The sequence below is a fragment of the Meriones unguiculatus genome, chromosome 4 (assembly GCF_030254825.1).
Source record: "Meriones unguiculatus strain TT.TT164.6M chromosome 4, Bangor_MerUng_6.1, whole genome shotgun sequence".
NCBI lineage: Eukaryota > Metazoa > Chordata > Mammalia > Rodentia > Muridae > Meriones > Meriones unguiculatus.
This window is the reverse complement of record NC_083352.1, coordinates 118,018,143-118,090,231: the sequence shown is the minus strand read 5'-3', so window position 1 is coordinate 118,090,231 and position 72,089 is coordinate 118,018,143.

Below are 72,089 nucleotides of genomic sequence, written 5' to 3'. Positions count from 1 at the left end.
CACACACACACGAGTCTGAGAGGATGGCATTCAAATTCTAGCACAGCTTGAACTAGCTTTGTGCCCTTGAGCAGGATGTTTAACATTCTGTGCCTCAGTTTCCTAATCCATGAATTGCAACAAATCTACACCTCAGGGTGGATGTGGAGATTAAAGGAGACAGCTAAATGACAGCTCTAGTGCAGTGGCTGGCAAAGGTGATGATTACAACCCACCTCCTTCCTTCCCATGCATTCTCATTCTTGCTCCTTCTGTGGAGCAGCAGCATGCTGCCTCCCTTTCTATTCCCCATTTTCTGGCCAACGCAAAAATAGCAACACATAAAATGAAACTGCACAGTGTATTTTTACATCCTCCAAATAACTCAATTCAATTATAGACTAGTCAATTTTAGGTATTTGAGCATTACCAAAGCATCTAAAGCTGGTAAATAAAGTTCCAGATCTCTGTTGAGAAAATAAAGAATTAAATCACGACCTTGGAAAAATGGTTAAGGAAAGACATTTTCCTTGAGGCCCCAAACCTTCTATGGAATGTGTCAGCAATTGCTGGCTCTGCTGGCTGGAAGACAGTGCACAAGGAACCCTTTATACTTCAAATCTGCCACAGCCTCTGAGAACCTAGCGGAAGAACTGAAGCCCATGTTTTCCGGCAAAGGGAGATTTGGCAGGAGATCCCTGAGTGTACCCAAAGAGTGCTCATGTGACTTATTTTGTGCAGGGCATCCAGAAAATCAGGACAGAATGGAAAAATGGATGGGAAAGTGCTTACCAGCTCCTTATTGCCACTGTTAATGGGAAAACAGTGACGCTCCCTGAGCTAAAGTGAGAGTCAAGATGGGGTCATAGGTCTTCTTACATACAAACACAAAGGAACGAGGATGGTCCAGGTTCCAATGGTGGCAATGGCACTTGTTATTCATGTGGGGATGGACCCTTGTTAATGTGTGTGCAGGTGCATTTGTGTGTAGGCTGCACATGCACAGGTGTGCACACGTGTGTTGAAGAAACAGAACAGTCTTGGATGTCTCTCCTCACTTATGCTCCACTGTTTTGAAATGGAGTTCAGAACTCACTGATAGGCTAGAGGGGCTGACGAGGAAGTCCCAGGGTTCTGCATGGCCCTGCTTCCCCGGCGTTGAAATTACAAGCATTTCACCTCACCTGGCTCTTAAAAATGGATTATGGGGTTCAAACTCAGGTCCTCTCACTTGCACAACATGTGCAATATCAACCGAATTAGCTCCCCAGGACCCAGTATCACTTTCTTATCTGTCTGTCTGTCTGTCTATTTTTGGTTTTGGTTTTGGTTTTTTGAGACAGTTTTTCTCTGCATAGCTTTGGTTGTCCAGGACTCGCTTTGTAGACCAGGCTGGCCTCGAACTCACAGAGATCACCTGCCTCTGCCTCCCAGAGTGCTGGGATTACAGGCATGTGCCACCAAGCTCAGCTCCCAGTACCACTTTCTAGTTTCTGTAACTTTAGTCAAATAACTCCATTTCTCTGGGTCTCTACTTTCTCTGTAAATAAGAAACAAACACTGTTTATATAGTATGCCACAACAGTCCTGGGCACCTAGGAATTATTTAATCATGGTGTGGGTGTAATTGTGAATTATTATGATTATGTGTTTTTTTAAAAAAACTTTTATTCATTTTTTGTTTTAGGTTATTTATTCTATGTGTTTAAGTATTTTGCCTGTATGTATGTATATATACCACATGCATGCCTGGTACCTGTGGGGATCAGAAGAGAACATCAGATCCCCTGAAATTGGTGTTATGGGGTCTGTGAGCAATTATGTTGGTGTTGTGTGTCAAACCCTGGTCCTCATCAAAGCAGCAAGTGCTCTTACTGCTGAGTCATCACTCCAGCCCTCATTTCTTTGGTACTTGTCTTAATTAGGGTTTCTATTGCTCTTATAAAACAACATGATCAAAGCAACTTAGGGAGGAAAGGATTTATTCGACTCACACTTCCATATCATTGTTTATCACTGAAGGAAGTCAGAGCAGGAACTCAAACAGGGCAGGAACCTGGAGGCAGGAAGGAGCTGATGCAGAGGCCATAGAGGGGTGCTGCTTACTGGCTTGATCCTCATGGCTTGCTCAGCCTACTTTCTTATAGGACTCAGGACCACCAGCCCAGGGAAGGCACCACCCACAATGGGCTGAGCTCTCTCACATCAATCACTAGTTAAGAAAATGCCCTTGCCTACTGCCCTTTCTCACTGGATATTTTCTCAACTGAGGCTCCCTCTTCTTCGATGGCTCTAGCTGTGTTGAGTTGATAGAAAACTAAGGAGGACAGTACTTACTACTAAGAGAAACACTTGCTCGTCCATGAAAACATTGGGGCGTTATGCCCAGGAGACCAGGGTAGAGACTAACAATTCTTAGCGATGCCTGTGGGAATTAACACTCTTAGATTCTTACTCTTGGACTTAGCTAATAAATTGGATTTTTTTTTGTTTGTTTGCACAAAGAAGAAATTCATTTCTAGGGAAGATGCGTACTAACCAAATTCACAGATAAATGTGAAAACAAGCTCTTTAGTCAGTTGTTTTAGTAAGAAACATAACTTTTGGTGATATCAGGGTACCCAAGTCTGTATGATTGGTTTCTATCCTCTTTCTGCTCTCACACTTGCACACAAAGACAAAGCTTGAGAACAGAATACAATGCACAATTAAAAGTCAGAGAGGTAAGACTTAGAAGCTGTAACATAAGATGTGTTCCATCTGAGACAATCTAAACACATCTTAGACGATCCAAGCCTTACGTGATGGAGGACCCTCCCGTACTGTGTATTGTGAAACGTTATCTAGTAAACCTGTCCTCCAAAGGCCACGTGTTGGCAATTTATTCTTCACATTTATATTTTAATCATGTTTGGGATCAATGCCCTGAGAGGTAACTAGGACTAGATGAAGTCATGAGATGAGCTGTCATACTGGCATTTGTGATTCTATTAATCAGTACTTTAAAAAATAGGATATTTCTATGCAACCCCGGTTGTTCTCAGATTCACAGTCCTCTTGCCTCAGCCTCTCCAGGGCTGGCATTATAGGCCCTAGCCACCATGCCCAGCTTAGCATTAGTGGCTTTATACAAAGAGAGAGACCCAAGCTAGATTGCCAACTCTGCTTATTCGTGGGATGCTCTCTGTCACATTAATATGTAGCAGGAGGTCCCCCCAGATGCTGAGCAGATGTCAGCACCATGCTCTCGCGTTCCTAGTCTGTAAAACCGCAAACCACACAGTACCCACTCCCACATGTTTTATTATAGCAATATAACATGGACGAACACATATTCACTGGTAATTTTGATCACCTAATATTTTTTAGCCAAAATACCAGAAGTAAAGTCGAAACGAAAATGACAAACTAGAAAAGAATTTGAAACAAGTATGGTAATTAAAAAATTAAAATAATATGCATAGAGAACTCATATTCACTAATCAGAAAAGGCCAACTTCCATCAGAAAGATAGTCAAGAATGAATAGATAGTTTGCACACACACAACGAATACAAAGGATTTGTAAATTGGAAGGAAGCACGCTTATTTATTTTTTGTGAGTGAGAATTGTATTTTATGGCCAAAATTTACCACTTTGTTAATGAAATCCAGATGTATGGCTATATATTTGCACACATACAATGTTTGTATATAGTCAATAGCTATCAACATGCATTCATGTAGTTACCTCTATCCTTTGTAAATTTTTCTTTTTCTCTCTGTCCTTTTTCTCTTGGTTTTTGAGATGGTGTCTCACTCTGTTGATCAGGCTGGCCAAGAACTTAATTAAAATCCTCCTGCCTTGACTTCACAAGTACTGAGATTATAAGAAATTAATTTATAGGAAATTTTTTTTCTCTTACTGATTTGAAGAAACTATGTATGTATGTATGTATGTATGTATTTATTTATTAACCCTCTACACATGTTGAATAAAGTCTTCCACTCATTCCTTTTCTGGGTTTCTTGAGACATGGTCTTGAGGTGTGAAGCAGAAGAAAACTCCCTGTAATTGAACATCTGTCCAGCACCAGAGTATGACACTTTTAGGCAGGCACAACAGCATTTATCTTATAGTTGAAGGTGCAGTGGCTCAGAGACTAGGCAATTTGCTCAAGGACACACAGTTAACAAGTTGTGTTTGAGCTCTGCACCTAATGCTGCTGCGTGGTGTTTTTGAGATGCAGCATTGCTATGTACCCAGGCTGGCCTCAGCATCCGGGTAGCTGGGGCTACAGGTGTCTTCCTTTGTGCCTAGCTAAAACTTCAGCTCACACCTGGGAAATGTTTATCCAGAGTTTATGTCATCTCCTAATTTCTATTCTTTTACATTTAGGGACCCGGCTGCAGGTGTAGCTCCTCCTTCCTGAACCAGCTGGGCAAAAATGATCAATATGCCAAAGGTGGTCATGCCGTCCTTGCTCTGGAATCTTGTATGGCTGAGATTGAGGCTTGGACTCATAAGAACCTCCCAGATTCAGCCTTCCCTTATCCCTTGCATCAGCTGTTTTCCTCCTTTGTCAGGCTAAGTCAGCATACTACATTTATAAGTACAGTATAAGCATAGAAGAACTGGCCCTGGTGGTGTTGGCAAGAAAGAACTGGCCCCAGGGTGTGAGAGTGAGGGAGTTGGCTTTGTCCCTCACCTGGGCAAGGCAGGAGAGCTGGCCCTGGTAGCTGGACAGCAGGAGTGATGGCAGGCTGCCCAACCCAGCTTCCACCCAGGCCAAGATCCACGACTGAGACTTGGCCCATTCCAGCATCTACATCATCTATGATCTGCTGAAGCACATGAAAGGGCTAGTCCTGCAGATCCAGAGCCATAGTATCTCCATGTCACAGGGCAAAACCAGAATATCTGAGGGGAGTCCAGGTGAGGATCCCTAATATTGCGCATCACAGAGGCAAAACAAGCCTTGGGTCCCTCATGAAACAACACATTTGGGACCTTTGAATGTTCTGCATCTATCACAGGGCTAGCCTGTGCAGTCATTGATACCCTTTGAGTCTTTGAGTGCAGAAGAAAACAACAGCTAGCTCTCTTAGTTACAGTTTTTATTGCTGTGAAGAGACACTATGACCATGGCAGCTTTTATAAAGGAAAATATTTAATTGGGGACTGTCATACAGTTTAGAGGCATTGTCATTATGGAAGGAAGCATGGTGGTATGCAGGCAGACATGATCCTGGAGAAAAAGCTGACAGTTCTACATCCAGATCTGAAGAAAGCAGGAAGAGAGAGTGATACTTGGCTTGCCTTGAGCTTCTGAAACCTCAAAGCCTGTCCCCAGTAACACACTTTCTCCAACAAGGTCACACCCACTTCAACAAGGCCACACCTCCTAATAGTGCCACTTCCTATGAATCTTGGGGGTCATTTTCATTCAAACCGCATAGCTGTCATCATCTTCCTTCCTTACAAGGAAGTGTCATTTGACTGGAGCAAACGCAAAGGCTGTGCAGTGTTCATCTGTACTTATTTCTATGTCATAAAACATCATAGCCAGGACCACATCCTCTCTTTGCCCCTCATCAGTGTCTTCATTGGCTGCATAAGCCTATTGACAGTCAGATCCATGCAATGATCTGCAGTACCCCAAACAGGCCTCTTTATACCCTGCCTCAGTGGCCACAGCTGGGTTTCTTTTCTATCTGTTGATTGTTTTTATGTTCTCCAGCGTACCTACTATGAAGGATGTCTAGACTTTCCTTCACAAAAGGCAGAGTTGGGTCCTCACTTCCACCTCCACAGGCCCCGTGTTTATCTTGCTATAGCTTTAACAATGTTTGATTGGGGTTCCTGCTCATATATATGGCTGCCTAACAACGTCAAATATGGATTTCCTCTAGGGCCAAGACTATGATCTGTGTTCTTGGTGTCCAGCATCAAGTGATGAATGGATGAGGGTGTTTCTGAGTCTCTCTTCTCCATCTTAGGCTCTGACTCATAAAGCTACTTCTTGCTTTGGATCTAGTTTGTTTGAGTGAGGGATTTGCTGTTTCCTCGACTTTCTATGAAGGCTGTTTCTTGTCCCTGTCTTGCTATGAGGATGTCATATATCTCTTGATTTGTATCACCTACCAGCTGGACTCCTCATCACTAATTCTGGCTGCCTGGTGGGAGAGTCCTGAAAGCTAGGCTGCAGTAAAAACTCTGCAAACCTCTTAAATCCTTTCTGAGCTGGCAGGATTCCCATTATATCTTCTATACTCCTGGGGTAAATCCAAGCCCAGACCCTAATTCTTCCGGCTTTCTACTTGGTTTCATAGGCACGAGGCCAGGCCTCCTTATGACCAGAGGGACTAAACCTGGCTTCCCAAACGACTCCCTACTTTCTGCCCCTGCCACGCTGTGTCAGGCATGTTAGGAGGCAAATCAGCTGAGTCACTTCTGGCTAGGAATCCTTCAGCATCTCAACAGAAATCAACAGAACAAGAGGCAATGAGCTCATTCCACAGAATAGCAGTAAAATTAGCTGGACAGCCCAGCGCCCTGGAGGACACCAGACAAAGAAGTACCCAGGTCACACCTGTGACCTCTCAGCTCTTGTAACCCTTTGGAAAGAAGTGTTCTTAAAAATCTTGAAGAGGTGTTTATTTGTCAATGAGCAGGCTTCATCATAGGAAAGGGAACCCACTAGAATGTTTCCAGAATACTCGATTTAGCTGTCCCATATCTGTTTCCTCAGGCTTGCCATCATCCATCAGAGCAGCTATAATCATCTACAAAAGACACCAGATTTGGGCTATTAATACTCTGTACTGGAAGGAAAGACAAGAGTCAGGGGCTCATGAGGCTTCCAAGCTGTCACAAGATCCTCATGAAATCTCTTCTTTCCCAGAGGTTATATAATAGATAAGCAGTTGACTATGGTGTGACTCTTCCATGCTGTAGCCATCCGTTATTTGCTCGTGGGGTTTACTGGAGGGTAGAGGTGTCTTTGAGTCAGTCACCCACACTCTTATAAGCATGCTCACTAAATTCATCGTTTCACCAAGTTGGTCCTGGATGGATTTCTGTCTTTGGTCTGCCAGTGTCCTATCTCTGTTTCCTTAGAAAAATTCATGTGATTTTTTTGCACACCTCCCATAATTGAGCTCTGGGAGGCAGGGATAAGAAACTAACAAGGAACTGTGCTGTGTGTTCCAGGCTCTAGGATAGGATGCTTGAGGGCGATCGCTGAGTTAGCTTTCAGGTACTTCCTGAGTCCCGAGCCAGGCACAAAAGTTGCTGAACTGTCATTCTTGCCCCAGCTTGTTCACTCAACTGGGAGATGGATCCCTAGGCTGCTGGCTGAGGAATTTTCCCTGAAGAACAATTATCTGCTGTGACCAGGTTTTTACTCAAGTGGAAAAAATTTCAAGATGAGCTGATGTCTTAGTTAGTGTGTTGTTGTGAAGAGACACCATGACCAAGGTAACTCCCCCCCCCCCACAAGGCAGCATTTCTTTTTGTAGCACTCGTTGTCCTGGGCTTGTTTTGTAGACCAGGCTGGCCTCAAACTCACAGAGATCTGCCTAACTCTGTCTCCCCCAGTGCTGGGATTACAGGCGTGTGTCACCACACCCGGCTTGACCATGGCAACTCTTAATGAAGAAACCATTTAACTGAGGCTGGCTTACAGGTTCAGAGGTTTTGCCCATTGTCATCATAGCAGGAAGCATGGCAGTATGCAGGCAAACATGGTGCTTGAGAATTTGAGAGTTCTGTGTCTAAATGGGCAGGCAGAAGGAAGTGAGGGAGACACTGGGCCTGGCTAGAGCATTTGAAACCTCAAAGCCTACTCTTAGTGACACACTTCCTCCAACAACATCATACTTAATCCAACAAGGCCACACCTCCTAATAGTGCTACTCCCTGTGAGCCTAAGGGGGACTATTTTCATTCAAACAATTACAGTCCATACAGAGCAATTTGAGCTTTATTCAGAAAGAGATGTCATGTGCTATCAATTGAAGCATGTGCACTAAAAGAGAAAGAAAAGATGTGCCTAGTATTTTAGTAATAGCTATCTAGATACATGATTTTGTGGCTTTTGGCTCAATGAATGTAACCAACAAGCAGGTACAAAGATAAAAAAGAAGCTTAATGATTTTTATTCAAATGAACTGGTTGACTATGTTTAATTTTACTTGTATGTTTGCCTGCATATGTGTGTACATAAAGCGTGTGCTGTGCCCCTGGAGGTCAGAAGAGGATGACAGATACATCAGAACTGGGGCTGCCACGTGGGTGCTGGAAACTAAACCAGATTCTCAGCAAGAGCAGAAAGTGCTCATAACCACTGAGCCATCTCTTCAGACCCACTACTTCTCTTTTTCTAAAGAATTCTTTCTTGTAAAATGGAATTGCAGGGTTGTTTATGAGGTACATTGTTCAGGTGTGGGGGGAGAGGGGAGCATCAGTAAGGGTAAACTCAGAGGTTGAATACATTTCGGTTTTAAGTACAGTTCATTACTAACTGTTTGAAACTCTTGTTTGAGCTACCCCTCAGAAAAGTGAATGTTGTCAGTTGGGTTGGAAGTCTTGATTCTCAACCAGCAAGAAACATAACTAGATCTGATGTGTAGTGTTTCTTCCCCCACCCCCATCCCCAAATCTGCCTTTGTGTCAAGAAGGTTCATGTTCAACAAATGATAGAAGTAAAAACATTTCTTCCTGGAGAAGAAATAAACCATAGGTGGAGACGGAGAAGTACAACGAAACTCACTTATGCAGAAGGTGGAAGAGGAGAAAGTACATTGAACAGAGACTTGGGACAGGTGATTTCATTTTCAAAGCTGTATGTAGAGAAGTTCTGATGGTGTGATGAAGAACAGGAGATGAGCTAGAGGAGTACGTTGCAATAGGGACTTTATGTTGAAGACTCAGACTCTAGAGCAGAACAGGAGAACAACCACTGAGTTAGGCAGAAAAAAAACAGACTGCGAGTGAAGAAGGCGTACTTAACCGTGTACAAGCTGCATATGAATCACTGGGTTAAAGCATGTTGCATTAGTTGCTACATTAGACTTTCTGAGTAAAGAAAGCATAGGCAATAGACCTGTGGAGGACTCTGGATTATGCAGTGGTCAGCAGATCTTATCACATCCAAGTTTGAGAAGATTACATCCAAGAGGCAAATTGCAAAAGCAGAATGGCTTGGATGTGGAGAGCACAGAGAAATGCATCAAGCAGAAGCCATGAGGCAGCAGAGCCATCCATCAGAAGGAGCCTGGCAAGAAGCTAAGACCCACTGAGAGCTAAAGTCTGGGGTTGGGGAAGTCATCTTGAGGACCTGAGGGAGAGGCCAAGAGACACAAGTGCAGGCAGAAAAGACCTAACTTGTGAGTGCTGTGGACTGACAAAGGAGCAATGACATCCCTTTAGCAGGAGACTACTCCACACAGTACCCTGGAACACAGCAAACATTCCCTGCTCACTCACAGCAGCTGGGCTGTAGGAAGAGGTCCAGCTTCTGTCTCTCTGGCTCTACCTCCAAGCAAGTGACATGCCAGTGTGCATGGGCAGAGGGCCAGGATGCGAACCAGAGCTTTAGGTAAGTCTCCATCTTAGATTAGATTAGTTTTGAAATCTTCATGTTCCCATGTGGCTGAGAAGGAGAATGGCCTGGTTGGTTGAGCTTCCAGTCCATCGAGAGAGGCCAAAGGTGGGTGGCAAAGACAAAATCCAGAAAGGAACTGGAGTCTCTCTTCTGCTCAGTACAGTCTCTCTTGTTTTTGCCACTTTGAGCCACTGGAGTGAGGAGTGGAAATGGGTCCCGTGGCAGAAGCTGGGGAAGAGGAAAGGAGGTTGTACTACCCAGGCTTCTGGCTTCCAACAGTGACTCTAAAGTGAGAGGAATTCATTGGAAGAGGATTATGTAGCTCAAAGTGATTAGAAGGCTGGCAAAATGGCCTCAGGGAAGCCAGACAAGACCTTAGCACAGGCAGTTCGTTTCCATCAGCACCGAGATGCTGAGGCAGCCCTCTACACGCTGACACTCCTTTCCTCCAAATGGAATTGGTGCTCAAGTGCGTAGGACTCCTGAATGGCAAATGCCCTCTTCCAAGCTATGTCTTCCTTCATCCCAGGCCAAAGAAATTCTCCACATTGTTCCACCTAGTGCAACAAAAGGCCAGAAGTGCAGAGAAAGCAAGACCACCCACTCTCCTCTCCACATACTCCAGCAAGAGTGGGGCAGGAGGAAGGGGCAAGATGACTGTGATAGGCAGGGTTCTGGTCTGGGGAATCCTGGGTGCCCTCCAAGTTTCTGTCAGGTCTTAACTCATCTTAGCTGGCAAGTCTTTCTAGACAAGCACCAGGCAAGACCTGATGGGTAAGTAACTGTCAGTCAAAGAAGAGGGAGTGGTTAGGAAGATCTGATTTATGGGATGTGTGCTCAGTCCATTTTAATCACTGAAATTAACTCCCAGTGGCTATCACGATAAGCAAGGAAAAGAGTGGAGTGGAATGAGCATGCCAGGGAGTTGGGGATTTCATGCTGGGGCAGTGGGATGCCACTGACATATCTTAAAGCGGAATAGACATGACAGTATCTGTGCTTTGGGAAAGAGATGGACTTCCCCTTTGTTTATCGCCTGGTCACTAGCACCAAGGGAGCTGACCTACACCCAGGTAGATAACAGGTAGAGATTTGGCCTACTTCCCGAGAGGAAAGACAGTGTCTGTGTCAGTGGGGGGAGTGGAGGAGACTTGAGCCCAGCATGCTGACTGCCAATCATGTCCTTGGCTGTGAATCCAGACACTGCCTGCAGAGAGTCGTTGCCTTTGGACATTTATGCAATAGACTCTATCAAGGGCCTACTTGGTGCCCTGTCCTGAGGTCCTGCCCTTCTTTCTAGGGTCTCCTAAGAGAGGATGGCCAACACTGCTGGGAACTGAGCCTGGCTGCTGCCCCAGAACCGCCTCCTCAGAATTATGTAAACCAGAGCAGAACTCAGGAATCCAGGCTTAAGACAGCACAGACTGATGCAAAGGGATGCTCCTGTGATCTTTGCATCACACGTACAGTGAAAATAGCAAAGCCAAACCAAAGCGAACGGTGTAGCAAGCTATTTACACACAACGTGTGTAAGAGAAAGAAGCCTCATTTATCATTGAGCTGCTGTCATCATGTCTCTGCAACACTTCATAGCACTCTGATATGAGGCCAGGCTGTCTCACAGCCATCAGCACTGGAGACATGATGCAGAGAAGGCAGGAGCCTCTGCAGGAACTCAGTAATTTGTGTTCCTAACTTGACACGTAGTGCCTCCCCGGCTATTTTTTCTCTTCTCTGAGGCGTGGATGTGTGGAGATAACGGACATTGCTTCTCCTATTGATGTTGCTGTTGGAAGAGTGGGTGTCACTGCAACCATTTTCCCCACAAAATTGATTCCAAGAGAGGGGTAACAACATATACACCAAAGGAATGGTTTGTTGCTTTTGTGCAGAACACGGTTAATAATTAGAATTTTTTCTGTCAGAGAAGACTTCTCTGTGTGATAGTATCTGTGTTTAATAGGGAACTGAAGGAATGTGTACATTTGGTCCTTTATGCGTGTGTCACGCTGGTTACTGAAGTATTCTGTTCATCCTAAACACTAACATCCAAGGAAATGGAATTTAAGTGACAGGCCATGTGCTCTTCAAAACATGAGTGCACGCGTTCCTTTTTTTTCCCCTTCTCTGTTACTCTGTGAGACAGTAGAGTTGACCCTTCAGCCTCCTTTCTCGGGATCTAACATCAGCTAGATCGTGAGGAGGTGGAGCACAGCAAGGCTGGAAGCAGATGGGGGGTGGGGACTACCAGAGCAGTTCTTTCTCTCTGCTCCTGCTGGGTCTCATGCACCCCAGGCTGGCCTCAAACTCGCTGTGTTGCTGAAGATTATGGGAATCCTACTGCTTCTGCCTCACAAGTGCAGAGGTGACAGGACCGTGCCAATACACCCAGCTTATGTGGCACTGGGGAATCGAGCCCAGTGTTTGTTGTATGTTAGGTAATTGCCCTTCATATTCAATAGTGGCTCCAGACTCCAGCTCTCGTTACACCTGATTGTCACGGTCCTAGCTTCCCCCAGCAACCCTGAACCCTGATTTCCAGTGGCATCTAGTTCCTGTCTTTCTAGCCTCGGGATGACAGTGGCTTCTGGATGCTGTTTCACTCCCCCTCTGTTTGGCTCACCAGCCTTGTTATCATCTGTAGAATGGATGGTCTTCACTAAATCCCTTTGTCTCAAATTATTCAAATGGAGCTGTTTTCCTGGCGTGACTCTGCCTGGTAGGTTCAGGGTTAATGCAAAGGGTCATTTTTGTTTTAATTTAATTTCAATTTCATTGTTTGGAGACAGGTCTGATATAGCACAGGTTGGCCTTGAACCTGCTATGTAACTAGGATGTCCTTAAATACCTTATCTCCTTGCTTTTACCCCTCCAAAGCCACATGTGTACATCACTACACCTAGTTCCATTTATTTTATCACATATACAATATTCCTTCTGCTTCATAGCTCTTGCTAGAGAACCCATTTTTGCAACTACCTGTGTAGTGTGAAGTGGCAAAAGCAAGAGAGACTGTACTGAGCAAAAGAGAGACTCCAAGTTCCTTTCTGGATTTTGACTTTGCCACCCACCTTTGGCCTCTCTCGATGGACTGGAAGCTCAACCAACCAGGCCATTCCCCTTCTCAGCCACATGGGAACATGAGGATTTCAAAACTAATCTAATCTAAGATGGAGACTTACCCAAAGCTCTGGTTCGCATCCTGGCCCTCTGCCCATGCACACTGGCATGTCACTTGCTTGGAGGTAGAGCCAGAGAGACAGAAGCTGGACCTTTTCCTACAGCCCAGCTGCTGTGAGTGAGCAGGGAATGTTTGCTGTGTTCCAGGGTACTGTGTGGAGTAGTCTCCTGCTAAAGGGATGTCATTGCTCCTTTGTCAGTCCACAGCACTCACGAGTTAGGTCTTTTCTGCCTGCACTTGTGTCTCTTGGCCTCTCCCTCAGATCCTCAAGAGACTTCCCTAACCCCAGACTTTAGCTCTCAGTGGGTCTTAGCTTCTTGCCAGGCTCCTTCTGATGGATGGCTCTGCTGCCTCGTGGCTTCTGCTTGATGCATTTTTCTGTGCTTCTCTCTATGCACAAGCCATTCTCCTGTTTCTCTGATTCAATCTTTCACACTCTCAAAGGATGGTGTTCACTTTCTAGATGAAGACAACAAGGTATCGGAAGCTGAAGTTTGTCTGGGAATGACAAGGGAAAGGTCATTTTAAAGAGGCTCAGCCACTAAATCCAGGAGCCAGAATATAACAGGGGGAGAGCCATTCCTACTGAATTAGGTAAGAGTCTTTGGGGGTGAATAAACCTAAACATAACAAGAGAGATTTGTTGAAAGACCATAGGAAAGTCCACAGAATTTTAAAGAATGACTAATAGTAGATTACTGGAAAGAACAGCAACGGGGGCCACTCTGAATGGTCTAGAAATTAGCTTTGCCAGTTCCTTTAGAAAAGGTTGGAAAAACTCTATTATCAAGTCATAGGTTTTGTCTCAGACCATTCTGTTCAAGGTTTTCAAAATCCAGGTATGGATAGGTTAAATCCCCTTATTTCCCAGAAGAAAACATGACCTCTAGGCCTCATGGCCATGTGCAATGCAGAGAAATGCCCCACCACCACTCCTCCCAAAAAAAGAACAAATGGAAAGCTTTGTTTGGGTCTACAGTAAGAATGAAGAACAGAGCATGATGAAATGGTCCTCTTGGAAGCATAAGGGTCTTCTTCTACACCCATAACCAACATGGAAATCAACCTGCAGATGAAGCAACTGTAGTTGAGGTAATAGGCAGGGACCCAGATCATCCCTGTGGATTTCATGCTAAAGACAGCTGCCTGCCTCCATGTCACTCAGGAGCTGATAGAGTAATCATTACCCAGCCAACTCTGGAGCTGGATAAGATGTGCTGTGGAGAAACTCCTAATCACAGGATATGGATAGGACCCAGTGACTTTGTTCCCGGGGTGAGCTAGTGAATAGTGTTTGCTCATATTACAAGATGTTTAATCAAGTGTTATTTAACATTATTGTTCCTAAAAGCTGTACTCTGAAGAAGTACCCAGTGGATCCTGGTCCTCAATATATCCTATTCTCCACAGAAGAATAATATATTCATTTTCTGTGGAGGATGGAGGTGTAAACAGACTCATGAAAGCCAATTACAAAATCTCTCCTGGGATCAAGAAATATTATCTACAAGCTTGATTTAATCTGTGACTACATCTGGAGTGTGGACAGATCTGGGGATGTTTCTGTAGAGTCCCTGGCATTAGTGTGTAGCAGGAAATGTATGAGTGGCTTCCAGGGAGAAAACGTACCCCATGCAAAGAGGAAACCACACCTTCATGAGCAAAGCCCTAATCTTGGACAAGGCAGAGTTGAAAAGGGTGGTTTCCACTCCTTTATACCTAGCAGGCATATGTCTGGTGGAGAGACAGAATGGAGATTCAACAAAGGGAGAGATAACTCTGATTTCTGGGAACTGAAAACCTGTTATATAAGGAACAACTGGAAGAGTCCTTACACAAGGCACTTTATAAATCCTTGGTTCTCAAGCAGTGTATCTGTGAGTGTCCTGTTGATGTCCAAGATATGACATCTTTGTCACCTCTGTACATCTCTGCAACCAGGGCAGGAAGAAAGCATTACCTAGCAAAAACTACGTACTTTGCTGTACCCACTCTCGGAGTCAAAGAAGAATATATTTGTAATATATATGTAGGATAGTCCTAGGGTGAAGCACAGTGAGGCACACGAAGGCCTTTGCTTGGTATGAAATTCTTGCCTGAAATTTGGGTTTGGAATTTGAATCTCTCTCCCTCTTCCTCTCCCTATCTCTCTCTCTCTCCCCTGCCTCTCTCTCTGTGTGTGGGAGATCAAAATACAGACTGTTAAAGAGAGAATTGTCCAAGAAGAGGCTGATTGTCTTAGCCAAGTTTCTATTGCTGAGATACACATCATGACCAAACCCGATTTGGACTTATTTCATTTTATACTTCCAGGTAACAGTCCATCACTGCAGGAGTTAAAAGCTGATTTCTGGGAACTGGAAACAAGCTCTCACATGTAGGCTGGAACTGAAGCAGAAGCCATGGAGAAGTTTGCATTTCCTCAATTGAAGTTTCCTCTTCTTAGCTGACTCTAGCATATGTCAAGTTGACTAAAGAACTAGCCAACACAGTGGTAGATCATGGAAACATTTGTAGTTTCTGTTGGTTTGAATGAAAGTTATCTCCATAGGCTCATAGAAAATGGCACTATTAGGAGGTGTGGCCTTGTTGGAGTAGGTGTGGCATTGTTGGAGGAAATGAGTCAGTGGGGACAGGTTTTAAGGCTTCAAATGCCCAAGCCAGGCCCAGTGTCTCTCTCTATTCTTGCTGCCTGCTGATCTATTCTTGGCTTCTTCTCCAGCACCATATCTGTCTATATACCATGCTTTCCACAACAACAATAACGGACTAAACTTCTGAACCTGTAAGCCAGCTGAATTAAATATTTTCCTTTATAAGACTCGCTGTGGTCATGGTGTCTCTTCACAGCACTAAAAACCTTAACTAAGACATAGCCTGAATAACTCCATCTTCTAAGATTGGCCAGGTTGCTGTCACTTTAAAGATGTCTGTAGTGGCACACACCTACAATCACATTAGAAAGGCTGGGGATGAGGTTAGAGGATTGAGAGCCTGGATTATATAGTGAGAGCCTATCTCCAAAATAAAAACAAAAATCCAAGTCTAGCCATTTTCAAATCTGTGGCTCATTCATGATAGAAATACATTGGCCCGAATTTCCATTAATGCTAAATAAGTCTTGTTTGCTTGAAGCTGGGCCTGGAGCTGGCTGGCCTTTCTGTGCATTGATGGGCTTCCATTCCTCCCTTTGTCGGGAGAGAGAGTTTACAGATTGTTTTTGTTGTTGTTGTTGTTTGTTTTAAAGCTGAATAGCAGGTTCTGGATTGCAAAAGCCTCGGGTTTGCTGCCTGCTCAGCATGATCAGAGAGCAGAGGGAAGATATAAAAGGCAAGCTGACGAGAAAAAAGGGAGCCACTGGGAAGCTTATTTAAAAGGGCGGGGGAGACTTTGCTTAGTGTACTTGGGGTCAGAGTGGAGTCATTTTCCAAAGCATGTCATTTGTCCCACAAAACAAGCGACAAGCACGTGACATTGGTACTCAGAGGAAACTATGTGGACCAGTCATTTGGCAAATGGTGCTGATACTCATTATGCTTATGAGATTCAACCGTATTTGAAAGCAACTGTATTGCCTCACTGGCCCTCACATCATTTGAATAGTCTATTTACACCGTTGCCAGCTGTGTTTGTACAACCAGAACTTCCTCCTGTTTGATAATTTACTTAGGTGCATAACATATTTACATGGTATAGACCCAAGTGGGAAAACTGGTTATTCCGGTATGAAGCTAGAAAGAGAAGAAATTAAACTGCCTTGTTCCTCTTGGTCTCACAAACCCGGCCCTTGCCACAGATGTTGGGTATATGATAAATACTAAATAACCATAATCATGAACTTGGACAGTATAATTTGATGTCTATTGGGTATTATTTTAGGAGTCTAGAGTGTCCTATGAAATATTTTCTATTGTTATCTCCATTTCATACATGGGGAAACTGAGGGCTTCCTAAACTTATCTTTGTGTCATACGATACATAGTTTGCCCTATCTGAAACCTTATGCTTAAACATAATCCCTGTAATGAGATATTGAATGGTGGAACCTTTATGAAGTCATAAGAGCTCTTATTTCATGACTGGATTTACAGGGTTATTTCAAGAATGGTTGAACTGTGGTAGCTAGTTTGGCTAGATCTTTCACATGTTCTTCATTTCTCGTGTTGATACCCTGGATTGCCTTGGGACTCTGACAGCAGAAAAGCTATCAGCAAATGGAGCCCTTCAACCCTGAACCAAAACCAAAAGGCAAAATAGACCTCTTTTCTTTATAAGGCTACCAGGCTGTGACAGATGTTACTAGCAACAGACAATGATTAAACAGCTAGTACACGTTAGAGCCAAGATACCAGAACTAGCATTTGTATTTAGTCAGTCTGGGTCATAGATGTTTTACTACAGATTGTTTCTCTACATAAACATAATACTCTCTGCCAAGATCCTGCTATGTATAAACCTTTTAAAAAGGTGTAAGTCTACAATGACCAAGAGGTTGGAGAAGACAGTACTCAAAAGGATCAACACAATCTTTAAACCCGGAGAGCACACTCTTCCGTGGAACCGCCTGTAAGTGGTCCAGGCAGCTCCGGGGATGCAGTTTTCATGAGCTGTGATCCAAACTTCCTGGTGATACAGCTGATTTTGAGCTACCTATGCTTCTGTGAGTAGCCACAATAAACTCACTGGTTTAGAAATTTCTCTCTCTCTCTTTCTCTCTCTCTCTCTTTCTCTCTCACATACAAACAAACAAAAAACCTAGAAAAACATATAAGTGAATGATATTTGACTTAGCAAAGAATAGAATCTTAATCTGGCAGTGGGAGAACCAAAAAGCAATAACCTGATGTCATTGGAAAAATCCCTCAAAGGTTCCGGTATTAGTATGTCTGGGTGAGGTTAAAATAAAGCCCAACATAAAGACTCACAGGGCTCCTTCTTCTACTCCAGCAGGTTTGTTTTTCTTGAGGAGGCAAAAGACTTCTGGATTTTGGGTGTCAGTTACATTGAGGCAGAGATGCTTATTGCTAATATAAGACATTGGATATGTGACACACACCTTTATATTCCCTCACAAGTGCTAGATGCTGGTAGTCAGGATAGTATCTCCCAGAGAGATGATCAGGAGCCCTCTCTTGCTGGAGAATCTGGCCAGTCTAGGAAGGACTTCACAGTGGATCTAGGAGACTCACCTTAAAAGAAAAGATCAGCCCATATGCCCAAAGCAAGCCAAGAGCTTCCGCTCAGTCTTTCTATGCTCCACTCTTGAGTCTGATGAGGCAACTAACAGCTGATCTGAGCCCAACTGAAACATCAAAATATCCAACATCTGTGAAGCATCCCTGTGTGTGATGGTTTTAATTGTCTATGTTACATAACATAGAATCCCCTGAGAGGAGAGTTTCCATGAGGGATCCTCTAGATGGGGTTGGCCTTGGGACATATCTGTGGGTATTGCCTTGATCACATTAATTGATGTAGGAAGGTCCAGCCCACTGTGGGCAGCATCGTTCTCTGATTTGGGTTTGAGTGGTAAGAAAGGCGAGAAAGTGTGTTGAGCAGTAAAACCTGCATTCTGTTTCTGCTTTTGAATGTGGATATTGCTTCAAGTACCTGCCTCTACTTCTTTGCAATGATGGGCTTTAATTTAGAACTGTAAACCAGACTAATCCCCTTTCCCCTAGGCTACTTTGTTGCCAGTCTTTTTTTTTTTTAATCATAACAAATAAATGAAACTAAGACACTGAGTCTTCTGAAAAACTCTCTCATAGAAAAGATAGAACTCAGACTGACAAGTATAGTTGAGAAATTCAAGACCACATAGGAAGAAGGTAAGATTAGACATTGATTCTATGACAAAAAAGGCAAGATATTATAATGGCAATCAATTGAATAAGGAAAATAAAAAAGTCTTTAGGAATGAAGAAAATCTGTAATTTAAAAGATGAGCAGATGAAGTGTTTTCCGGGGGGTATTTAGAGACTGTCCATCCACACATGTTGAAGCATTTTATGCTTTTATGACCTTTGGCATTTTCTATTAAAATTGCAATTAGTCTCTGAAAGCTTTTAGGATCTTCTTATGGTTATCAGTGTTCTGAATCTTTCTGAGATGTGACTTGGGGTAGAAATATTTCCAATGTTTGTACTGGCTGTTCCTTGGACTCTTGAAACTAATCAGTTTTTTTTTTTCCCCTGGGACATTCCAATTATTTTCTATATGTTTCATTAGTTCTGTGATCATTCATATTTATTTCTCTGTTCAATTTTTTTTAATTTGTGTCAGTTTATCTTTATACCTCCTCACTGGTGTGCAAAATCTTTTATTTTGCACAATTTGCTAATTGCCTATCCATTTCCCCCCCTAATTTTTCACTGTTTTTTTTTTTTCTGAGTCTAATCTTGAATAGAGATAGACCCATAGAAAGTCTGGATTGGAAGACCCAGGGACCTGAGCCTCAAGGGCCTGTGGCATCCTTGATGTGACATCCACCCTTTGTTATCGAGAGTGTGAAGGTAGAATTGGGGGGGCTCTCTCTCTGGTTTTTTTTTTTTTGTAGTCCTTAGACCCTTGTACAACTCTCTAGACTATACAAAGTACAAATGCTCTTACCCTACAAATCTGGGTAAAGGGTGGGTAAAATAGGGATATAAAATTCCTTAAAAATCTGGCCTAGTAATATATCCCTGTAAAGGCAATTGCTAACCAACTCCAAAGGAAATGATTCCGTGATTGGCCAACAAATGACCACCACTCCTCCACTTTAGGCTTTCTCTTCTAAAAGCTAGTCCCTGGAGGGAAACATATAAGGATCCAACTGATGATCAAGTGTACCTATATCAGACTTAGGAAATCAGAAATCATTAGAACATGGGACAACAGGATTTTTTTGTTAGGCCTCAGATAACACACCACTGCCTAGACCTTGCTGCAACATGGGATGCCGGAGTACTTGTTTCCATAGCAACCACACCACATGACAGGAACATGCAGAGATCTGGAGATGTTGCTTAGCAGCGATGCTGCACCTGCTGAGGCTCTGGGCCAGCAGCTTGGGGCAGGGAGCCTGGCTTTGAACTTGGAAACTCCCATCACACCTGGCAGAAAGAGGAAGGCCTAATTTTGAGAAGCCCAGTTTAGGCCTTGAGCATTTGCAAGGATGGCAGATGGAGAGGAGATTGGCTCTCCAGTGGAAATGACAAAGGGTGGATGGTGTGAGAACAGCATGGCTGGTAAGGACAGGAAGGCTGTTGGGTTGGTGGTGAGTAGCAGTTCTCTGCCTGGCCTGCCTTAGAGAAAACCCCAGCATCTCAGAGAATGGGTGTGTCCAAAATACTAAGGAGCATGCGCCTCCTGCAGAAAATCTTGAGGACTTGCATCAAGTTAGAGTACTTGGCTCTTAAAAGTGAGTCTGAGGGAAATCTCCCACTTCGGGGAGATGGTTCTTCATGGTGAGTGGACACTGGCAGGAATAGAAGGTACCATGAGTCCACCCAGGAACCTATTCAAACAACCACGGAGGAGCTGTCCATGGTTTTGGGCAGTTTCCTTACCACCCTTCTGACCTCCTTTCTTTTCCTCATCTTCCCTCCCCACTCCACTCCTTTTGCCAGGGCCTACTTGACTTCAGAGAAGGTTTTGAACTTCGAGTGCCTGGGTTTGAATTCAGCTTCCTCAATCAAGAGCAAAGGAACTAGATCCCATGTGTGAGTTCATTTGTCTGTGCAGTAAGAATGGAAAGCGCTTGGATTGGCATGATTAACCGAAAGAGCACATGTTAAAGTGGTTAGCACACATCTGCTTACACTACTTGCTCAGTGAAGTCATCGTCACCCTTTCTCCTAAGCAACCGGCCCCACAGATGGAGGCTATAGTCAGGTCTGCTTCTTGGAGCCCATGGCAGTAAGAAGTGACAAAATTTCTAGATCTCTATGTGCAGATAAAGAGACATCCTCCTGCCCCAGGGGCGCTGGCTGGGGTTAAATATTCTTGAGCAGCTATCTTTGGTTTGGTGAACCGTGTGCCTTTCCAACCTTGTGTTGTGATGCCGGATACTCCTCTGAAAATTGTACATGCAGCATGGCACTCTAGGAGGCAGCAGGATTATGGGGTTAGCAGCAGTTGAACTCCAACCCCGGTTTCTACCATACCCTGTGAGCAAGCTGCCCTCCGCCTGGTAAGGAGAGTGGGAGTGCCTAACCTTCCTGATATTAGGTCTGAGCTATATCTTTGTCTCTTCAGTGTTAGTGGTATTAGCATGTTTGATAATCAGAGGTGGGATCCAGAGTCTCTCTCTCCATCTGTCTCTGCCTCTGTCTCTCCACTCCCCCACATACACACACCTCTCTTCCTCCCTCACATTCTTTCACCCATCCTTTTATGAACTGGATTCCAATGAAAATCTGAGGACCAGTGGCATGCCTGGACCATGGACCCCTCAGAGAGAAAGAGGGCAGTAACAGAAGCTGAAGATGCAATGCCCCTGCCTCTACAGCTGCAGTAGCTGCTTTATGTTCTTATGTCCAGGACACTGACTGCTAGCTCTGTGGGAACATGGGAATCCCAGCCATGTTGCCTTGAATTGGTTTCTCCTGTCTGAGGTCTCTTGACACTCCTCTTCCTGTAAGCCTTAGCAGAAGCAGCCACCTCTTCCTCCTTTCTCAGCTGAGCTTGCTCCCTAGCTGACCCTACAGCTGCATGTTTCTAAAATTAGCTGGATTCCGCATTTGACTCTGATAATTAATTACCCAAATGGAGAAAATTGAATAGTTAACTGGTTCACAGGAAGATAATTAGCTTTTCTGAGCCCCTGTTACAGGGAAATAAAGAGGAGGATTGTTTCTCAATTGCCTTCATTAAAGGGAGTTCCTCTCACCCAGAGGCTCTGGCCCAGCAGCCCTTGCGGCCCTGTAGGGTTCCTTAGTGTTCTTGGGGCTTCATCTCCAAATAGAGAAGCAGCTGGTACAATGCAGTCAGCACAGCCTTTGGACTCCATCAGGCTTGTTTCTAAGCGCCACCTCCACCCTGTATTATCAATGAGACCCTGGCCGTGTTCTACCATATCTCTTAGCTTCAATATTCTTATCTGTAAATGAGAATAAAGCTCTGTAACTCTCAGAATGTCATAATCATTGAATTAATATAATATCAGTAACTATGCTCACGGAATAGATTTTTTTTTTCATTGATAAGGTCCTTGATAACATTCACTGTTCATTGGCTGGAAGCCATTTCTAGCATCATTATTGTGACCACGCCAGCACCATGCCTCCTGTCATGAAAACAAATAAAACATACAGCAGAATCAAAAGAAACTAAGCCAAGCATTATGTGCCAAATGATGAAGAGTCAGGAAGAACAGGAAAGAGTCATGAGGCTTTTTTTCCCCCTTTTTAAAAAACTTGTTCTTATGCTCATGACAATGGCTCATTTTCTGCTTCTAGGCTTTCTGAGACTTCAGGTAGCTACCAACAAACTGTGAAACTGTCCCAAGCTCAGAATCTCATATATGGCTAATAGACATTTTAGAACTTTATCCACTCCTTTTACGACTAACACTCTCTAGTGCTTATTATTTCCTGACAATCTCTAATAGAGAACACACACTCACGCACATACCCCATCCCTGGAGGGTTTGATTTCAGGATCCCTTGTAGCTTGCAGATATCAAAACCCTGGGGTTGCCCAAGCCATTCATCTACAATGGCATAGGATCCATGTGTCGCATTCTGAATACTTTCAGTCACCTCTGGATTCTTTATAGTACCTAAGACAAAGCAATACTGTGTAAATAGGTGTTATATACTATATTGTTTAGGGAATACTGATGAAGGGAAGTCTGTATGTTCTCAGCACAAACATGGGGCGGGGATTTTTGCTTCACAGTTGTCTAAATTCGCAGATGCGGAACGCTTTGGTAAGAAGGTTGACCGTGTGTAAGGACACTGAAGCCAGTGGCTTGAATTCAGATTTGGCTTAGGCAAATGTTAATGTGCTTCAGTTTCCTCACTATAAAGTGGGGCTGTAATAGCAGTGCCTGTTCAGAGTTACTGTGACTATCTACACCTGAAATAATTACAACAGTCTTCTATGTGCTCAGAGTGTCATTGACTATGGTAATTCTCCAGTTCAGATGCTGGACCAGGGCCAGGGGAGGTTTACAGATGGAGTGGAGAAAGTCAGATGGCACTGACTGTGGACTCAGACTGAGCTGTCTCAGAGATGGGGGGCTATTCACTGGAAGGACTAACTACTTGACTAGGATTTCTCTCATCTCCCAAGGTCAATGTATCATATTGTTTTCCTGCCCAAATGCCTGACAATCCTTCCCTCAATGTCACTCTGGGCAGATGATGTGGCTTCTTATTTCAGTGAAAACCACAAATGGCTAGGGAGGAACTTCGGCACCTCAGTCTATCATGGTTGCTCCCTGCGAGGCCATCCATATATTTTACTTTCCTTGCTATTACAGTGGGGGAGCAGCCCATGTTCTCCCAGGGCCAACCGTTTCCTTATCACTAGATCCTCTCCTTTCTTGCTTACTCAAGGACATCACTCGAGCAATTTTCCCTCTCTTCCCTGTATCATCAATTTTCCTCTCTGCTGGAACATTCCCATCAGCACAAAAACGTGCTGGTATTTCTTCATTGTAAAGAAAACAAAAAAAGACAGAAAAGAAAGAAAGAAAGCTTGTTATCTCATAATCCTTCCAGCTACTAACTCATTGCTTTGCTTCCCTTTACAGCAAACTTTATTAAAAGCACTTTTGTTTTTCAACTTTGTGTGTGTGTTGAACACACATGTGCATTTATGTGCAGGTGTGCATGAAGACCACAGTTTGATATTGGCTATCTTCCTCTAGTGCTTCACCTCATCTTTTGAGACAGGGTCTCTGATTAAACCTAGAGCTCACTGACTGTCTACACTGACTAGCCAGCAGCTTAGGGATGTTTTGTCTTTATTATCCATCCTCAAACTGGGTTTATAGTATATGCCATATGCTTGACTTTAAATTAAAAAAATGTTTTATTTTATATGTCCCTGTGTTTTGCCTACATATTTGTCTGTCTGTCTATCTATCCATCTGTCTATCTACCTACTTATCTATACGATAAGTATAGGGCCCACTGTGTGTGCAGGGCTCACAGAAGCCAGAAGAGGACATTGGATTCCCGGGGACTAGAGTTACAGATGGTTGTGAAAGTCAAACGTGGGTCTCTAGAAGGTCAGCTAGTACTTTTACACTGCTGAGACATCTCTCCAGCCTCTTATGCTTGGCTTTTTACATGCGTGCTGGGGATTTGAACTCAGATCTTTCTGCTTGCATGTGAAGTACTTTACTTACTGATCCATTTCCCTAGCCCCCAAACCAGTCATTGTTTTATTTTTGGTTTTTTGAGACAGGATTTCTCTATGTAGCCTTGGCTGTCCTGGACTCACTTTATAGACCAGGCTGGCCTCAAACTCACAAAGAGCCACCTGCCTTTTCCTCCATGAGTGCTGGGACTGAAGGCCACTCTGTTTTAAATAGGTGCTGTCTTCAATTTTCTCTTGAATCCAATTCAAATTATACAGTTAATGCTCTATCAAGATTGAACTACCCCTCACCAATTTCGTCTGTATATTTAAACTCAGTAGTCAATGCTCGGTTCTCATATTGTTGGAACAGGTAGTAGAGAGGAGTCAGTCACTTACCACACTTCTACTCACTCTAGGGCATCGGCTGGAGCACATTTCCCAGACTGCTTTGTAGGTGGCTGTGATGAGAGGACTGGGTGCCAATCAGTGGAATGCGGGTGAAAGGGCTGCACGTCCAGGCTGGACTCACAGCACCTTTTCACACTAGACGTTTATCTCCTCAATCATGAGATGCCAGGCTTTGAGAAAAGGGGAATTAGATGAGAGTACAACCACCCAGCTGTGTCATCATTACCATGGTTATTGCTGAGTCCAGACCTTGAGAGGCTTCAGTGTGAAGTAAGTCTTCCAAGAAGCCTCTCCCCCTCGCATCTGCACCTGCTGCTTCCTTCCTGAGGCACAGATCTATAAATCAGCTTTCAGAGAAATCATTCTCCCATGCAGCAGACACAGGACATTAAGACCTCCTGTAGGGGACGCTTGGCAGAGAAATGGGCTGGGCACTACTACCAGCTGTTAGCACCATCTGAACAGGCTCCACAGTGGGCAAACAAACAGTCTTAAGGAAAATTGTATGCATGAACCTCAAAAGGTGGTCACTGAGTCCCCACCACATTCATTTCCTCAAGGCAGAAACCAACTGCCTTGGTTTCTGGCAGTTGGAAGGCCCAAGAATAAGTTTTTCCCAGATACAGGTTCTACCAGTCATAGATTAATGTCAGTACCTCTGGGAGCTCACCAGAAAGGCTTGTCCTATAGATGCAAAGGTGTATTTTGCTGATTCCTGCTTTTTTGTTTTGGTTTTTGACTTTTGAGGCAGAGTTTCTCTGTGTAGCCTTGTCTGTCCTGGACTCATTTTGTAGACCAGGATGGTCTCTAACTCACAGAGATCCGTCTGCCTCTGCCTCCCGGAGTAATGCGTTCAAAGGTGTCATGCCTAGCTTGATTCCTGCTTTTAAATTACTTGATTTATTGTTGTGTGTATGATGTGTGTGTATAGGCCCACGAGTGCTATGGCATATATGTGGATGTCAGAGGACAACTTTAGGAAGTTGGTTCTTTTTTCCATATGGATTCTGGAGACTGAACTCAGACCACCAAACTTGTGTGACAATTGCTATACATGATAAGCTATCTTTCTGGTGCTGCTGATTCTTCATTGTGTTAAAATTTATTTTTTTTAATAGCTCAGTGGTAGAGCACTTGTACAGCAATTACAAGTTTGAACTCCAGGAGAGAAAAAGGTGGGGAGGAGGGAGAATTGCTCTGAAACACAAAATGAAAAGCAAATTAAAGCAAAGGCAAACAGGTTCTCTGCAAGGGAGAATAGATTGAGGAAGGAGAAAAGAACAAATGAGAAGGAGTCCAGTAAGTCATGGCAGCAATTTGTAGGTGAGGCAAGAGGGGCAAGGCAGGGCAAGGGACAGAGAGAATTGGCAAGTTCAAGACATGGTACTGGATTTCATTTAAATGAAACATCTCCTTCTTGAAACGTGAACGTCCATGCTTTCATTTCTGTAGCATGTGCTCATTTCTGAATGTTAGTCATTGAGCACAAGAAAATCCAGCCCAGGACAGAAGTGGAGAATCTTGGCTGCTGGTGTAGCTCACTCCCGAGGGTGTTGCTTCGCATGCATGAAGCCAGGGTATGATCTTCAGCACCACATGACCCCTGGTATACACTGGGAATGCCAGCAGTAGGGGGGTAAAGGCAGGAGGATCAGGGGGCCAAGGTCATCTTCTGAGACATAGCTGCACAAAACACTGTCTCAAAAGAAGTGAAGACTAAACTGAGCAAGAAAAAGGTGGGAAAAACTATATTCAAAATGATAGAGTTTATGGAAAGACATAAAAGAACAAGCTAATAAGTATACTAGGTTCTTGCATCGGAAGGCTCTATATAAAATTTTTAATTTTCTCAAAATGTACATACCAGTTTATTTCAATTCAGTTTAGAATCCCATCGGTTTGTGGTTTGGATACAGTAATCATATTACCTGAAATGCTTGAAAAACTATGAGGAGCTATGAGTCTTGTATTACCAATCAATAATAGTTTCTCCTGGAGAGGCAAATGAAAGCAACAGCCGTTCACTTTCTCCAGCCCTCTAAAAAGTAACAGTGGGTGAATGCTGGTAGGGATGGGGAGAAACAATTGCCTCAAACAATTGCCTCAAACATGGCTAAATGGGGTTCAAAGTGTTTCTGGAAAGCAATCCAATAATGTCTACCAAAATGTCAAACACACATGCACTTCATCCAGGTATCTTGCTCCTAGGATTCTGTTCTTTAGAATCAGAATAGCACTACAGAAAGAAACATGTTCCCCCCTCCCTTTCCTCCTCCCTCCCTGCCTCTTTCCCTCCTTCCCTTTCTCCCTCCCTCCTTCCCTTTTTCCCTCCCTCTCCCACCTAGCCCGTGCGTGCGTGTGTGTGTGTGTGTGTGTGTAAAGGAGGTGGTTCTTTCTGCCAAAACTGATGACCTGAGTTTGATTTCTAGGACCCATATAGTAGAAAAGAAAAACCGACTTCCACAAGTTGTCCTCTGACTTCCACATACACACCATGAAATGCACACCCCATCCACAAATAAATAAGTGTTAAAAAAAAAAAGAAATTTAAAGAGGACATAAAATGTGTGTGTGTGTGTGTGTGTGTGTGTGTGTGTCTAAATGTAATTACACAGGCATGAGGGGAAATACAAAAGCTTATATTTTAATAGGAACAGGCTCATTTGTGAGCAAAGAAACCCTAAACACTAGTGGCTTAAATAGTTTTTTCTGGTAGTTTAAGTCCCAGGCTAATCCAAAGCTAATACTGTGTCTGTTTTTCACCAAAACATCTAGAACCCAGGTTCCTTCCAGTTTTGCCATTGTTTCTAGAATACGAATGTCATTCTCATAACCACGTTCCAAGTAGCATGACAGAGAATGGGGCTAGAACAAGAGGAAAAAATACACTAGAGCTATCTTTATTTTAAAATCATGGCTGGTCGCAGTGGTGTATACCTGTAATATAAGCAGAGGCAGCCTGGTCTACAAAGCAAATCCAGGACAGCCAAGGCTACACAGAGAAACCCTGTCTCAAAAACAAAACAAAGCAAAACAAAAGTCACGTTTAGCAAGGTGATGGTGGTACATGCTTTTAATGTCAGCACTCAGAAGGCAGAGGTAGTCAGAGCTCCGAGTTTGAGGCCTGCTTGGTCTATAGAGCAAGTTCCAGGACAGCCAGAGCTACACAGAGAGACAAATAAAATGAAACAAAATGAGACAAATGAAAAAAAATCATGTTTACTTATTTACATGTGTGAATTTGGGCATGTTTCAAGGCATATATGTGGTGATTCGAGCACAGCTTTCAGTAATGGCTCGCTCTATCTTGTGGGTCTCCGGGGTTAAACTCATGTTGTTAGGCTTGGCAGCAAGCTCCTTTACTTGCTGAGCCATATTGCCAGACCTATAAATTCCTTCCTTCCTTCCTTCCTTCCTTCCTTCCTTCCTTCCTTCCTTCCTTCCTTCCTCCCTCCCTCCCTCCCTCCCTCCCTCCCTCCCTCCCTCCCTCCTTTCTCTCTCTTGTGGCTTTTTTTTTGAGACAGAGTTTCTCTGTACCCTTGGCTGTCAAACTCATAGAGATCTGTCTGCCTCTGCCTCTGTGCTAGGATTAAAGGCATGCGCCACCACGCCCAGCTCATAAATTGTTTCTTAAGAAAAGTTTTTGGATGATGCTACAACAAAACACTGACTGTTCAGAACTTAGTCATATGAATACCTAGCTACAAATAAGACTGGGGAACATAATTTATTTGATGTGGCTATGAGCCCTTCCAAAGATTTCTTGGCTCCTTTCATAATGCATTCTTTTGTATATGTGAGCCTGTGAGGAGCGTTTCAGATTCAGACCATAACAAGGTATTTTAATTTATGCAATTATAAATGGACTCTCCCTTTTATTCAATGCATTTCCTGACTTGTTATTGTTGCAATAAAATGTCATATATATATGTGTGTATATATATATATATATATATATATATATATATTTGTGTGTATTGAGCAACCTTATTGAATTTTTTTATTAAATTCAATAACATTTTTAATGTTTCTTGTGAATTTTCCAAGAAGAAGGGACTATAGCCTGAAAGTAAAGATAGTTTTCTATCTTTTTTAGTATATATCCTTCATCTCTTTTTCTAGTCCATCAGTGGACAGAAAGAAAAAAAAAACCACAGCAAATATTTGCAACCTAGTGGTACTCAGTCTGTAGAAAGAAATATTTCTGTCACTTGTGGTAATGTGACTGGAACTGGAGATTATGGTAAGTGAAATAAGTCAGGCACTGAAAGACAGATAGAGCCTGACCTTGTCTGTTCGGAATAGGGCTGGGCGTCCACTGCAGGCAAGACAAGTCGAGAGGGTAGAGGGAAAGGGAGCGGAGAGAAGATTGGCAGTTGCCAGAGGTGGCTAGAGTGGCTTGGGGAAACAGGGAAGTGTGAATCAGTCTGCACTAAGTTGCCATTAGATACAGCAGGAGAGTGTGGCATGTTACGGCGCCACACGACTGATGCCAGACAACAACAGTATACTAGACATTTCAAAAGTCTGGAAGAAAGGAGTTTTAAAAGCTTTTATCATAAAGAAATAAACGTTTTAATACGTATTTTAATATTACACAATATGGCTATATGTCAAAAAATTACATGACACCCCATTCACATGTGTAATTCTCAGGGGTTTTTTTGCCCCTAAATTCTTTCATTAATATTTTAAGGTATCATACACTTACTAAAAAATAAACTTATTCTAGTTTTCTTTTTATTTAAAATAGATTTTTCATAAAATATATTCTGATTATGTTTTCTCTTTTTCCAGCTCTTCCCAGATCCTCTGTAACTTCCTCCTCCCAAACCCACAAACCTATCTTTATCTCTCTCATTAGAAAAAAGACAGCATCTTCAACAAATGGTGTTGGTAAGGCTGGATGTCTGCACGTAGAAGAATACAAATAGGTCCATACTCATCACCCTGCACAAAACTCAGTTCCAGGTGGATCAAGGACTTCAGCATACAGCCAAACACTCTGAATCGATAGAAGAGAAAGTGGAGAATAGTCTTGAACTCAATGGCACAGAAATGCATTCCGAAGAGAACACCAGCAGCACCGGCACTAAAAACGACAATGAATAAATGGGATCTCATGAAACTGAAAAGCTTCTGTGTGGCAAAAGACACCATCATTCGGACAAAGAAGCAGGCTACAGAATAGGAAAAGATTTTTATCAAGGACATGTCTGGTAGAGAACTAATATATAAAATATATAGAGAACTAAACAAATGGGTCCATTAAGAAAACAAATATACCAATTAAAAATGGGGTGCAGATATAAAGAGAGAGTTCTCAAAAGAGAAACACTAATGACTGAGAAACACTTAAAGAAATGTTCAACATCCTTAGGCATCAGGGAAATGCAAATCACAACTACTTTTATTTCATCTTACACCAGTCAGAATGGCACGATCAATAAAACAAATGAAAAGTCATGCTGGTGAGGTTGTAGGGTAAGAAGAACATTCATCTATTGCTGGTGGGAAAGCCAACTTGTACAGTTACTGTGGAAGTCAATCTGGTGGTTCCTCAGGAAGTTGGGACTAGATCTCCCTCAAGATTCAGCTATCCCACTCTTGGGAATATACACAAAGAACTCCATATCCTACAGCAGAGATGCTTGTTCAACCATGTCTACTGTTGCTCTATTCCTAACACTCAGAAACTGGAAAGAGCCTAGATGTCAGTCTGCAAGATAATAGATAAAGAAAATATGGAGCATTTACACATTGTAATATTATTCGGTTGTTAAAAATGAAATTATGAAAATCACAGGTAAATGAATAGATCTAGATAAAAAACAAAAAACAAACAAACAAAAAAACCCACTGTGGGTGAGGTAACCCAGATCCCAAAAGACAAATATGGTATGTGTTCATTTATAATGGATGTTAGTTGTTAAGTTTTCAATAAGCAGGTTTCAGCTCACATAACCACAGAAGTTAGATACAGGTCAGGTGCAGTTGGAGGAATGGATCTCCCCTGGAAGGGGAAATAGAATGGATAGTTCTTGATGGAGTAGAATGAGAGGATCAAACAGGGAGGGGGAAGAGGGAATATTGGAGGGGACAGCTAGAACTAAGGACCATTCAAGGGGTGGATACAGAGACCCAGTGCAATGAAAGTTTCTTAGAATAAATATATATAGATGAAATACTGTACAGACATTAAAAGAACGTGGCAGAATAGGTTTTGAGCTACTCTTTTTTTTAAAGAGATGTTTTATTATGTATACAATGTTTTGCCTGGATATGTGCCTGAAGAGGGTACCAGATCTCATTGTAGATGGTTGTGAGCCACCATGTGGTTGCTGGGAATTGAACTCATGACCTCTGGAAGAACAGACAGGACTTTTAACCTCTGAGCCATCTCTCCAGTGCCTTGAACTCATCTTTAACATTTAACTATGAAGGATGCATGACTCTATTTATATAATTATATGACATGGAAAGATGTACATTAGAATGAAGAGTGGCCAAACAGTGAATATTCACATATTTTGCACAATTTTTTTAAAAAATGTCCTTTATCAGAAACCACAGTTTTTGTTTGTTTGTTTGGTGGTGGTGGCAGTGGTGGGTAGATTCTTGAGTTTTCTGAGGTACAGGAAGGATTTACTAGGTCCACTCTGGGCAGTAGAGACGTCAAGGAATAGGAGTCAGTAGTTTCTCTTTGTCTCTCTTTCTGTCTCTGTCTGTCTCTGTGTGTGTGTGTCTCTGTGTCTCTCTCTTTGTCTCTGTCTCTGTCTCTCTGTTTCTCTCTCTCTTTGTCTCTGTCTCTGTGTGTGTGTCTCTCTTTGTGTGTGTGTCTATCTCTGTCTTTCTGTATGTCTCTGTCTCTCTGTATGTCTCTGTCTCTGTGTACATGTGTGCACGTGGAGGTCAGAGGTAAATGCCAGGTATTTTCTTTAGTTGCTCTCCATAGTGGACCTGGAGCTCACTGATGACACTAGACTGGCTGGCCAGTGAGCTCTGCCCCCAGCAGTGGAGTAACAGACACAAGCCCAACTGTCGACTTTTATGTGTGGGTGTCAGGAAATTGAAACCCAGAACTTGTATTTGCACGGCAAGTGCTTTATGGATTGAGCCCTCTTCTTGGGCCCTTCTTTTCTTATTAGTTTCTTTACTTTGGGAGTACTAAGGAGTGAATTTAGAGGCTTGCATGTGCACGGTAAATGCTCTAACATGGAGCCACAGCCATAGCCCTTGCATGTGGCTTTTAATGTTCTTTGGCAAAGTAAAAGTACTGGTTGTCCAAATAGCACAGAGTATGATGGAGTATGATGGGAGGGTTCACTCCCCTTCACTTACTGATTTATTCATTTTTCCATTACCAGATACTAATGGCCCTGAGAGATAAGGCAGTATTATCCCAAAGACCCAGCAAGGAGAGTGGGACTCTTAAAAACAACAAAAACAAAAACCCAAAACAAAACAAAAAAACCCAAAAAACAAAACAGAACTTTTCATTGATTCTTTGTGAGTTTCATATCATGTACCCCAGTCCTGTTCATCTCCCCATCCCCTCATATCCCCTTTGCTCTTCCAACTTCCCTCCCCAAAATAAAACACACACACACACACACACACACACACACACACACACACAAACAAACAAAAAACAAAGCATAAAAAAAATCTTATCATGGAAGCTGTATATCTCACAGTATATCCCTCTGTCTACACATTTTCACTTGCACCCATAAATATCAGATCTTCACCAGAACTTCTCCTGGTTGTCTTGTGTTGCCCTGTGTTGTGGAGATCCTGCAGCTTTGGATCAGCAGGACTGGCTCTTTCAAGCTTCCCAACCATTTGCAGATGGATATAGATTTGGGGGTGGGCCAACTCAAAGCCCTGGTTTCTGGGCCTGGGTGGTGGCTGAGCTAGACATTGTGCTGGCTCTCTCTTATCTTTACCACTAGGACAAGCTCTCCGGCACTGCTCCATCTGGTCCAACCAAAGCCACCACTGGTAGGAGGCAGGCTCTCTGTTCTCATGCCCTCAGGGCTGGCTCACCTGCACCCATGCCTCCAGAGCCAGCTCCACTGTGCTGCACAGTCAAGGTGGGACCCACTCTCCCAAGTGCTGCAGCCTGCGAGGGGCTGGCCAGCTCTCCCGCTCTCACACCTCATGGCTGGCTCATATGTGACTTTGCCATCAGGGCCAGCTCCACTGTGTTGCCCAAATGAGGTGCAGAGCCCGCTCTCCCAAGTGCTACAACCAGTGAGGGGGCAGGGCCAGCTCTCCTGCTTGCCAAAAGTGGTGGTGGTAGTGGGGTTTGAGGGCATCACTCCCTCAAAGACTATTGGCTGGGTCAACTTAGAACAGAACTCTTACTCTGCATCAATCAGTCTAGTTCTTTCAGGTTTCCTTCTGTCCTAGAATACCAACTTTTGTCTCCCTTTCCTGCCTCAGCTTCCTACATGCACTCTGCCTCCCACTGAATTTCTCCTTTAGAGCTTCTCTATTCGAGGGAACCACAACTTCCTTAGTGTGCTTTATGTCCTTGTGGCTCTACCTTTTCTTATGGTTTCTCTCCATGGACCACTGGTTCCTTTTCCCTCTCTCTAGAGTATCTCTCAGTTCTTTGATATCTGGTTTGTGGTAGATTAGATTGCTATTCAGCAAATATTCACTGCTTCTCACTCTCTCTTTATTGGAGTTTGCATATTTGCTTTTTGTTTCTTGACTTTGACCTTTATTCTGTAACACATGTTGGTCAATGGTATTTCAGTGCACGTGATGTATTCAGAGGTTTAAAATGTGATTGCATGTTGGATTTGGTCTCTTCCTTGCTGTAATAACTACTTATCCAGGTCAAAGGAGGCCCCAAATGTATGAAACAGACTCGAAGAAAAAATTTCGTAGTCTGTAGTCAAGCCTATTTAAGCCTTGACAAGCCCAGGGTTAATGTCCAGCAAACTTCCAGTCATCTGGGTGAAAATCTGCAAGTAGGTCTTGTCTGTAACTGATAGTATTGCAGTGTTTGTTATGCTGCAGTAGCTGACAGACAGTTAGTGAGGTCTCTTGTCTTTGTCTGGTGCACAATGGATTAGTCCTCTGGCTCAACCATGCATCCACCACATCTGCCAATCCTACAATTGCAGAAGTGCCTTTATTATATTGTATTGTAATTATTTAACTGGCATGCTTATACCTCATATTAGATTTGGTCATTCCAAGGGTATCCAAAGGACTGGGAGACTGTCCTAGTTAGCATTAACTGCGCATTAACTTGATGCATTCTAGAATCACCCGAAAAGGAGTCTCAACGGAGAAATCGTCTCTATCAGGTTGGTCTGTGGGCTGGTCTGAGAGGGATTGTTTTATGTAATGATGCCTGAGGGCTCAACCCACTATGGGCTGCACCATTCGTAAGCAGGTAAGTCCTATATGAAAGATAGCTAAGGATGAATTTGTGAGGAAGCCAGAGAAAGACGGAAGCATTGTTTCTCCAAGGTTCCTCCCTCTAGGCTCCTGCCTTGAGTTCCTGCCTCGACTTCCCTCTATGATGGCTGTGATCTGGAAGTCTAAGCCAAATCAATCCTTTCCTCCCCCAGTCTTTCTTAATTTCTTTCTTTCTTTCTTTCTTTCTTTCTTTCTTTCTTTCTTTCTTTCTCTTTCTTTCTTCCTTCCTTCTTTCCTTTCTTTCTTTCTTTCTTTCTTTCTTCCGAGTGTTTATCACAGGAACAAGACTTTTATTCAAGGAATAAGACTTTTATTCAAGTTCCTCCTTGTGGACCTCAAATTATCCCCTGATACTCCTCTTGTAGCTAAAAATTGAGATTATTGACCAAGTCGCACCAAGACCTGTTAGCATACCCTGCAGCAAGTGGGAAACAGTTGGCATTTTCATGCTGAGGGTTGGGTATTTACACAGGAAGCAGCGCTGCAGCAAGTGGGAAACAGTTGGCATTTTCATGCTGAGGGTTGGGTATTTACACAGGAAGCAGCACACTGAACATGTCACACATGGGGTAAAAGAATGTGGATGTGCACCTTGGTCCATGAGCTCTGTCCTAAGAGAGGACATTGGGGGAAACCTATCCCCATTCATTAAAGCAATGACTAAGCATTCTAGGACGTCTGAGGCCATTTAGCTATTTGGGAAAAGAAGCAGCTTTAACCAACAGAGATCCAAGGCAGCCTGGAAAAGAGTTGAAAGTTGCTTAGCGTTGTCTGGGTAGAGAACACATGGGTGTGAGAGTAATCTTTGAGCATGTTCTGCCTTATGGTATTTGAAAATGTGCAACTTATTTAGATATTTTAAAACATTCAGGTTGAGCTTAAATCAACAGGATCTAGCCCCAGGCTGTTGCTAGCACTTGGTACACGTTTGATACAGAGAGATGCTGATGATTAGTTCAACGTATGAATTAAAATATTTAAGTGTAAGAAAGGGGATTAGGTTTGCCCTCTGCACACAGAACGCTTTCAGACTATTTCACAGCGTGAATGTTTTCAGGGACTCCAGAGAAATATATGTGACCCCATTTTATCCTCAAGATCGGTATGAATTTGGAGACCTGTTATGTGTACAACATTCTTGTAAAAAAGATTTCTGCAAATACATGACAAGTCTTTAAAATGTCTTTAAAATGCCATCTCTCGGGAGTACAGCGGCCCGAAGGAATTACTCAGAGATGTAGATAAAGATCTGAAACAACGCTCACTACATGGTTATTTTTAATAGCAAAGAAGTAGAAAGGACTCCACAGCAAACACTGCGTTATGATGTGTCAGTTGCTGTGAGCACAGTCAGATTTGCTGTGCCTTCCTTCTTTGGAGACATTGGCCAGCTTTGATTCAAGGAATACAGGACTAGGAGAAGGGAGAAAGGGAGAGAGGGACTTGATGAGAGTAGGAAAGAGTGAAGGAGGAAGAAGAGGCAGGGGTGGGTTCAGTGAGAGACAGGGAAACTACAACAGGGATACGGAAGGACGCAGGGACCACACCCTGAAGAGCCTGTGGAGAATCAGTGTTTGTGACAGGAAGAGTTCAAAGGCAGCAAGACACAGAATTTGGGTTGAGAGGCAAGCCCCTGGTTCCCAGCCTGCATTACAGCTCAGTGGCCCTGGAGCACGGATTTGTTGGAACTCTGGGAACACAGAGAGAGGAGGCTGGTAAGATAGGGACAGGGGCTCACAGAGGGTCCCTTAGGTCAAAGCTGTCAGCACAGGCTGCCGAGAAGAGAGTCCGGGTACTGCCCTGTTCCTGTCATGGGCTGAGGAAACAGGAAGCATGTGCATGGGTCATGGGTGGGGTAAGCCCCACCCCCACTGTGGTTTGGAACATACTGCCTCCGCTTGCTCCAAGACTTTCCATGTTTGCTGCAGAAGTCCATCCAGAGGCAAAGGCTGGGAAGCGCTGCTGTGGCGCAGCAGATGCTTTGGAATGCTTTCCCGGGAGAGTTTTAGACTGTCTCCTTTGATAATTGTGTCAAGTTTACCATTGTATGAAAATCCAGAGAGCTGGGCATGTCTTATTCTTTTTAATCTCTCTGTTAAATTGGCGTGTGTGTGTGTGTGTGTGTGTGTGTGTGTGTGTGGTGTATGTTTGTGAGTGTGTGTGTATGTGTGCTATGCATACAGTATATGGTGTGTGTGTGTGGTGTGTATATGTGTGATGTGCATGTGATATATGATGTGTGGGGGGGACTATGGGCTCACAGTGGTAAAAATCATCCTTAGTCTTTTCTGGCTAAGAACTCCTCCTCTCACTGCCACTGAGTTCAGGATCATTTGCTTTCCCATGGTGCTCTTCTCTTCAGCACTGCAGTCTCCCAGGCAGCCTTTTCATTAGATTTCCTTTGCCCTGAACCTCACACCCACACAATGTTTGTGCGAGGAGCAGGGTATTGAAGGCTTACTGCCTTAGCCAGCTTTCCTGCTGCCACTCATCTCCTCTCCTCCTCAGACACTGTCCCCCACTCTGGGCTCCCTTCAGAAGTCCACTTCTCTGCATTTAGTTTTCAGAAGCAATGGGAGTCTGTACCCTTAACTCATGCCAGAGCCTGCCTGCTCATAGCCACAGAAATCAGTAGGTTTGTGTGACTGATAAACTAAGGGCTCCCACTCCTTTAATCTTTCAGAAGCAAACAACCAGCAAGGGATTCTGAAACCCGAGGCTGTCTTAGGCTGATTTTCCAGTACCAGGCTCTGAGTAAAGGATTCATGTAAGCAATATTTTTTAGAATTACATTAATTTTTTCCTGGCAGTCCTAGAGATTAAGCCAAGGACCTTGTCCACACTAGACAAACATGCAACCAGAAAGCTATATCCTCATCCCTCATGTAAACATTATTTAAGAAGTGCTCCCCCACCCCAACCAAGTTTTGTTGGAGGTTGACTAGATGAGAAGTTGGGGGAGGGGTAGAAGGCCAAGCACAGTCATGACATCAGCTATTCCTAAAGGTTGCTTGGTGTGGTCTTTCCTGGGAAGTTTGGAGAGACCTTTTAAACTGGCCCACAGTTGGCTCAGGCCTGGGGGAGGCAAGAGAGCTGAAGGGATAGGCTCCCATGTTTGCCATCCATTTCTTAAGAGCTGTCCCTTGTGGGGACAAAGATATCCAAGAGCTGCAGGTGCAGGCTGTGGGGAGTGACAGCACAGACAGAGTGAATTCGGAGAACAGTTTCCTCATTGACGTGAGTTCCTGCACTCTTCACTCCAGGAGAGATGCAACAGCTATCTCTCCCTTTTGGATGGCAGCTGCTGGCTCACCAGAACAAAGGCTCTTCTTCCAGTTCCTTCTCTCACTGACCTTTTGGGCATGGACTGGCTTCTCAGGATGACTTCAATTTGCAGGGTGCTCGCCATTAGAAGGGAGGGGGGAGCAGTCATGCTGAGCTCTGGGGATCCACAACAGCTTGGCTTCCTTTTTAGAAGGGGCTTTCCGCTAGGCCACAGAGGAGGACTTTGCAGCCAGTCCTGTAGATACCTAATAAAACAGGGCCAGATGAAAGGGGAGGAGGTCCTCCCCAGTCAGTGGACTTGCAAAGGGGCAGGGAGGAGATGAGGGAGGGAGGGTGAGATTGGGAGGGAATGAGGGAGCAGGATACAGCTGGGATACAAAGTTAATAAAATGTAACTAATAAAAATAAAAATAAAATAAAGAAAAAAAAAAAAAAAGAAGGGGCTTTCCTTAGCTATTTGAGACAATGCCTCACCCAGGTTCCAGAGCTCTGGCTGCAATAGGGGGTGACTGCCCTCTGCTTTCAGAAATGTCTCCTCAGCTTTTGCTTACAAGATGAAGAGGCAGATTACCATCTTATCTAAGGCACAGCTTGTATTTATGTTGATCTGCCCCACACTGGAAGCCAAGCAGAAGCGATAGCCATTACTAGAGGCTTTGCATTTTGGGGGATGGGGTTGTCTCTAGAGATGAGAAATAAATTTTCATTTTCAGGAATTTGACCTGTATGCTAGAGTGATGCCTGTATTGGTTCCTGGAATCTGAGTGGAGGTTGCCAGTGTGAACTCTGTGAGACTGGGCTGTGATTCCTGAGTCCCCACTCCCTCCTTTTGGAGAGTAAGCTCCACCAAAAAGAATGAGGTGAGGGGGTTCCACCCATATTTAGCCCAGAGATACTTTGCTAATCAGTTTTTGAATGCTCCAACTGACTTCAATAGCACCTTCCCCAGCTGCCTTTTGTAGATGCTTTGCTGGTCTGAACGCACACACACACACACACACACACACACACACACACACACAAATTCCTCTGGATTGACCATATAACCAAATTCCAACCACGCCAGACAATCACCCAGAAATACAGAAGTCCTAAAAGCCAGACAGTGCTCCAGATATCCAAGAGGCCCTGTAGACATCCTACGGTTCCTGATGCTTCTCCTCTGTGATGGCTACTCTTGGTTGTCACCTTGACTATGTCTGCAATGAACTACAATCTAGAAATGGAGGGCACAACTATGAGAGATTTTCTGCTTGGTTGAAGTGGGTGAATCCACTTCTAGTCAGGACCTTTGAGGCCTGAAGACACATGCCTTTAATCTGGGCCACACCTACTTGAAGCCTATGTAAGTACATGGAAGAAAGAAGCTTTTCTTCTTTGCCTGCTTACTCTCTTGCCTTGCTAGCAAGTTTATTCCTTCACTGGCATTAATGTTCATGTCTTTAGAATTTCAGCATTTATTTAAGACCAACTGAGACATCCTGCCTTGTGGACTCAGCAACTTCTGGATTCTTGGACCTTCTGTTCATAGCTTGACATTGTTGGGTTAGCTGGACCATAGCCTGTAAGTGATTCTAATAAATTCCATTATATATATATATATATATATATATATTTTTTTTTTTTATAAATTCTGCTACTCTAGAGAACCCTGACTAATACTTCCTCCAAGGTACTTGCCTACATCTTACATCTCTGCATTGTAGAACAGTGATTTGAACATGTTTGCATTTATTTCCCTTCTTCCCCCAAACTGAAACCAATGGTAAAGAAGTTACTTTAAAAAAAAAAGCTTAAATGAATAAAGACAATAAGAATGCAAGAGTCAATGGTAACTGGCTTAGAAGAACAGAGGAAGGTGATGATTAAAACTTCCAAAGGAGGACACACAGTGAATGGAAGCCAGTAGGCTCCTTGATGCAGGAGCCACCTCTTTGAGGAACAGCAAGATTTCTGGTCTTTACAGGTATCCTACATAACTATGTGACCATCCTCCCTAACAGTGAGGGAAGATGGGATGTCCAACAAAGAAGTATTCTGAGGGCCTAGGTAGGACTGTGGATAGGGACATATTGAAAACTGGCATCAAGTGAGAGAGTAGCAGTAGATGGCACTTGGGCAGTGGGATGAAGAGCAGAGATGGGTGGATTGCGGCAGTTGCTGGACAGCCAGTCTAGCTAATTCGTGAGCTCTGGCTTCAGTGGAGAGTGACTGGAGAAGGTGCCTGACATTAAACTCTGGCCTTCACATGCACATACAACATAATTTGCACTGGGATGTGAGGAGCTCTGGCGAGGCCATTATTCAGCCTTCCTGGGTATCACGTCCACTGAATCATTCATGGCTTGGGATGGTTTATACAGAACAAACCAAGGCAACTTACAAGCAGATGTTTTTCGAGTTACTCTGAGAATTTAGGAAGATAATTTGATCGCCTTCCTACGTACGGTTTAGGCACAGAGAGAGGATATAATTTTAAAGATACCATTCGCAACACCGAGAGGGGAATGATAAAGTGCCAAATAGTAAATCTAACAAAAGATGTTTAAAGTGTTCACAAAATGATACACAAATCTTAAAGATGACCCAAATAAAGAGAAAAACATCTGAGCATGGGAAGGAAAATATGATATCATAAAGATGTCACTTCTCCACAGGAGTACAGAGGTTTTTACTGCAATTTCAACGAAAGCCTTAATGTTTTTATGGGGACTTGGTGAGATGATTCTAAAATGTACATGTATAAGATCAGATAAGCACGTCATGATAGGATGGCATCAAAACAGGAACCTGGATGAGAACAACTGGTCTATGACACAAAGCCCAGGAACTCACCAAAGATGCACATCTGATAGACATGACCATGTAGTGCCACAAATAAGTGGGGAAAGAACAGCTTTTAGAAAATGGTCATGATTAATTACTCAAACAGGAAAAACAGAAAAACAAAAAAATGAAATGAAACTGAAACCTTCTCGTTTCAATTTTTTTAAAAAGTGGGATTCCCGGTGGAATTCTTGATCCTGATTAAAAAAAAAAAACTCATTAGAAGAATATAAAAAACTTTTCAGAAGTAATATATGCCACACTCTGGTTAGAGTAAGAATTTGACAAAAGACAAGAAATATAATCCACAAAGAACTTAAAAACAATGAAATAGACATTATCATAATTTAAAATATCTAGTTACATACAGATAGTAAGAAATTGGAAAAAAGAACTATAGACAGGGATAAACATTTGTTGGATATATAACTGACAAAGCATTCAGACCCACACTATGCAAACAACATATAAATCAGTGATTAAAAAATCAGTAGAATTTGGGCACAATAGTGCATACCTGTAATCCCAGCACTCAGGGAGGCAGAGGTAGGCGGAGGCAGGCGGATCTCTGTGAATTCGAGGCCAGCCTCGTTTACAAAGCAAGTTCAAGAGCCAAGGATACACCGAGAAACCCTGTCTCAAAAAACAAGCAAGCAAGCAAGCAAGCAAGCAAGCAAGCAAACAAACAAAAAATCAGTAGAAGTTAGTTGTGTTGGCACATGCCTTTAATTCCAGCATCCAGGTTGATTTCTGCAAGCTGAAGGCTAGCTAACCTGCTCTACATACAGAGTTCCAGGCCCGTCAAGGCTACATAGAGAGACCTTGTCTCAAACAAAACAAAACAAAACAAAATCAATAAAAAAATGAACAGAAGTTAGGCAGGTGACTCGCAGAACAAGAAATACGAACGACTAATGCATCTGAGAAAAAATGTCCAGTCTCACTAGGATCTAAGACATGCAAATCAAGACACAATGACATACTGCTTTTTTGTGTTTTATGTCATGCTGGAAAGAAGTCTGACCTCAAATGTTGGTGATCAGCCTTTGAGGGGGTGCTTGTACTCTGTAGAAGTAAGTGTAAACTAGTGCTTGGAGTACATTTGGAGTACATTTGCACCTTAGTAGTAATTATCTAAAGGAGAAGGTGCATATGGCCTTAACTCAGAAATGCCACTTCTGGGTATACGACACAGTTCTTGAATATGTCCCAGGAGACATTTGTAAGAGTATTCACTGTGACAGTGTAACAACAAAAAGGGTGAGACAGCCCAAATGATCATCAACAAGAGGATGGTAAATCAATTGTGGTATGTTTATACAGTGAGATATGTGGGACAGGAGAAATAGGGACCACTGCTCTGTGAGTCGCAGCATTTTTGAGGCAGGAGGATTGCCATGGCCAACCTAAGCTATATTGTAAGTTTGTAGCTAGCCTGGGATATATAGTAACCTCTTGTCTCAAAATAAAAATGACAAAACACACAGAGTCAAACAAAAAACAAATACAATGTTTAATTTTAAAAGTTTCAGAAAATTTAATAGCATTTTTTTTATGAGATTCAAAACATGAAATATATGCTTGAGAATGTAGGCAACTGTTGTGGAGGTATAAAAACAGCCACATTCACTTCAGGATGTAGTGAATTTGGCAGGAGGGAATAAAATCAGGGAGGAGGCACAGAGTTTAAGTACAGGTATAATGCTTTGCTTTTTTGTTGTTTAAATTAGATTATGATAATTACACAAAATAATTACACATTATAACATTTTTTATACAGGTATATAATACATTTTCATCATACTCACCTCCGAGTACACTCGCTCATCATTGCTTTGTTTCTTAAAGTAATTGATAGCAATTCATTATTATTTGCAACTTAGGTTATTTTATTTTATTTTGAGGCAGAGTTTCTTTCTGTAGCCCCAGCTGTCTGGAGCTCTCTCTATAGACCAGGTTCAGTTCAGAGATCCACTTTCCTCTGCCTAAATTGGGGGGATTAAAGGAGAGTGCCACCATGCCTGGTCACATCTTGTAGTTTTACTGTTCAGGAAGGAAAGGAAAGAGGAGTTGGGAGCTGGGAAGTAAAGTATAGAAAATTATGTATATAACATTACACTCACCGTTGACCTTTTAAACTATATATCATCACAATTCCAGTAAAAGCCGGTACTATAAAACAAATGAAAGTTTGAGCCAAGGAGAAAAATGTACTACGTTTCTTCGAAAACTCCATTTTTAGATGCTTTATCTCTGCACTATTCAAAATATGGTCCTCAGACAAGTGTGAGGTGATGAATTGGTGTGCCATGCACTAATTATAGAACTCAGCCTGAGTGTTTTGGAACTTGCACTGAAATTTTAGAGTTATTTTTATTTAGGTTGAGTCTAGTAATTTGAACATGGGGATGTATATAATATTTTTCTAGAAATATCTTTTTTGGTTTACAAAAATATTTGTATGCAATGAATCGATACAACTTTAAAGAAAACCCAACTGATTGTGCACAAATCGCTTGAGGTGCTATCTTAGTTAGGGTTTCCATTGCTGTGTCATTTAACTGGAGCTGGCTTACAGTTTCAGAGGTTTGGTCCATTATCATCATGGCAGGAAGGATGGCAGCATTCAGGCAGCCATGATGCTGGAGAAAGAACTGAGAGGTCTATATCTTGATCTGCAGGCAGCAGCAAGAGACTGTGTGCCACAGTGGGCATTGCTTGAGTATAGGAGACCTCAAAGCCCACCTCCACAGTGATACTTTTCCTCCAGCAAAGCCATACCTATTTCAATATGGCCGCACCTTTGAATACTACTTGCTTATGGACCTGTGGAGACCATTTTTATTCAAACCATCACAGGTGCATTATTCTATTTTGCTCAGAATTGATGTATATGTAATTTATTTTTCCATGATGTGCAGATTCTCTTGTTCTTTGGAAATGTTGAGCTCAACTACTAAAATATTAATTTTATGTGGGATTCCAAAATTGTTTTGGTTTGTTCCGGATATTGCCTTGTGTATATATAAAGATGTGGCTATTCTCCCAACATGTTTTCCCCAGAGACGCATGTAAATGTAGTTGTAATTTCCTGTTCATGAACAACTTATTTTTAAATTTAGAATTAGATGGTGCAGCTACGCGCAGAAGGGCAATAAATTAGATTGCTTTCAAAGCAATACCTTTTGTAATTAACTATTAACTCACCACTTTTCCTTTTCCTTAATTATATAAACTATCACACGATATAGGAAAATGACATAGAAATGCTTGAAGGCATTTGAGAGTCTTTAAATATTTTTTTGCATGATAAGCGGGCCTCATGCTTTAGGGGAATGAGACACATGCATTAATAAAACATTATCATTGTAAGAACAAAATGAAGTTAATCTCATCTCCAGTGCTTGGCAGCATACTTTCTGAGAAGTTTCAGGCTCTGTAGTCTCTATCACTGCTTAATAGCCTGTTTGACAGCAGGGGCCCAGGCTGCTTGGGAGTCTGTCTCTACAGAAGCAATGCAGGAGGGGATTCTGATATGCTAAAACACACCAGTGGGGATCTCTTTTTTTCCCCTCAGGGAAAAAAGAAATCTCTTTTTAAAAATTAATTTCTGAAGTTGGACTATTTCATGAAATACCTGCCACTTCTCAAAGATTTTTTTTCTTGCTATCATCCTTTATTTATTTATTTGGAAATCTGAGAAAACATTGCCCATGCTTGACTTTTTATCAGAAACAACCACTCTCTATCGTAATGCTTTGGAAAAGGCTTTATCTACCCCATCTCCCAAATGCATCTATTTCAACATACCGCTTTAGTGTCTGATTTTCTTGCAATTTCTTGTTTCTCTATATATTTCTGTTGAACTTTAGTAATGTTTTTTCTTCTCACCAAGTTTTCCAGTCTAGAATATTCCCTTACTATTTCGCTTTGTTCTGTCTTTCATTCTCATGTCTTTAGAGTATTAAACGTGGAAGGTAAAAGTGACACGGATAGCAAAAAGCATGGGCTTTCCACAGCCTGAGTTACTGTGGTTCTCAGGAACAGGCTCTCTGCCTTTGTCTGCCTTCCTTCCATTACAGTGACCGCCAACGTAGGAAGCCATCAGGCTTTTAAACCTTCCCAACCTGGCTGATGTGAAACGGTCTTTCATTGCGTCTTGGTTTACATTTTCCTGAGCATAATGAGAATGGACATCGTTTCATAGATAGGTTGGTCATTTTCACTTCTGTGATTTAGCTTTCACCCACCTTTTTTCCCGAGTCTGAAAATTACTGGTTTTTAAGTTACCTACCTGTCCACTCTAGTCTGTGATGCTGATTTCAGTGCTATGAACGTGATAGATTAGGTTCTGCAGTTTCCCCTTCTAGGAAAACCTAGCCGAGCCAAATCAGGTGTTTGGAGTTACAAAGGGTACTGAGGCAGGCACGGATTCCTAGGATTTAGGCTGGCTAAAGGACAAAAAACCAAGAGGAAACTGATAGTCGTAATGGAGCGAGGACTTCCAGTTTTGTGAAGTCAGTCATGGGTGAAGATGGAGTAAGATCAGGTAGTGAAAAAGTCCCCAAAGATGAGGCGATCGGACAGATCATTAACGGCTTCTTAACTAATGTTATGAAGCAATTAGAACGTCTCCACAGCTGCTCGGCAGCAGCTGTTACGAAATCACCAGGAGGACCTAGGGAGTTTGTAAATTATGGAGACTCAGGACTAGCGAGAATATGCAAATACGGAATATGGCAGAAGAGCTGAGGCGGTCAATCTAGAAGTCCAGGGTAGGCAGTGGTGGACAATACTTGCTCTGAACCCAGAATTTCCACACACTCAGCCAGGTAACAGCCGACTGCGGATGTCATGTGACTCAACGGACCCCACCTCCAGCTGGTTTCAAAAGCTCGATCCCTTGAGTCCTAGAAATCGTCTTGAAAACTACATTTCCCAGATCTCACAGCTCCTACTTCCTCTAGATGCTTGCAGTGCGTGGTTTGCCCGGCGCCATTAGGTGTTTCATAGACTGTGAGGAAGAAAGTTTTTTTTTTTTTTTTTTTTTTCTAATTAACGTAGCTCATTTTTGTTGTTGGGGAGGGGAGCTGGAGCCTTTGCTCAGCACCAGCTTGCCTCGAAGCCCTCTGGGAAATGTAGTAACTTTAGCTTGCCGTTCTGTGGCGCCCTAAGTCTCTTGGCTGCAGGGGGTAGGGGCCTAAAGTCAGTGGGAAAGAACCGTAGACTTTCGGCTGTCTGCGCTGGTTCCTCCCTTCTGCCAGATGGCGCTATGGAAGAACGTCGGCCAGTAGGGACTGGACTGCAGGCTGTCCCACAGAGGGGTTTTCCTTCCTTCCAGTGATCTTGAGCGTTACCAGGCTTGGGTTTCTAGTAATCATCTTATAGAGAGATTTGCTGAAAAATGGGAAAAATGTGTACGATGAGCAAACAATGGCCCTAAATTGTTCCCCAACACCTGCTGCTCTTGTGAAGTTTTTGAGATGTTACTACTAACTATGGTGCTGTGCACATGGGGGTAGGGGATAGTCTGTCTCTCTCTCTCTCTCTCTCTCTCTCTCTCTCTCTCTCTCTCTCTCTCTCCGTCTATCTATCTTTAGTAAAGAATTGTAGTAGGCAGTAGCTCCTCTATTGGAGAGGTGACTTGTCTTTCAGGTATCCATCCTTAGGAGGACACCGGCATCGTCCTCAGTCCCCAGACTTGGAAAACCTCCGCTCCACCAAGCGGCAGCTGTGTGCTTCTCAGTTTACTGAGGGACGAATGAAGAAGTGTTGGCCCGCCCAAGCTAGACAGAAGTACAGTTGGAACTTGGCACCATCTGAACTAATCTGATCTCAGACCTGCCCGAGGAGCCATCTTTTCTTATCATAGTGGCTGGCACATTGTTATTTTAAGCCTCGATTTTCCTAGCCAACCTAACAGTCTCACCTCCATAACAAACCTCTAGCCATGCCTGTGACGGAGTTTCAAGGTTGAGGTAACAGGTATACAGATCTATCGTTAATGTGGACTGTGCCGTGGTGTAGGTGACTGGGGTCCTGAACCGTTCATTTTATTAAGTATTCGTTGAAAATGTAAGCGCCGTGAAGGTGCCCGGGACAATGTTGACTGACCCCACCTGCATGGAATTTACAGTCTAATGGAGAAGACAGATATCACATAATACAAATAATAAAATAATAAAAATCTATGTAGAAGAAAGAAGTAGGAGAGAATAATGGGGGACATGCATTAGATTGAGAAATCAGAGGGAGAAATTACTTGATCTGAGATTTGAAGGCTGAGAAAATGGAAGTTCTCTCTGTGTGTGTGTGTAACCCTGGCTGTTGTAGGGCTAACTCACTTTGTAAACCAGGTTGCTCTTGAATGCAGAGATCCACCTGTCTCTACCCTACAAGTGCTGGGGTTAAAGGCATGCACCATCACTGCCTGGCTAAATCTTTCTTGACAGAGTTTCTCTGTGTAGCCCTGGCTATCCTGGAACTTGCTCTGTTGACTAGGCTGGTCTCCAACTCACAGAGCTCCACCTGCCTCTGCCTCCCAGTGTTGGGACTTTGTGCTGGGGCATATGCCACCATGCCAGGCTGAGAATGGAAATTTTTAAATAGCCAGCAAAAGAGTGGTCCAGGCAGAAGGAACACAAGTGTAACCTGAGGTAGCAAAGAGTCTGATGTTGTGGTGTGACTCAGAGAAATCCCCCGAGACTGGAGCAGTGACTAGACTAAGGATGGAAGCAGAGACCAGCCTCCCTTTCTCCATCCCTGCCTGTAGATGGTTAATGCTGATTGCCAACCTAACAGTCTCGCCCACATAACAAACCTCTACACATACCTGTGAGGGAATTTCTAGACTGGGGCAGCTGAGCATAAAGACCCACCCTAAACGTGGGCTGAGCCATATAGGTGACTGGGGTCCTGAACTGCATACAGAGGGAAAGTGAGGTGAACAGCAGCTTTCATTTCTGTCTGCTTCTTGAATGTGTCTTTCCTGCCACTATGGACTGCGCCCTCAAACTGTGAGCCCAGACAAAGCTTTCCTTTCTTAAGCCGCTTTTGTCAGGTATTTTGACACAGCACCAAAAAAGCCCCTAATATATTGCCTCTTCTTAACTATACAGAAACATTCTCAATACTCATGCATGCTCTCTGTAATAGTTTCAGTGGGAAGTGTCCCCAGAAGGCTTATTTGATGAAGACTTGTTTCCCAGTAAATAGGGTCTGAGGAGGTAACTACCTCCCCAGAGCTCCGATAGCCACTGCCTTAATTCCCTCGACTGAGTAATAACACGACATTACTGAGATGTGGAAGAAACTCGCAGCTGAGTCTGAGTTAAGGAAAGTCCTCAGAGGCAAGTCCTCTGACTGCTCCTCCTCTTTCTCTCTCTGCTTCCCAGACACTGAGGCAAGCAGCTCTGCTCCACCATTCCTCCCTCCATAATGCTCTGCTTCATTCCGGGCCCAGAATCATGGAGTCAGGTGACCATGGACTGAGATCTCTGAAATAGTGAGCCCAAGCAAATCTGCCTTCATTTTAAATTGTTTCAAGTATTTGCGAAACTTTGTCTAACGAGACATTGTCCAACACAACCATTTTACTGCTCTTTAGAGGCTCCGTAGCCCTTACATATTTTATTTCAGACTTTTTAGCCTGTACCTTTTAAATCTCTGGTGGACAAGCCCTCCCCTCTATGTTTGCTACTCATGCTTGCTTCAATTCACTCTTTTTATTTTTTCATTTTTATTAATTACAGCTTATTCACTTTGTATCCCAGCTGTAGTCCCCATCCTTATCCCCTCCAAATCCCATCTTCCCTCTTCTTCTCCTATGTCCCTCCCCAACCTCCTCCCACCTTCCATCTGACCCTAGTCTATCAGGTCTCATCAGGACTGGTTTCTTTGTCTTCCTCTGTGGACTAGTAAGGCTGATCCCCCTTAGGTGGAGGTGATCAAAGGGCCAGCCCATGAGTTTATGTCAGAGACAGTCCCTGTTCCTATTATTGGGGAACCCTCTTGGACACTGGGATGCCATGGGCTACTTCTGTGCAGGGGTTCTAAGTTATCTCCATGCATGGTCTTTGTTTGGAATATCAATCTCAGAAAAGACCGCTGTGCCCAGATTTTTTGGTTCTGTTGCTCTCCTTGTGGAGCTCCTGTTCCCTCCAGGAACAGGAGCTTCTATCTCTCCCTTCTTTCATAAGATTCCCTACACTCTGCTCAAAGCTTGGCAACTCTTGAGATTTTTACCTTACACCCATCAGAATAGCTAAGATCAAAAATTCAAGTGAGAACACATGCTGGAGAGGAAGTGGAGAAAAAGGAACCCTATTCCATTGCTGGTGGGACTGTAAACTTATACAACCACTTTGGAAATCAATCTGGTGCTTTCTCAGACAATTAGGAATAGTGCTACCTCAAGAACCAGCTATACCACTCCTAGTCATATATCAAAAAAATGCTCAAGTATACAGCAAGGTCATTTGCTCAACCATGTTTGTAGCAGCTTTATTTGTAATAGCCAGAAGCTGGAAGCAACCCACATGTCCCTCAGTTGAGGAATGGATACAGAAATTATGGTACATTTGCACAATGGAATACTACTCAGCAATTAAAAACAAGTAAATCATGAAATTTGCAGGCAAATGGGGAGATCTAGAAAAGATCATCCTGAGTGAGGTATCCCGGAAGCAGAAATACATACATGGTATATACTCACTTATAAGTGGATATTAGACATATAATATAGGACCATCATACTAAAATCTCTACACCTAAGGAAGCTAATAAAAAAGGACCCTGGGTAAGATGCTCAATCTTCATTCAGAAAGGCAAATGAGATGGACATCAGAAGAGAGAGAAAACAGGGAACAGTACAGGAGCCTATCACAGAGGGCCTCTGAAAGACTTCACCCAGCAGGGTATCAAAACATATGCTGAGATTCATTTCATTCTTTAGATCTTGGCTGAACTATCATCTCAACTATGCCCTTCTCCCTGTGGGTTTTCAATTAACTTATCGTCCTTTTGCTATATAATTGCTGACCTCTCCTACGAGGCATAGGGCACCTCCTTTCAGGGGCCTGTTTTTTAAATCTCTGTGTGATGCAGAACACAGGGAAGACAGTTGGAATTTACCTTACACCCATCAGAATTTGCAACAAATATCCACTGAGAGAAATGGTGGAATAGTTAGCCAGTACTTTCGCCTGGTGCTCAATGAGGTGAATAGTGGCTTCTCTCCACAGCAGAGCAGGGATTAGCATCTTGAAGGAGGTGGGGTTGGCAGTGTAGCTCAGTGGTAGACTGCATTATGCTTAAAACCTGAGCTCAACTCTTCATGAATGCAAAACAACAAAAAAGAAAGCAAAAGGGTTAAAAAAGAAGAGTATGAAATTTACTTTCTTCATGAGTCAGAGCCTGTCTCATCCTCTGTCTTGCATAATTCACAAAGCAATTGTAGGGCTTAGCCTCTTTTTGCTGGACAGAAAACCGGTGTCCACTTGTGTACCCAACCCAAAGACCACCAAGATAGGAGTTGAGAACGTGGGACAGGACCCTGGGTCTATCTGACCTCAAAAGTTAAATCTTACGATGTCACCCATGTACCTCTTGCTCACATTTCAACATCTCTAGCCAGAACCAAAACCTGGAAGTTTAAAAACTGAATTCCCGATGCTGTCACTCTTTGGTTTGTCATTTGAACCTCTGAGGACATCAGTCCTGGAACAGCCATTTTGCAGCAGTGCCGTCTCTTCCAGAAATCGGTGACTCAGATCGGTCTCTGTTCCTGCTAGTGGATGGAAGACCTGGAATGTGTGACAGAACCTAAAGAAACAGAGCGTTCTGGAAAGGGCTGGGGCTGCTCCATGGAACTCACTGAGATCACGTCCATGCTCTGTCTCTGTGCTGTAGAGCCTGGGGAATTCTGAAGCAAGACAGTGTCTCTAACCCCCTCCATGGTTTCTGACCTCCAGGTGTTTCTAAGACATTCAACTGGAGAATGCAGACCTGTGGCTAGCTCTTCAAAAGTGCCCCCTCCCGCCACAGGTCCAAAGTATGGTCAGCTGTAGTTCAAGCTGTGTGGAAGGACATACACACAGACGGAGTCCGTGTGGCTCAGGAGATGGCCAGCGCGTGCTTGTGATTGCTGCTCTCCCATCCTCCCTGGCCCCTGGCCCAGAGCGGTTGCTGGGTTAATATGGCAGCTGAGTCAATTTATCTTTTCCATTTCTATAGGCTGAGGCCCTCCCGCTTACTGCCGTTGGCTTCATAGAGTCTTTCTGGTACATTTTGAACGGATGAATTTTAGCCAGTCAGTGAAGTTTAATGGAACGAGGAGCTCCGTAACCGTCTCTTCAATTGGGACATTTTGGGATTGTGTGTGAAGGGACAGCTGCAGAGCCAGTGAGTCATTCTTCGCAGTTTTATGTGATGATATGATTTATTTCAAAACCTTGTGTGTAAAATGAAAGCCCAAACGAACACCTGCTACTTATGATTAGGGGCAGCATGGTGCTATGGAAGACGGCTGGCTCAGGAGTCATCCTGGACCTGTGACTGACAGGCTGTATGACCTTGAACAAGGTGCTCATTGCTTATAAAGCCCTGTTTTCTTGACAGTAAAATGGGGACATTACGCTCCAAGCTTCTTTGTGTAGCTGTTATTTTTAAGTTTTTTAAAAAATTAAATTAAATTAAAATGTTTTAAAAATAAAATGAAATATTATTAATACTTAAAATCTAGCCGGTCATGCCCACAAACAAACCATATTAAACAACTGTTGTGGTGCACTGTCCTCCGAACAAAACAGCTGCCATAGTCATCATACTGGCTGTGCCTTGCCTGCACCAGATCACCATAGCTCGCCTTGTCACTGTCGACATCACTGGCGACATCTATGGCACCCGACTTTCATTTGTTTTTAGGACCCCAGGAGGAGGAGCAGACAGTTTACATAGTGCCAGGAAAGGGTTTTTCTAAACAACTTTCAAGTGATCACTTGGCTGAATCTGGCCCGTTTTCACAGCTTACTCTTTCTGACACCTTTCACTGAACCCTTGCACTAACCCTGCCTCCCTCACCTGCAAAGCTTCATTGTATTTTATCTGCTTCTTCATATTCTACAGTCTTGTAGTTGAGCCACTCAGTTACTTTCTCCTTGATAGTGCCTAGATTCCCTTTAATCCCCAGTTCACCGACAAGGTACAGAAGAGCATCGCTGGTCTCTTGTTACCAGTTAGCCTGCTGGGCTTTTTTTTTTTTTTTAATTTTATTTTTATTTTTAATTACACTTTATTTACTTTGTATCCCCCCTCTAGTTCCCTCCCTCCTCCCTGCCCAATCCCTCCATTCTTCCCCTTCTCCATGAATGCCCCTCCCTAAGTCCACTGGTAGGGGAGGGTTTCTTTTTCTTCCTTCTGATCCTAGTCTGTTAGGTCTCATCAGGAGTGGCTGCATTGTCTTCCTCTGTGGCCTGGTAAGGCTGCTTCACCCTCAGGGGGTGGTGATCAAAGACAGGCCAATCAGTTCATGTCAGAGGCAGTCCCTCTTCCCATTACTATGGAACCCACTTGGACACTGAACTGCCGTGGGCTACATCTGTGCAGTATTCTAGGTTATCTCCATGCATGGTACTTGGTTGGAGTATGAGTCTCTGGAAAGACCCCTGTTTTCAAATTTTTTGGTTCTATTGCTCTCCTTGTAGACCTCCTGTCCTCTCCAGATCTTACCATTTCCCACTTTTTTCATAAGATTCCCTGTATTCTTCCCAAAGTTTGGCCATAAGTCTCAACATCTGCTTTGATAGTCTGCAGGGCAGAGCCTTTCAGAGGCCCTCTGTGGCAGGCTCCTAACTTGTTTCCTGTTTTCTCCTTCTTCTGATGTCCATCCTCTTTGCCTTTCACAATGGGGATTGAGCATTTTAGCTAGAGTCCTCCCTCTTGATTAGTTTCTTTAGGTGTAAAGATTGTAGTAGTTCATCCTATATTATATGTCTATATGAGTGAGTATATACCGTGTGTGTCTTTCTGCTTTTTTTTTTTTTTTTTTTTTTTTTTTTTTTTTTTTTTTTGCTTCCCTCAGGAGTTGTGAGTATGAGAGTAGAAATGCCTCCAGTGCCTGAGGGCTCATTCTAGCAGAGCAAAAAATGTCATAGCTCCAAGTCCTGACAGCTAGGGGACTATCACTTTAGGTTTTGGAAACCAGATAAGTGGCTCTGGGTGTTACCTACCAGCAATCCTGACACTTGGCAGCTATTGTAATTCCTGGCTTCTGATAGCAGTGAGCAGAAGTAACAGGTAGTGTCTGTTGGTGCTCCAACTCTTGAGCAGGCCTTAGGTGTTGGGACTCCCAGCTGACTATGGCTAATGTTATAGTTCTTCAGCCTTGGATCTTAAGGGTTGGCAGCACCCAGAGGGTCTAGTAAGTAAGGCCTGTGGTTTTTTTTTTTTTTTTTCTCTAGTCATCTAGTATTTTACTTTATTTGAGACAAAGTCTTACACATCCCAAGCTGGCTGTGAACTTACCATATAGGCGGAGATGATACTGAATTTCTGACCCTTCTGCCTCTACCCCCTGGGTTCTGAGACTATAGGCATGCACCATCATGTCTGCCTAAATGCCATATGGCACCGTGGTTCAGTCCAAGGGCTTTGTGTGGGCGAGGCAAGCACTCTTCTAACTGTGCTAAACCCCCAGCCCCGTTTTCTCTAGGCTTCTTCTGTCTTTAATTGTCTCTGCCAACTCTTCTCCCTTTTGATTCCGCCCTTGGCTGCTGAGTGCAAGTTTTCATCTTCATTGTTTCCACTTCCAGCAGCTCTCCAGAACTCAGCTGCCCCCTCATGGCTGTCACCGCTGCCTTTACCGATTCTGCTGTCTCCAACTGTCCATTCTTCCTGTCACTAGCTCAGCATGCTCCTCTAACAAGAAAGGTCACAGGTCATCAGAGAGAATTTTTTTGATGGGCCTTATGTGTAGTACCACAGGGCACCATGGGAGAGAATATTTCTGTTGACTTAAAAAAATGAGCTGACCAGCCCAATTATATAGTCATAAGGAGGTGTGGCAAGGGTGTTTGCATCAATCATGTCAGTCCTTCATGCAAACGCAAGCTTGTGTTTGCGAGCCTTGAAGGACTGTGCTGTGATTGATGTGAACACTCTTGCCACCCCGCTTCTTTCTGATTATACATATATATATTCGCAAGCTGCTCCAGTCACTCTGCTAGACAGATGAGAGATGGTCTCTTGTGTTCTTGTGTTGCTCCTAGTGTTGGACCGTTAAGTCCATTAAATACTTCTCTTGAATGGTCTTTTCTTGCTGTCGTGTGTGTGTGTGTGTGTGTGTGTGTGTGTGTGTCTGTGTGTGGACACGCTCAAGTGTGTTTGTGCATGTGGAAGTCAGAAGTCAATTTTGGTGTAATTCTTCAGGACACTTTCTTTTTTGAGACAGAGCCTCCTACTGACCTAAGCTCACCTATTTTGCTAGGCTGGCCAGCTCGCCGGCCAGCTGTAGGGATCTGCATGCTACTACCTGTGTTCCTCCCACTGGAATTACAAGAGAATGCCAACAGACCCAGCTCTTGCTTTTATCTTTTAGCTGTGGGTGCTGAGGGCTGAGCTCAGATCCTCACGCTTGCTCTGAAAACACACCATCACCTGGACCATTTCCCCGGACTCTTGCTGGCTTCGATCTCCATCCTCAGAATGGGTTGACTTGGCAAGAAGTGGTGGGAAGGCGCTGGAAGCGATAGCTTTGGCGGAGGCGGCGGCAGTGGCAAAAGCAGGCAGCAAAGGCCAGGGTGGTCGTGGCGGCAGCGGCAAAAGCGGGCAGCAAAGGCCAGGGTGGTCGTGGCGGCAGCGGCAACAGCAGCAGCAGTGAGAGAACAACTGCGGAGAGAGAGCTCTAGAGTGTGGGTGAGGGAGGAAACGATGGGGGGTGAGAGGCAACAAAAATGTCTAGGGAGATGGAAGTACTGAGGAAGTGAGGGAGAAGCTGTGGGCTCTGGCTGATAGGAGAATTCCAGGAAACTGCCAACCCTTATGGGCTAAGGGTCCGGACACCCTTTGCTGGAGAGCTGTAACCTAACTGCGGAAGGCGCGGAGACTCCCAACACTCACAGCCCCCCATCCAGGTGCTGTAACTGGCAGGCGCTGCTGCTCTGTTCTCTGCTGGTGGAAGCCAAGGACTACAATAGCTGCCAAGTGTCTAAAGCCCTAAAGAGAAGCAGTAAGCCTCCAACTTGCCCATCTAGAGCCGTAAGTTTCTAGGTTCTAAAGCTTAGGCAACAGGGATGCAGCCTTCAAGGCTTTTAGCTGTACGCCTGTGGGGCTTTCACTAGCCTTGGGCGCTCACGGGTCCAGGACTGCCCAAACTAGGAAGTCTTCTTACTTATCCACAGTTTCTCTCCAGGTAGGGTTAAAAACACCGCAGCCAGGGTGGCTACACTCCACATTCCTCATCCAAATACTGAATTTCCCAGAAAACACAGTGGGGGTAAAAAAAAAAAAAAAAAAAAAAAAAAATCAGTTTTCTGCCGTGGCAGTTGTTCTTTCTCACCACTAGATGGCGCGTGTACCGCGGGCCATTAGCACTTTGAGCAAGAAGTTTACATATGAGAACTCCACTGCTATCCACTGGCGCTTTGATAGGAATTACAAAAGCACGGAATATACAAAAGAATAAGATAAAAAGCCGAAAGAGTTGGCAAAAATAGAGAACAAGAAAAAATAACTGTAGCATGGCATCAGCTCAAGGAGATCTATGCCAGCTCGTTTGGTTCCAATCCTGAAGAACCAAAGAGGCAAATGTCAGCAGTTGGAAAAAATTCCAGATTTTATTCTAATCAAACAAAGCAATAAATCAAGAGGATTCTAATTTTTCCTGACCTGGGATTAGAGAGGATCCAATGACGAGAAGGCAGCGATGACTTCATTAGGCCCCCGCCATGCAAGCCTATGACATAATGATAGAATTTGTCTCCACCTGCGACAGTAATGAGGTCAACCATTTGTCTCTCTCTCCTCCTTGGAGTCCCTTAGAGTCCCCTACCTACCTTCTTTCCATCCTTCCTTCCCAGCTGCTTCTCCTAGTCTCTAGTGACCACTGTTTCACTCTATTCTTCCGTGATACCGACACTTTAGTGCCAAAATGAACAAGAACTAGGAAAATCAGCGTTCACCCACTCAAAACACAGGTTTTTGTTTTTTTGTTGTTTTTGTTTTTTTCAGGACATAGTAAACTCACTGTTTTCTGTGTGCATCTGTAATTTTCAATAGTAATACACTCCTTTCCCAGGGTCTGGGCTAAGAATGAGAAGAAGGAATGTTCTGAGACCCTGGGAACCCATTTCCATTGCATGCCCTCTGCCAGGATACTCTGCCTCTCTACAGATGAGAAACGAGAGCCAAGTGACTGTGAGGTAAAAACCCTGACACTCTGAGCCAACAGAAACTTTTTCCCTTTTCAATTGTTTTCTTCAGGTTTCTTTTTGCTACAGCGATGGAGTGCTGACTAACAGAGTCAGGCAAAGGCTTCAACTGTCTTGCTTACCGTGACACCTGTGGTTTTCAGCACAGGACCTGGGGTAGAGCAGGCTTCCTGGAGGGTTTGCACGAACTGTGAGCTGCAGTCTTGAGCCATTCACTTATCTGGGAACTCTCACTTACTTGTTAAGCTTTTACCACGTGTCAGATGCACACAATTGGTTGAGTTGCTTGGATCACTTGTGTCTTACACAGACACCTCTCCCTTTTGGTGTTACTGTGTCTTCCCTCACAGCTTTTTTTTTTTTTTTTCTTCAGGGATCTTTATTATTTTTGGTGGGGGAGGGGGAGAGGATTGTTGTAGTGTTGTGCTTCAGCTTCATGCTCTGGGTATCATGACGAGTGATTTCTTGTCATCATTTTTTCCAATACGAGAAAAATAGTTGCTCGGGCTGTTAGGTCTATTTTGTTCAGTTTTGGCTCAGTCTGCCTCGCTGCTTTTGTCCTTTCCTTTTTGTTGAAAGCCACTCAGTTCAGTTTGGCCTTTGATGACAGCTTTCTTCGGGTCATCCACCTTGATCTTTGCGTGTCTATATGTTGTGGTTGCAAATGTGCATGTATGTGTGGTGCATGTGCATGTGTGTGAGCTCCAAGGTTGATTTCAGGTGTCTTTTTCAACTACTTTCCACTGAATATGTCGAGGCAGGATCTCTTGCTGAACCCCACGCTCATAGTTTTAGCTAGTCTGACCAGCCATCTTGCTTGGGCATTTGTCTTTTTCTTCTAAGTATCTCCATTCCTGCCTGGGTTTTATGTGGATTCTGCACATCCAAACTCGGGTCTCCGTGCTTGCAAGGCAGTGATTCACGCGATAAGCCATCGCTCTAGCCTTACCTTGTTTTCTGGGACTGGTCTCAGTGGCCTGGAACTTACCTACTGGGTGGGCAACTGGCCACCAGGCTCTGGGAATCAGCCCATCTCTACCTACCCAGGACAGGAATACACAAGTATGCTCCATTACACCCAACTTATTTATGTGGGTTTTGGGGATCAAACTTAGGTTCTCTCGCTTTCACCTTAGCTGCCTTTCTATTCCTTAGTGCTCCTTTAAGACAGATTTCACTGTAACAGAAATATTCTGTGGTTGAGTAGAATCAGTGGAGTGACCTGACTCAGTCCCTTTGGTCTGTCTGAAGGAAACACTCCTTGCCCTGTGTGGAGGCCATGATGCTGAGCTAAGAGAGTTTGATGAACTTGATAAAGTTCTGGTTAAGGCAATAAAAGCAGATGGTGTTTTAAGGACCTTCCAAAAACTGTAATGGAATCTGACTTGGCTGTGATGTACAACCTCACTTTTCTTTTCTTACTCAGAAGTGATTGTTGGTGTACAGGCGATTCAGCCGGCCTGTTTTCATGGTCCTAGCAATGTCTTAGTCATCACCTGCTGCCCCTGCCAGGTGTATGTGTGTGTGGCGGGGGGGGGGACAGAGAGAGGGGACCCTACCTCCACCCCAGGTCTCTCGATTTCTCTGTTCTCTCTCTGTCCCCATGCTTTCTTTCTTTGTCCTTCTTTGCCCTCATGGCTCTGTCCCCATCTGTCTGTCTGCCTACCTGTTTACATGTCCAATCATCTGCAGGCCCTAACTCCTATCCCTTTACCCTCCTCCTAATAAGTTTCCTTACACCAGATAGGTCTCATGACCTAACATATATCATAACACTGATTTCAATGGCTGCAGCTTCAGTAGCCATTTTGTGCCAAGAAGCTTTTTTTTATACTAATGATGGAAGAGAGGATGGGCAAAGGCAAGAGTCTTCCTGTAAACTGATTGGGGGCCTCAGGTTGCTTCTTGACTGCCTTCCTTTGAACTTTAATCTAAGAGAACGTTCTATGGCCTGCCACCGTTTCTTAAGCCATTGTTACTTTGTTTTGCTGTGCCCAGGAAAATCTACCCGCAATTGGTGCAGGATCTACCCATCATAAGCCCTTGCAGGTAGGCACATTTATACCTATTTCATGAACTGTAGAATGACGATTAGAATCAAAGCGGAGTCCAGAGCAGTGACTGGAATGTTTTTTAGCTAAAACTTACAGAGGAGCTAAGACTTGCCTGGGGGGCTTGCTCAGTATACAGTCTCAGTGTACCGTCCTCTTCTGCCAGGGCCTTAAAGCCGTAGGGAGCTCCTTCCTCTCAAACGGTCTAGGCTTTCTTATCATCGGTGAAGAGCATGAATCCCACCATGGGTGAAAAACCCGTGACAGAGAGCTCAAATAGCAAGAGGTACTCCCTAAGAATACTGTGAATACCATGGAGCTTATAGACTTTGGGTTCCAATTTTCATTTGAAAAATAAAATGAGAGTGTGTCTTGTGTGGGACAGGGGATTTGCATTTTTGAAACCTTTCCTGGTGATCCTGCTGGCTGTGATGAACAGTTCACCTTGAGGGGCTCCAGCTTTCCTAGTTAGGAGCACGGGTGCTTGGGGAGGAGGGACCTGGGTTGTGACTGTTGACATGGTTGGTCACTTAATGCTGGATGACTGTAATGGGCTAATTAAACAGTCTGTGTCTCAGGTGTCATCATTTCAAAATTGAAGAAAATAATAAGGTCTACCTGGCAGGGTTGTTGTGGGGATTAAATGAGATAATTTATGTAAAGCTCTTAGCTTTGCATAAATGTGCTCTCAATAAGTGGTGGCTACTGTTATTATCATACCCAAAGCTCACATCTTGCAAACAGTATGGGTACAGAGTTCTATTACCATGGATAATTTATGCAAAATCCAGGGAACCAGGATTCAGCTAAGGCTGGTAAAGGAAGCTAAATACACTTTTAATTAATTAATTTATTTAGTCTGTGTGTGCTTGTGGCCCGTGTGTGTTCACCATGGCACATGTCATGTATGTTCATGGAGGTCGGAGGAGAACTGGCAGGAGTCTGGTTCCCAACTTCAACCAAAGGGGCCCCAGGGATCAAACTCAGGTTGTTAGACTTGGTGGCAGGTGCCTTTGCCTGCTGAGCTGTCTGGTGGGTCTTCCTCCTGGGTTTTTTGAGATTGGGTTCTGCAGTTCTCCACTTGGCGAGATCCGGGATCTTGGCTGGGGTCCCAAAGTTCAGCTTCCAGATGGAGAATGGAGTTTTGTTTCTCTCAGTGGCAACGAGAAGTGCCTTAGGGTGAGGAAAAGGAAAAAGTGCCAATCCGGGGTGTGGAAAAGGTTTTCCACAGAGGGTTACAGTTTGGTCTTTTAGTATGAGGTCACCAGTCACTGGTGTCCCTGGAAGCTCAGGTGTTCCAAAACCTATGGCGATACCAAATGTTACAGCTCTTGGTCAACCTGCTGTGCTGAGCATGGCAGAGGTGCAGGCCAAAGCCGGTGCCTGGGTGAGCATAAAGCCAAGACACAGGCCTGGTGAGGTCAGGTAGGTGAGGTCCAGGCCCTGGGAGGCTCAGGCCCAGCAGGCCTGAGGACAGGCCTGGTGAGACACAACCCAGCAGAGGATAAATGATGAATCTCAGATGGTCTTGAAGTAAGAAAGCACGAACCTTTATTCACGTGACCTCACAGGCAATATAAACACTGGGTATGCAGGGATTTTGAGGGTGAATGCATTTGATTTGCTGGGGTAGGGGGTCATGGATACTTAATGGTGCTATCACAGGAAGGAAAATATAGTACTTAATTATCCTGGGGGGTGGGAAGGGTGGTCACTGCTGGACTAAGAGCCTTAGAAGGGTGGGCATTTCTAGGAATTCCTAGATGCTTGCCTAGATGCTTTCTTATCAGGGAAGGGTCTGGCCTGTAATCTGCCCTGATAGCTATGAGACCTGAGATCACCCAGCTCAGGGGAGACTTTTAAAACTCCGCTAAGCAAAGGGAGTCTACACCACAGACCAAGCGCAAATAGTTGGCTATGCGGAGATGAACTACTTCAGCTTTATCCAGCAGAGCCCCATAGGCTTCCACATACTCATGACCTTGAATTTCCCATGTTAACCATAAGTGATCTCAAACTGCTCGTCTTCCTACCTCCCCATCTCGTACGCCAGGATTACAGGTGTATGCTGTCAGGTCCAAGGAAATTCTGATCCCGCAAACTCCAAAAGGCAGTCCTGGACTGTAGAAGATGAAAGCCAGCGTTCCTCAGGGACGCGTGAAGCCAGTTTCTCTCTGCCCTGAGGAGTCAGGGATAAATGGCTACCCATGGTGGCTATTAGCATACCAAAGCTCAGGTCCTCTCAGTAGTACCTGAACCTGTTACACATTTCAAAGTCCAAGTTAGCATCCTCACCTCTTTCCCCTTAACTCCCAGCTCACCAGTTTTCCTTCCCACAGTTACTCATTCTGCTTATAACCCTGCTATTTGCAGTATGCTCATACTCTCTCTCTCTCTTTGTCCCCCCCTCCCCATCTCTCTCTCTCTCTGCCCTGTTCCTGCTTCTCTCATGGCCAGGTCCAGTCTGCTGGCTGTGTTCAGTCTGCTTCTTCCTTTCTGTGCTCTGGACTCTTCTAGAGGCTTCTGGTTGTCCTCTCTCTTAAATCTACTAAAAAAACAAACCTTCCCCTTAACCATGTCATGGAGGGGTCATGTCGTCAGTTTCTACATGTGCTACCACATATGATTTGAGCAACTTTTAGCCTTGAGAACAAGTGACCTACCCAAACATAAAAATGCTGAATAAGGGTCTTCAAGCACTTGTCCCTGGATCTCTCAGCTTCCTTCTTCTCTCCCCTTTCTTCTCTTCCTTCCCAGCTGGCCTGGGTCTCCCTGAGTCATACACCCTCAACAGCTCCATTTTCTCACTCCCTCCGTTTCCCAAAACATCAATTCACTGCACTCTTCTGCCACTGCTATCCTGAAGTGTTATTCACTGAAGTCCCTGTGGCTTCCCAGGTTGCAAAACCCAGTGGATGTTTTATGCTCCTTATGGAACCCTCTTAAGCGTCTGTATACTCTACTTATTCCTTCTTGGCACTTTGAGCTTGGCCGTAGGGACTCCATTTTTCTGTTTCTCCTTCTGAATCTGTGATCTATTTTCTTAGCTTTTGTTGAAATATTACCTCTGTCTACAAACTCCATAGCTCTGCTCTCTTCCTTTCTGGTCCCTTAAGGTACCAGAGAATCAAGCCCAGAGCCTTGTATGTGCTAGGTAAGCACTGTACCACAGAGCTACATGCCTAGTCCTCCATTCTTTACCCTCAGAATCCCTTATGTGCCCCAATTCCTTTTCATTGTTTCTTTTTTTTCTCACAAGAGTCCATTGTCATTGAAACCTTCTACGTTCTAGAAGAATTATCTATTTTCTCAGATTATCTTTGTCTAATGCAAAGTTTTTCTTCCACAGAGTCACTTAAATTAAGCCCTAGATGTGTGTGTGCTCCAGGGTTTCCCTCACAGATATCTACATAGGACGCCTAATAACATCCATAAAAAACAAGACTTTGCTTTCCTGTGGGTCAGACACTGGGGTGTTCCATATTATGCGATCGGACAGACAGAGCCACCCCATCTATCCCTATAGGTGGGCTCTATGATCTCCTACAAGACCACGGAGCCACCGATGGTATCCCCTGCCTTTTGGAAATGTTAGTTTATTTTAAATCTGGGTTTAGTCTCAAGCTTCAATATTTTAATATGAAGTGCTGTATATGTGTGTGTTATCATAGAAACTAGTCCTGAATATCTGTCACCATCATGATTAGCTCTTAAAATCATTTGCATAACCCTTGATTCTGCTCCTAAGAATCCGTTCCACAGAAATGCTCCCCCAGGTGCACGAAGATGTACGCATACAAAAATGTAATTGTAGGAATTCAAATGTCCATTGAGTGGACTAGTAGAACAGGTTATGATAATATTCTATACCTGTATTGCTTTAAACAATCTACTGTGAATTACTGGTCTTCTAGGAGATACATTGTATGGTTTAAGCTTGAATTGTCCCCTACAGGCTCATGTCTTGAATACTTAGCCCTGGATTATAGTGCTGCTTTGAAGCTGTGGAGGCAGGATGTGGCCGGCAAGAGTAGGTCACTAGGAGGTGGCTGTTGAAACTTAAGTGCACATCTGGCTTCAGCTTGTATTCTGTGCCTCCTGGCTTGTGCCATGTGAAGTTCTGCCACCTTTGTCATCATAGAGCCACTCTGCCATTCCTTCCTCACCATGGTGGACTGAAATCCCTCTGAAACCACAAGCCCAAACAAGCCTTTCTTCCCTTTAGTTGTCATTGTCAAATATTCTGTCACAAGAGTAAATAACATATAAATCAAAGAGTTTTTCAAGACTGTCTTACTGACAAAAACAAGGACCCAAACAAAAACAACCGACTTATATGACTGTCAGCTGAAGTCAACTGGATGGATAGAGACAGAGCTGATGTGCATTCTCGTGCAAATTTGTTCCTTATATTCTCAGAGGAATGGTGCCTAGAACAACACTTGCTCATGGACTGTTTGAGCAACATTGCTAAAGCTTAAAATGAAGGATTTCTACATGTGCAGATAAACAAAGATGCTTAAAATATTTAGTTCATTTTAAGTTCCTGTAACAGAATACCTGAGAATGGGTAATTTATAAAGATTGCAAGGCTAATTGGCTCACAATTCTGGAAGTTGGGAGACTTCAGAACAGGGTTCTGTCATGCGCTCAGCGACTGGGAAGGCTCTTCTTGCTATGCCATAGTATACATGGTAGAGGCCATCATAGGAAAGATAATAAGCTATGTTATCTCAAGCCTATGTGCCGTGTGTGTGTGTGTGTGTGTGGTGTGTGTTATACTCATGTGTGCACATGTAAGCTCATGTGTCTCTGTGTGCATGTTGAGGAGGACATTGGGTATCCTTCTCTATTGTGCTCTGCCTTATTTCCTTGAGGCAGGGTCTGTCTTTGTTTGTTCTTTCCTTCTTTCTGTCTGTCTGTCTTGTCTGACTTTTCCTTTTTGCCTCTCTCTCTCTCTCTCTCTCTCTCTCTCTCTCTCTCTCTCTCTCTTTCTTTCTTCTGCTAGGCTGGTTGGCCAGGAAGCTCCAGCAATCTTTTCATTCCCACTAGGTACTGGGCTTTTAGGTATGTTTCACATAGCTGCTCAGAATCCAGTCCTCTGCTTGTACAGCAAGTGGCCTCATCCCACTGAACCATTTCTCTTGCCTCAGCTCTTCTTACAAATCCTCTAAGGGTGTTCTGAGGCACCTACCTTCATGATTTTATCTTATCCTGGTTACCTCCCCAAAGACCTGACTTCCAAATCCCACCAATATATGAATTTGGGGATTGGATTTCCAGCACCTAAACTTTTAGGGCAACAAATTCAGACTATAACAGGCATAAAAAAAATCTACAGAATAGAATGGTGTTTTCAAAAATAAGAATCTAGCCCCAAAGGGGATATATAAGCATACAGACATGCTGGTTGATGCCCAAAACACTTTTGGAAGGAGTCCTAAGAAAATAATGGTTGTTACCTCTGGGGAAGCCATCTGAGAGTCTGTTGAGAGACCTCTTTGTTGTAGATCCTAGCTGCTCTTTGGTAGTAGTTGGGGTTCCTTTTCAGTACAGTGGAGTGGCTGGAGTCTCTGCGTTGGTCTGTGTCCCTCCTTTTACAATATTATACCCTTCTTACCATTTAATGTTTATTGCTCAAACAACCCTTTCTCCAAGAAAACAACTATGTACATGTGTCACTTTCACATTTAAAAACAAACTCATTACAGAAAGAATATTGCTGCTTTTAGGCCCTCTGTTTACATAATGCATCTCTTCTTCATTTTCTCCTTTACTCTATTCTCCCAGCTGAGTCTGTGCACAAGGCAGCTCTCTGTCAATGCTTTGGATCCTTTCTCTGGCAGATACATTTACAGGGAGTCATTTCAGTTCACAGCCTGGTGATGAAGAAGGCTCAGGGGCCAGCATGATGATTATGGTTCTAATTTGCAATTATACAGTGATTTTTTACACTGATCATGGAATCCTGACTTCCCTCCTGTTTGGGTTGGAGAGTTAGAAGGCTCTGATTTGATTGGGGTAGTATAGGGTGTGATTACAGTGAGAATTTGGCTTATTAAATTGATTTGGAAAGAACTACATATTGGGCAACAAATGTAAATTACTTTCCCCTACTTCTTGCTCCTACACAATTGCATATTTACTGTTTGTGGCTGACCCTGAGCTGAAAAGTGCAAATTCCTAATGCCTTTGAAATAGAAACTGTTGAGACACTGCATTCGATTCTTTAAACTCTTGATGCACACAGACTGCTGCTGTCAGAGGTGACACGGAGCTGAGACAGTGGCCCTAAAGTTGGGTTGTTTTGATTCAAATGTTCTAGGCCTACCTTCAGTGGTTCCTGGGTTTGTTTTTTGCAGTACTAGAATGAAATCAGAGATGTGTACTTGTTAGGCAAATACTGAACTACTGAGAGGTAGAGTGACCTCTGCCTCCTCTCCAGTATGGTTCTTGATGAAGATTTAAATAATTCTCCTCCCCTCGCATCCCATGCCCCAGGACAGGGTTTCTCCCGGTAGCCTTGGCTGTCCTGAGCTTGCTTTGTATGCCAGGCTGGCATTGAACTCACAGAGATCCACCTACCTCTGCCTCCCTGAGTGCTGGGATTACAGGCATGCACTACTGCACCCAGCTGATTTAAACAATTTTATTTAAGGAAGTATTTTGTAATCTTCTGTCTAGGCAGTGAAGAAGCAGATGGGACTGAGGTGATGACTCGTTCAGTAAACTTCTTGTTGTGTAAGTAAGGGGGTCTGGATTTGCTTCTCTAGCCCCATGTAAAAAACAAGCCCAGAGGTGCCCACTTGTAATCCAAGAACTGGGGAGATTCAGGGTTTGCTGTTTTAGCCTGATTGGTGAGCTCCAGGTTCATTAAGAGATTCTGTCTCAAAAACTAAAATGGAGCACAATTAAGGAAGACATCCAATGTTGCTCTCTGACCTACACACACAGAGACAGACAGACAGACAGACAGACAGACACGCACACACACACACGGACACACACACACACACACACACACATGCAGACACACACACACACACACACACACACACACACACACACACACACACACACACACGGTTTAAAAACACTTTTAGGGTCCAGAACCATCACTTCCCCTATGCCCAATACTTAACAGCTTAAAAAAGCAAGATAGCAAAGATGTCTCAAGACTGGCCTTCCAAGTCTCCCCCTCTGCTGCCACTCAAAGTCTGGTTTTCCTCCAGGGTTCCTGTCTCCATGAACAGCACCCCCATGCATTGAGTTCTGTGATCCAGAAATGCGGGTATTATCCTTAAAATTTACTTCTCTTTCTCCTCCTGCTAGCCAGCCTAGCACTTGGACCTGCTCTTTGACCGTCTGAATAGCAATAAAATCCATTCATTTTCTCCGTCTCTTTCTTTAGCCTGAGCCACTCCTGTACCATGGCCATATAACCCAGGTCCTTGTCTGGCAGCTGATACAGAACCCAGACTCTTTCTTCTCCATCCCAGGTAACTAGGCCCTAAGCAGAGAGCGCTATAAGCAGGACAAGAGCCCAGTCAGCCTGTGGAGCCTGACTACTAACGTGTAATATGATCACACATTAACCAAGCCTCAGGGAAACAGTTACTCTTACAGCCTAAGTCACTTACATGCGGATTCTCTGCCTTGACCATGTAGCACATGTTACGTGTTAGCTAAGCCTGCTTTCTTGGGATGCAAGACTTTCCTCCAAGCCTTTAAAGTAGACACCCTGCCTAGAATTTCAGCGCTGAAACTCTCAGGTGTACTCTCCCCCCATGCTGCTGCTGCTGCTCTCTCTCTTTCTCTCTCTTATCTTCCTCCTCCTCCTCCTTCTTCTTTTCCCACTCCCTCTCACCTAACAGACACAACTCAGGATCCCCTCTTCAAAGTATCTTATGAATTTACAGCTGACTTAAGCACCTCGTATAGTCAGAATGGTTCAAAAGAGTCTTGTGTTCTTTCAGAATGCTCAACATCTCCACCAAAGGCTCCTGGCCTCTACCAACTCTGCATACTGCCATTACGCTACTGTCTTCACTGTTGACTTCTTGCCCCCATTTCGGTTTCGGTATCTTAAATGCCAAACAAGCAGCTCTCATGTCCTGAGATGTATGCATGCATGTGTTGTGCCCAATACGAGAGGCCCCAAAAGACCACTAGGAGTCGAGTCCGTTGCAAATCACACAAGGATCTTTATTCAAGCTTAAGCTTGGGCCACCAATCTTCCCTGACACAGCAGGTTAGAAAGTGAGGCCCCGAATCTCAGGGAGGCAAAGTTTTTATAGGGAAGAACAGTCAGTGGGCAGGGAATTCCAAGCCTTGCAACTACAGGGAAGGGAAAGTTTTGGGTGAGGGGGTTCCTTTAGGCAAATTGTTCCAAGCCACCTGGCCAACCCGACAGATATCTAAGATATCTGTACGACAGACTGCTGGGTGGAGTGGAGGACCCATTAACACATTCTGTGGCATTTATGACACCTGACACCGAAGACCCATCATTAGCACATTTTGTGGCACTTATGACAACCTGCAGGGTGGAGGGCTACGTGGCCCTTCTCGGAACCCAACGTGGGGGTCAAGTCACTCCAAGGTCAGTCAACTTAAGATAGAGTCTGAGAAACAAAATGGAGCCACCTCTGCCATCCTCAGTTTCTTCACATGTAGGCACGTGCCTTTTCTCTTGGTGCATGATCTTCTTTTACAGCTGGCGCATTAGTCCTTTCCCGGAGAACCCTGCTTCTTATACCTTCTCAGAGCACCCTAGCCTTTTACTCTTAGCACTTATTACAATTTATATTCAAGGTTTTATTAAGATGTGCAAGTCCTGAAGGATAAGGACTTTGTGTCCCTCCTTTTGCTAGCACCCACACAGAGCACAGCTAGTATGGACAGACGGAAGTCAGCCTTCAGTAAGTATGTGGAGCCATATAGATGGTTTCCAAGAGGCTTAGTGAGAATTCCAAAGGGTATGCGTGCACACACAGCTGTTAAAGAAATCATTAAAAAATAAAAATAATGAAGAATTTATTCTGTTACTTTCTTAGAGTCTTGGTAAGTCTGATAAAGGGAAAAAATGACCTGTTTTATCTACTCAGTCGGACTTCAAAAGTCCACAAGAAAAAATTTATTTCAAAGCACTTCCTATATTTAAACATTATAAAAAGAAAGAGCAACCAACATTTCTTCCATTTTCCCATTATGTCTGGAGCCATCTAAGCTCTGAGGGTGGCCATGGCAGCAAATGAAGAGAGGGGCCATTGATATGCAAATGAGGTTATTAAGATTGGAGGCCACTCCCCAGAACCCAGTCTCAGTTCTTTCCAAGTCAAAGGCAATTTGCATTAAAAAAATTGATTCTCCCAATTTGAAATTATTCTCCAAAGCTAAAATGCATAGAAATTAAACTATTAAAAAGTTGAGTTTTCAAAAGATACAGTGCTGTTTTGAGGAGGAGAGGGCTGGCTGTCCTCCTACAATTAGGCTCTGGTTTGTGATAGGGTTTTTGGGTTGAGGATGAACACTTTTGACCTTGGGCTCTCCTCTGTACTATGGAGACTATGAAAGCAGTCAAAGCAAGTCAGTAATCAGAGAGGTTGCTACTGTATTCAAGCTATTATAGTTATGAGAACTGGGATCCAGAAAACCCCTTTGGTACCTTTAAGACTTGGACTAGTTTTGTGTGCCATGGATTGGGCTGTTTTCTCAACGTGATTATTTTTCCTCTCCTCCCACCTTGTGTGTGTGTGTGTGTGTGTGTGTGTGTGTGTGTGTGTATGTGTGCAGGTACACTTGTGCACATGCGTGTGGAGACTGTAGGTTGTTGTTGGGAATCACCCTTGATTGATCTTCTGCCTTATCAGCTGAGGCAGGGTTGATCAGTCAAACCCAGAGCTTGCCAATATGGCTAGCCTTGCTAGGCAGCTTGCTCTGAGCATTCCCTGTCTCTGCCTTCCCAGGCTGGAATTATAGGTAGGTTGCTTTGAATTTTTGTCTGAGCTCTTGGAAGGCATGTGCTTTAACCACTGAGCCATCTCCCCAGCCCAGCATTGTCAAACATTCCAAATCCCGGCTTGGAGAGATTGCTCAGCAGTGCAGAGCACTTGTTGCTTTGGTAGAGGACTGTGTTTGGTTTCCAGCAACCACAGGGTAGCTCACAACTATCTGTAACTCCAGTTCCAGGGGATCTGACCCCATCTTCTGACTTCTGAGGGCATCAGGCAAGCACATGGTCCACATGAAAAAATACAGGCAGAACAATTGTACACATAAAATAAAATCAATTAGTTTTTGTAAATTAAAAAAATTCTTGAAAAAAAAATCCTCCAAATCTTGCTAATCTTATTTGGATATGGGGTAGTGCCTTTCCCCTTCTTGAAGGCTTGGGTGTTGTAAGATTTATGCGCTGGCTAGTTTTCTATTAACAGGATGCAAGCTGGAGTCATTTGGGAAGAGGGAACCTCAACAGAGAAAATGCCCCAACAGACTGGCCTGTAGGCAACCTGTGGGGCGCTTTCTTAATTGATGACTTTTGTGTGGGAGGGCCCAGCTCACTGAGGGAGGTGCTACCCCGCCTTGGCCGTCCTAGATAAGGAAGCAAGTTGAGGCTAAGCAGCTTTCATTTATGGAATCCGCATTAGTTCCTGTCTTGAATTCCTGGAAGCTGTAAGATGAAATTAACCCTTTCCTCCCCTAGTTGCTTTGGCCATGGTATTTTATCACAATAGTCTTGGTCTCCATCTTGTGTCACCACTTGGGAGATCCTGGAAACTACATGAGGTGGGACCTAGAGGAGAGTGGTAAGTCATTGAGAGAGAGGGATCCTTGGGAATATACTGTGCCTGGCTCCTTCCTGTCAGTGATCTCTGCTTTCACTCCTCCCCACATCCTCACCCTGCCATGAAGTCCTGCGAAAGATCATGGGGCAAAGAACCTGTAGACTGAACACTCTGAATCAATGACCCCACATAAATATTTCCCCTTAAAATTTTTTATATTAGGCATTCTGTCATGGCAACAGTCAAACTGACCAGTGCCGTGATTTTGTTTAATAAAGAAACCTGAGCAGCCAGCACCCCCGCATGCCCACACTTGGGTTTCTAAACCTCACAGAAGGTTTGAAATACATTTCTAATCTCACAGGAGCGAGGCAAAGCAAACACCTTCCAGGAAAGTGGGGTGTTTTTCATCTGCCTTGCTGCCGAAATTTAGTTTCACATAAAAATCTCCCAAATGCTGTCAAATCACTCCAATGGCTGGACGCCAGGGTCAGAATTGATGACTTGAGAGGAAAGAGAGCAGAGGTTCTGTGATGATCTTGGGGAAATGGGATGTGGCTGCTGACGCCCAGATTTTGGCTGCTTGTAACCACAGCCCTGGTTGCCAGCCCCCACCTCCTATTGCTGACAGATGATGGCGCTGGGGCTCCTGCACCTGTCCAATGGCTGACACCTACTTTGGACCTACAGCAATGAAGCCTTTGCAGTAGACTGTCCTCTGATTCACTTGATTCATTTCTTTGTTGCAGGAAATTATAGGTAATTTTCATTTGTGAATTTGATTGGATTTTAGAACCACCTAGGAGATACACCCATGGGAGTGTCTGTAAGGACATTTGACAGAGGTTCAACTAGAAAGAGAATATCTAGCTTAAATATGAGCCACGTGGCCACACTAAGGAAAATAGGGGCCAGGATCAGGAAAGCCAGGGGAACAGCCACATTCATCTCTCTCTGCTTCTTGATGCGAACAAAATGAGACCAGCCAATGGCAGGCTCCCACTGGCATGATGAACTGTATCCTTTCAAACTGTGAGCCAAAAGAAGCCCATCTATCCTGAAGTTGCCTTGGTTAGGAACTTTGTTAGAGCAATAAGGAAAGTGATGTATACACGTTATAAAAAGTGGGTTTGTTATCTAAATGTAGAGAGAATGTCATTGCCAGGAGGCCCCTAAAGGTTCAGGAAAGCTGCTCAAAGTAGGTGGAACTGCTACTACATATGCTTCACTTAATTTGAAACTTTGAGAACTCCCCAAATTAGCCCATTCTGGGCTTTATACTCCAGTGCAACAACATTTTGCTGGGCATTGAAATGTATCCAGTTTGTTGGGAAGAGTTGAACACAGCCCCAGTTGTCTGGGGTAGTTCTCCTGCAATCTCTGTGTGCTGCATTTCTAGCACTTTCCACAGTCAATCTTACTGTCCTTTTTCTTTAGAAGCTGAATTGAACCCTGGGCCTCACACACACTAGATAAGCATGCTACCTTTGAGAAACTTTCCCAGACTCACAATTCTTGAGGATTACAAGTGAGAGGGGATAGCAGAGTCCTGTGTTACAAATTCTTTCTTCATAGGATTCTCATGATGATCAAATATGATACCATAATGCAAATACTTAACTTACTGCCTGACATGTGACAAAATAGTTACTTTTAATTTTTAAATATGTTAGAAAAAAAACCATGCAATATCACTGCATGAAGATCAGATCATATGTGAGAGGGTTTAAAGAGGTTTTGTGACAAAGAGCATCATGGGAAATGGTAGCTTATTAAGGTGGGCAGACTTGTGTCTGAATAATGCCAGAAAGGGTTCTTTCTTTCTTTCTTTCTTTCTTTCTTTCTTTCTTTCTTTCTTTCTTTGCTTCCTTCCTTCCTTCCTTCCTTCCTTCTTCCTTCCTCCTTCCTTCCTTCCTTTCTTTCTTCCTTCCTTCCTTCTTTCTTTCTTCCTTCCTTTCTTTCTTTCTTCTTCCTTTTATCCTGGTTCCAGTCTAGGTCTGACTGTCCTCAGAACTGATGAGTGACCATTGTTTTATTCAAAGACATATCCAGAAAGACCATACCATAGACCAGCAGGTCATTTAGTCATACTGGGAAATGGTACTCAGCTTTGGGGTATGACTTCTGATGGAGTGGAGTAAAGGCAAGAAGAGAAGGTAGATGGAGAAGTTCAAGCTTCAGGTATGACCAGAAGCTCAGTCCTTTTATTTGGAGGCCCATTCTTGACGTTGAGTAGGTCATTTTCAGGCAACATAAATTTAATGCTTATGGTTTCAGAGGCCAGGAAATACAGGGCCAAGAGGTCAGAAGGCTGGGTGTCTGGTGAGGGCCTACTCTTTATTTCAAAGACGGCACCTTCTACATGTGCTCTCCCATCGAGAAAGGGTGCACAGCTCCCTTGGTTTCTTTTGTAAAAGTACCTAAGCCGGTGTATGAAGGTGCAGCCCTCATGATCTAATTACTCTCCAACCCCTCCCCCCCCACTACCAGCTTGGAGGTTAGAGGTTCAAATATTAATGGGGTAAGGAGAAGTCTTCAGATCATAATGGCTTCTATTTCCTCAAGGCCTATAGAGAATACGTTGTCTCATCTTTCTCCCCACCCACAGGGCCAACCTTTGGTTGTTCTGTCTTCCAAATCAATAGGGCAGCATATTCAGATCTATCACTGCCTCCTTTGGACCATGTCTCCTCCTCCGACTCTTCCTGCATCTCTCCTCTCAGCGTTGTCATGACCACAGTGAGCCCACGGAGAATCCAAAGCACTCTGATTTTGCCTCTTGCCCTTAAGATTTTATTTCTCTTATTTATTTATGGTTTCAAGAGACTAGGATGCAGACATGTTTGGGAATAAATAACAGACATGTTATTTATTCTGCTGCATTTGTCTTGTTCCCTGCTCGGTCATGCCGGTCCATGCAGGTCACTACGCTGGGGAAGAAGTGCTCTGCATCCATCCCCGGAGGCTGAACACACAGCAGCGGCGATGGCGGTTACATTCAACTACAGGCTATGGAGTCAGAGCTACTGAACAGGGATAAATGTCTGGGAGATGTCTCCCGTGGCCAGTAGCGAGATTCCATCTCCTAGAATAATCTTGCCGCATTCCTAGCACCTCCAGCTGAGCTCATAGCCGAGGCTGAGTAGACTCATGAGTTTGTCTGGGTAGAACTGTTGCTTCCAGAGAAGACCAAAACAAGGAACTTGGCCTCTATGATTTTCTGTTTTTCATTCTCCTTGGAGCAAGGGTATGGGAAACAAGCCTTCTAAAAAAGTCAGAGTCAGGAGCCTTGGGAATGTCATGTCAGCCCAAAGAAATAATTAATATTAATCCATTGCAGTAACATAATCCATAGCAATAATATTCAATAATTGTTAATTAAAATTTAATTCAACACATATGAAATTAAATGTTATAAATATTTTAATGTAATATTTATTACAATTTAATAATTTATTTGTACTTAATGTTATGTGCGTTTATTATTTTATCAACTAATGCATGTAACTTTAAAATAGTACGAGAAGATATGGTATTAACTGTAAGCTCCCTTTTCACCTTTGTTTCTTTGTTTCCTTTTCTCAGAAATGCTGTTTTTTGTATATTGTGCTGGAATTGCTGGTAGAGGCTGGAGGTTTTCTAAGAAGTATCCTAAAGGGGACTGAGGAAATATGAAGACCCTGTTCCTGCAGATGAGGGGACGGAAAACGTCACTTCAGTCTGCAGTTGTGGGCATCCCCAGGACTCAGGGAGGACGGAAGGAAGACCAAGCTGTTAAGTGAGTACTCACCACACCAAAGGAGATCAATGGCTCAGCCTAGTTAA